The following is a 70,798-nucleotide window of genomic DNA, read 5'->3' as shown; positions in this document are numbered from 1 at the left end:
TTTACATTCTGCAGACAAAAAAAGGTGACATGCTAATTTTTCCAACCCACCTGTAGGACCTGTTGCAAAAAGATCATCAGGGACTTTGCTTTTTTTTCTGGAACATGAAATCATATAGAATGGTTTTGAAATAAAAACCCTGGTTCAAGACTCCGAGGGTTTTAGATAATCCCAGTATAAAGTAATGTCTTTGGCCCTAACTTTAGGAGAAAATAGTACTCCTCGATTGATGTGTCCTATCTTACCTTTCACCCAAGACCAAAGAGAGTGGTTTGGTTCAATATAAAATTAAAATAATGAAGCAACTGTGGGAAAATACTGGAGGATAGACATTGCTGACCACTGCTTTTGAGAAGTAGAGGGAAAGACTCTGAAAGGGAAAACTCCCCCATGGAAACTTTATCACATGTTTGTACTTGGTGTGGCAGCTACCTACTGTGTAGGCCCCCACATAACAAGGACAGCGATGGAGAGCTTTTGTCTGGCTTCGAACAAAGCTCGCTCAGCTGGCAGGAAAAGGGGGTGTTTCGTATGGACAGCCACTGGGGCAAGGGAAAGACATTGGAGGGGAAAAGAGGCTAAAAAAAAAAATCAGAAAGAACAGGTTTCAGAATGAGTGGGACGAGCAGGTGTCAAGCAAGGATACAAAAAGGCAAAAACCCTCAAAGGTACCATGTCAGTAGTGGTGCTGGACCGTCATGAAGTACGGGGCTGTCGACTTGGTGCCGGAGAAGGCTGGTGGCTGCTCTGCTGAAGGCCGCCTAGAAGAAAAGCTTGCTGTGCAGAGGAGGGCTCAGGGCGTGCCATGCTAAGTAAATCCAGCTCCCCTTCTCAAGGAAAAAGCCTGCAGGGAGATGACCCACTAAATGACCTCCTTTGCCAGGCACAAATAATTCATGCAGGAAGAAGTAATATTGTATGCCAGTACTGTAAAGGAGCCCTGTCAAAGGAAGTGGGTAATAGAGAGCAGGTAATTGCAATATATCACAATATAACACACAGTGCCATCTACTGAAGTGTCTCTATGTGTGCTTAATTCCATCTCAAACAGTTCAGAGTTTGCAAATCACCCCCACGAGGGTTTAGCCACACACCTTCCACTTGCACAAACAGACTGGTGTCTGCATCCCGTAGATCGCTTTGCAATTCCCAGGCCTTTGATATCCTACAGTACAACCCACTGGGATAAAACAAGAATAGTCGGAAGTCATAGCCCTGCCTCTGTTGGATAGGGTCTGTTCCTATGTTGACATCCTAAGCTTGAACTATGGAACCTTTTCTGGAGGTCAGCATCTTCTTTACAACACGGATTCAATGTCCTTGGTGGGTGGCATATGTGCACTGGGCCATGAGAAATGTTCATAGTGTTGAGATTAAAATAACCTCCCAGGCTAGAAGAAATATAATTCTAATTTATAACCTAACTGTGGCGATTTTTAACGCATTCCCCTTCCCACTTGCATAGATTTTATTTCTATTCTTCCTCCAACACATCCTGTTAGATAGAGTATTAAACAGAACAAGGCCACACACAATTTAAGGAGAAAAGCAGGGGTTTGGTTAAAATAGCTTTTTGGAGGGAAACTTAGACAGTTCTTTTTACTGTAGAGCTATTAGCACCTGGATGGGTCACAGCATGTTTTAGGAAAGGAGAGGGAAGGGGAGAACTGTGTACTGCTGGTATGATGGGCTAAAAAGCCAGTGGTGGAAATCAGTGTTAAAATCTCCTAATGGATAATAATCCAATAGATTATAAGTATGATAATCTTGTAGATACTAAAGAGTACCACTACATTTTAAGAAGCAGGTGCTCATTGTGCGTAAGTAATTACAGATATATTGGCTGCAGTGGAGCCGTGCTGATTTACACCAGGTCTGAGTCAGAAAGCTCGAAAGTTATTTGGTGGAAAGAGAAAACCAGTGAATGGGAGGGGGCACGTATTAGAGTGAAGAATTTGAATAAACAGCTGTGTGAGAGGGCAGTATGAAATAAACTCAGCAGAGGGGAATCCAGAAGCTCTGATGAGAGACTGCATCTAAGAGGAAGGCAATTCTGGGAGCCTGATGGGTTGTTTTTTTTTTTCCCTGTGAGAACTCGGATGTGAGGTTTCCATTTTGCAGTATAGCCTTGTTCAATACGTTCTGGGTGATGCATTGGGAACTCAGGCTTTCCATCCTCAGTGCCATCCCCCCATATATGCAGTGGGCACTGACCTTCCTCATGGAAAAGCTTGCCTTCTGTAAAAGATAAAAAGACGTACACAGCTACAGATTTAAACAGTAAAAGACGAGGATTTAACCATCCCTTCCCTATCACATCCTTTACTTTAGAGAGATGAATACCACCTTGTGAAAACTCTGATGGTAAAGACTTTGCTTTTGGAGACCTTGATTGTGGGTGAGTGAGAAAAGAGAGCTATGTGAGTGAAACTTATACACAGAACACTCCGGGGGGGGGGAGGGGGGGACGGGCGGGGAGGGTAAAATTTATGGTTGCTTCTGTGCAATGAAAAAATCAATTCACAGAAAGTTGAGGTTCAACTGCACTTCTTGCCTGCGAATGAGCTGTCAAATTATCTTGGTAGGAAGCTGCATCGAGGTATTGTCCTTAATTGCTCTGATAATGCTCCGTTTTGACAGCTGCAATACCTGGTTCAACATGGCTGCTAACAAAAAAGTCAACCATTAAGTATGTTTTCTTAAACAGTGACTGATAAGTTGTTATCTTTCAGCATCTCCAGCTAATTAGACATCCCGAGTCAAAGTTAATTTGGTGGAAAACATTTCTCGACTTAATGACATTTATGGGCAATTAGGCACGTTGCAGAAAGGAATACACATTTACATTTCAGCCTATTTCCAGTGCTTAACAAGAACCCACCTCTTTCTCCACTGGAGAGTTGTCATTCTCTGAGGAATACCTTCGATGCAGACACCACAGGTCCTCTTGTTTTTCTGGAAACCAGCAATCGCTTGCGTGAAACAAGCTACCACACAGTAATGAGGCACACACAGAGATAAAATTAGGCGCAATAAAAGCTTTTATGCTGTTTAGGCTCCTGTCTTGTCATGGCAAGAATTGTGCTTAACTCCACCGTTGTAGTATATCGACTGTCTCTGAGAAATGTTTATAGTCTTAAAGCCTTAACGTGAAGCTTGACAGAGGATTTGGAAAAGCGGCACACGAACTTTTAACCTGTCCCATGCTTATTGAAGGAGAAGCCGGAATGTAATTTGTTTCTTTCCAGTTGCTGTGGGCTGAGGAAGCTGGAGAGAGAAATGAGTAGCGGTCCTCGCAGGTTATGGGTGGGCACGGGCACCCACGTGCCCCCCTCTTGCCCTCAGGCAAGGGTGTGGCAGAATTTGGGAGGTGCTGCCCAGCTGGCACCTACTGGCGTGAGCAGGGGGCTGGCTTTTGCCTCCGTCACTCTCAGCAGAAAGCACCCTGTTGAGACCCCTGCCTGCTTCTGGTTTTCACAAAACTTGCCAAAGGGTAGAATCTGCATGTAGTGCCGGTGTCACGTTCAGCTAAAATTGGTCAATGGCTCTAAAGGCCACGTGGGCTGAGAAATCCTGGTTATGACATCCCTTTTCCTCAGGAGTTCAGGTTAAACTGCAGACGAAAGGCAGGCTGAACATGCAAATATGTCCTTCAGTTTTGCACTGCCTGCACAAATTGGTTGCTCTGGACCCAACCCTGATGGGCCTGAGAGGTGAGGCCACAACTATAAAGACAGTATAAGCAAAGTCTTACATTTCGCTCCTGGAGCAAGAAGCATCTCCAGAGCAAGCTGGAGGGCCACAGAAACAAGATGTTTGGCAAAACTGTTTGACAAAGTCAGTGTGGGCAGATACAGGTGAAAGCCCAGTCCTCTAAATGTTCCCTCTGATTTTGGACAGGTAACATCTGCAGGGAACAAACTGAGGTTTTCTGGGGTCTCACGCATTGGGATTAGGTCTGGGCCCGTTTTTGCTGGGCCCAGACTTTTGCTCTAAAACCGCATTGTTTTGAGAGTGCGCGTTGACTGAACAAGAATCATGGTATACGGCATCTACGGCCAAATGGTGCAATTGTCTAACTCGGTGTTACGACCTGGAAAATTAATTTAGTTTAAACTAGATACCTGCGATGGCAAGAAAATGTCATACCAGCTTTTCATCTCGTTCTACTTAGGGTGTGTCAGTCTTTATTCTTTACGTGTATATTGTTTGCCCATGGATCGACATATACCAAGTCTATGCTGGCACTTAATGCGCAGTGATGTTACTTGTGCATTTATCCTTCAGTAAGTGAAGCGAGGACTCCTGTAACTTAGTGGGTGTGTAGGAGCGTGGTCCTGGCAGACGAGGAGTAGCCCCCACCTTGGCACCGGCGGGAGGGGGGCTGTATTTGGCCCGGGAAGCAGGGAATCCACTTCAGAGCCCAGGAGGGCATCTGCGGTATCTGCCATCTTCATCTATTCGCTCAGCTTGCTCTACAATTCAATATATGTAAATAGGTAGCCTGACATTTGTTATACATGAAAGTGGTACGCTTTACGCGGCCAGGCTTTATTTACAGGAGCCGAGTATCAAAATTGTAAATGCCACCGACAATTACCATCGTAATGACTCAACGCCATCCCTTCCGGGCGCTGAATTACTTCTCCTTTCAATTAGCGCACATGCGACAAACTCCTCTTGCAGTGGAACGGGCTATTTGGCAGAAATATAGCGGAACACATCGGCTGCTTTTTTTGGTTGTGGGTTTTTTTGTTTGGTTGGAGGTTTTTTTGTTGTTGTTGGGTTTTTGGGGTGGTTTTTTTGTGGGTTTTTTTTTGGTTTTTGTTGTTTTTTTTTTTTTTTTACCGCTGCAAGGGCGGCAGCGGTTCCCCCGGAAACACGCCTCTCCCCTCAGCTGGGGCCGAGCCCGCCGGCGGAGCCAGGGGTCCCCCCGTCCCCCCCCGCCCAGCCGGTGCCGCCGCCGCCGCCTTTCCCGCAGCGCCGGGACTGGGCCGGGGCCGGGGCGCCGCCGGACCGGCAGGCGGCGCTGCGGCGCGGGGCGCGCGGCAGCGGCTCCTCCCGCGCCCCCCTTCCGCCGCGCTCGCGGCCGCCCGAGACCCTCGCGCTGTGTGTGTGTGTGTGTGGGGGGGGGGGGGGGTAAAGGAAGCGAGGGGCTTCTGGCCGCACGTGTCGGAGGGGAGCACCCCCTCCCCCCCACCCCCCAAATTTCCCAATAACAGGAGCTGGCTTCCCCATGACCGTCCGAGGCGGGGGGTTGGGGGTTGCAAGCCTTCAGAGCGGGGGCTGCCCCAGCCGCCCCGAGCTGTGCGGGGGCAGCGCGGTGTAGTAGCCGAGACTGAGGGTAGGACGAGAGGAAATGGGCTCAAGCTGCGCCAGGGGAGGTTTAGGTTGGATATTAGGGAAAATTTCTTTACGGAAAGGGTGGTCAAGCACTGGAACAGGCTGCCCAGAGAGGTGGTGGAGTCACCATCTCTGGAGGTGTTCAAAGAACGGGTAGACGTGGCACTTCGGGACATGGTTTAGTGGCCATGGTGGTGTTGGGTTGATGGTTGGACTGATGACCTTAGAGATCCTTTCCGACCTTAGTGATTCCTAGTTTTACTTCAATTAAAAATAATCCAGCCACCAAGCCAGGAAACATGAAATTGCTACTCTCCCCTTAATTGTTTTAGTGGTGGACGTGGTAGTGTTAGGTTAACGGGTGGACTTGATCTTAAAGGTCTTTTCCAACCTAAACAATTCTATGATTCTATGCTTCTATGTTTCTCAAGAATAACAGTTCCTTACACATACTGCGTGGCAGTGCGGACGCCACCTTTGGTGGCCATGGCTAAAGATCAAGTGGGTTTTCACCCAGGGATTCGGTTCACTGTTGGGTCATGGCATAAAGTATTATTCCATGATGTAGGAATTTCCAGGAATGCCCTGAAATCTCTCCTCCCGCTTACTCCTTTGCGTGCTTCCAAATCATAGGGGCGCTGGGGTGTGGGTCTGGGTAACAGAGAGCTTCCCAAAACATTGCTCGAAGCTGCAGAGTGCTGTGCTTTTGCCTCTCCATCCTGTCAACACATCTCAGACTCTCCTCTTCCCTTCAGCCCGCCTCTTTTTCAGCATTTACTTTTTAGCTGTGCCCTGCGCTGTGTTCCCTTCCACTCCTGCAGCATGTTCCTCGCTCTGCGGGCATTGCCCGGGATGTACAACTTGGGGTGCTGGGTAGCAGCCCTCCCACAAAGGGAGACTTTCATTAAACAAAATGGGGCTGGACTGGGCCGTCCAGCAGCTACGTACGCTCCAGCCAACCTTTCCTGGGCTGTTTCTCCCACACGTCTCAGAGGCCTGTTTGATGCCAGGGAAGCCATACAGAGGAAAAGGTTTTGTGTGTCCTCTTTTGTACCCCAGGGAATTAATCTATTGGGAGTCAAAAAGAATAAACATACTTCATAACTTGAGAACAAAACACTGAACTTGTTGCTTAATGCTATCTTTTCCATACACTGTTCAGGAGGGAAGAGGGGATAAAGCCCTTTCCTGCCAGGGACATTTTAACATGTCGCAGCGCAAGCAAGAAAAATGGTTATGCAGGCAAAGCATAACCGGTAATGGGTAAAGTATCCAGTAATGGATGGATGTTCACCAACAGGCATCACATTTTGGCTTGCTGTGTGATCCTGGGTGAGGCATTGAATCCTGCGCTCTTTCTGCCTCTGTTTTCCATCTGTAAAATGGAAACCAAGAATTCACACAGCCAGTGTAAGCATAAATTCTGTTGGGTTTGGAGAGTGCCCATATACTCCTGTAACAGGGGTTGGATAACTCCGTAGGTATATTACTTATCTGTGGGCTTCATGTGATTTTGGCTGCACACAGATGCCAAGGTGGATAGGCTTGTTCCCCAAAACTGGGTAGCTGATAAAGGACCTGCATGCCAGGCATGAGAGCTGCATCTTCAGCTTTATGTCAGGAGGAGAAGGAAGGCGTTGCAGGAAAGCTCCAGCCACTGTGGCAGCGAATGCTGGGAAAGCAAACTGGACAAAGGGAAGGTAGGATTTCTTCCCGGGGGTAGTTCTGATTTGTCACTGGCAGTGAAAAAGTTAAAACTCATAGGGTTATTCATGAATTCCGCTTTTTAAAAACATGTCCTATTAAAATGCAGATTTAGTCTTCCATTTGCAAAGAACATAGTTATTTCAAATTCTGTATGGGAATCCTTTTTGTATTTGTATCTTTTGGGTAGAAAGTCCAGCTGCCTCTTGTGAGATTGCACATATCTCTTCAGATGTCAACAAATCATTGAAAAGTGTCAGAAAGGGGGAAATGAAAGATAATTATTCAAACCATGGAGAGCTACTTTGAAAGTGAATAGAATCTGTCAGATAGTCTTTTGAGAACAGCAGTTGGCTGCTTGTATTGGATATATTAAATGGACATATCTAGAGGCAAGTAACGCTGTTTTAGATTCGGATCAGTTTAAGTTGGAGGATTTTTCTGGTGGAGATAGCTGAAACCACCAGAAATTATTGAGGGGAAATTAGTTGGGAAGGTGTTATATAGAGTTACAGTGACATATTAAAAGAAATAGAAAGCTCTGTAAATAAAATGCATGCTCTTTCAGCTAAAGAAACAGAAGCTTTACATATTTGTCTATTATATTTTGAAACTGTAGTGGGATTAAGGACAAGGAGGATTTGACTAAAATGGAAATAAATAGGTTGGTGGCAGTGTAAAGGGGCATAGTCCCAGAAGAAACATACCACAAAGAGCTTGCAGAAATCACCATTATATCTGACTAGCACAATATTATTGAGACTTTGCTCAGACTGACACTCCTTGCTCTGATGAGCAGCCTGACGACACTGGCCCCTGATGCTGCAAAACTTGCACCTGCAAGTAATATTCTGGATGTCCATTGGGATCTCCCACATCCAGAGTCTGCAAGCAGACCAGAAATTTATCTCCTTTTTGTTCCCTGAGAAAGTTGAATAGATGCTATTTCATAAAGAACAGAGTACAGCTCAGCAAAAGGCTTTCTGAAACTGCTGTAAATGCTTGCTACTGTATCTCCCAGGAAAGATGTCAATATTTTTACTGTAATGCTCCAGTAACAGTGAGCATCCGGCAGGTATTCTTGGACTATCAGCGAATGCAGTGGTGCAGGCTGATGAATGAGAGGCCATCTGCCTGAGTTCTGTGATTCAACCACATCAATCCACATTCGCACGGTGCAACTACTGTAGGCAAAGAAGACTTGGAGCAAATAAAAGGTGAGGAAAGAGGTACCGAAGGTGAATGAGAAATACATGCAGGTGGGAAGCTGCAGCCAACATCTTGCAAGTTTATTTCTTTAAAGTTTTTTTTTCTCTCCTTTTTCATAGGGCTGTCTACCTTGTGCTTTTCCTGACTGTGCCAGCCTGTGCTAGGTTGCATGTAAATGGCAGAAAAACCTACAGCAGCGTTACATTACTTGTGCTTTTGTAGCACTTAATGCTCTGGAGAGGAAGACAGACCGTGAAGCAGGAGTGTCTGCCCTGGCCTGGGAATGGCTGGTGCTTCTGTGAGTTTTTTCCACTCCAGTCGTTCTTCTTTCTCTCGTATGGCACAGAAACATTTTACCCATGTCCTGCAGCACCAGAGGGACTGCCAGCTCTGGCACATCGTAACAGCAGCACTGACTTCTGCTCTGTAGCATGAGATGGGTGCTCCCTGTCTCAGCCTCTGTTTCTACCTTCTTACAGCTATCTAGCTTTCACCTTTTGCCTCTTAAAAACCCGATTACAAAATCGGCACACCTGGAAGCCCATCCCATGTGCAGGTGCTTTATCATAGGCACGATGACTCCTGTTGTCTACCAGATATTTCAAAATCCCTCCTGTCATAAGCCATCCCATCAGGTCAGGTCACAGTACCTAATAGATACGAACCAGGACATGATTGTGTCAAGACCTAGATGCTCCAGACTGCCTAATGGAAAATCTAACTGGAGTTTTCAAAGTAGCAATGTTTTTTGCAAGCCTTGACCATAAGTCAAAGAACTAGATCTCATTAAAATTTTTTCTTTAGCCTTTTCCAATTCAACTGAATTTCCTAAATTGTCCAGCAAGAGCAAATTGAAAGTCTATGCCTACATTCAGTGCAATCTAATCCTGACCAGCATATCCCCTCCAAAAAAGCACAGATGAAAGGACAGTTTTGCAACACCTGGGCCATTTACAGATGTGCCCAAGCAAAAAGCTGAGGTCTAGATCTCAGCTCCTCCAAAAGTCAGGAAAGACCAATGATGGGGACTTGCGGTCATGCCACCACAGATGCTAAGGGTAGCCCTTGGAGAACCTGAAAACTCTCTTATCTCTTGAGTGCCAGCAGATTGCTAATTTTGGTTCAAGTCTGTCTCCTTAATGCTTTCCTTTTTCTGATCCACACAGGTAAAAATGAATTTGGCTTCCAGGTTTCAATACATACCACCACGTACACACATACTTAGTGTGGGTTTTGCAGTAGGAATTTGTCGGCTGAGTTACAGTCACCCTCTTTCAGTGTTGTGATGTTGTTATTTTTAGCAAAGGAACCTTGCAAATGAGCAGAAATAGACTCCAGAGTCCTCAATATTATCTTTGTTTTCGCCCTCCCCTTACCTGCAGTAAACATGGGAGACTAGAGGGTCAAACTATCCATTTCCATGCTCTGCAGGGAAAAACCCAACTGTTGATGTGCAAGGGAGCAGAAACATTCAAGCAGTGACCCACAAAGTACCTACAGCATGCAGTATTTCTTGGTTTCCTGCATTTTCTCCATAGGGTGAGTATTCTGGGACCCTGCTAAAGAGCCTTTAGCATGACCTGCCCACTCCAGGCCCTGCAGCAACCCACGTGGCCAACTCCAGCCCCTTTCCATTGGAGAATTGCCTCCACAAAAATGGGAGCCACTTAGGTATGGTTTTGCTTAAATTTCTGCTGTGCTGACAAGAAGCACTTTCTCAAAGTTGTAGGCAACAACAGCAACTTCCTAAAATACCCTTTTTAAGGAAGGAGGCAAGTTAGGGGTGACCTGACTAGGTTTTCTAGTAGATGAATCCCCGTCCCCACCCTCTGCGGGCTGGGGCCGGGTGCCTGCAGCTGTGCAATGGCTCCACCAGCCTCCCTTTTGGTTCCTTCCCAGACTGGGGCAGGGAGCAGTGACACCTGTGAAGAGCATTGGGCATCTTCATGTGGGACTGCTCTCCCCCAGCTTCCTCCCACCTCCCTGGGGAACCTGTTGTGGGGCGAGATGCATCTTCTCTGTTTGGTGGTCAAGGGAGCTGCGGTGGGCTGGGGCACCCAGCCATTACACACCTGAAGGCAGGTGTGATGAATCCCACTGCTTTTATTCGTAACACTGAATGGCTGGAGTTGCAATCTGGGAGAGAGGTAGCTCCATCCAACTGCTCACTGTTTTACAAGAAAGGCAAATTTTACCCTTCCCCTTTCTCTGCTTTATTTGTTTATGTGCAGATGGTGTGCTAATAGCTGGCTAAATCAGCCCACAGTGCCCATCTTTCCCTGCCCCGAGCAGGAGAGCTGCTGCCTGCTTTGCCCCCTTTCTGTGACTGGAAGCTCGTGGCACTGAGGACTGGGAAGGAGAAGGCACTTCTCCTTCTTTTATTTATTTTCTTTCTTATTCTGTTCCACTGTCTAAAAACATAAATGAACTTCAGTGCAAGGTCATGGCCGATTTTCCCTTTCGGTTATCTCACTATTACTCTACCAAGGTAGCTGGAGTTACTGCAGATTCAGGCTAGCATACAGGGGAGGAGAAGCAGGGCTCAAATCAATCCAGCATTACAGTTCAAAGGGATTAAAACGAGAGAAAGAGAGAAAGGGAAGAGCTGAAATGAAAGAAGTTTCAAAGAAACAAAAAAATTATTGTCTTTGGGGAGCTATGTACTTTCTCCAGGGAGTTTTCGTACTAGATAATCTTCGAGATGGCGGAACAAGGTATTTAAATCTCTGTTTCAATACAGGAAAAGGAATAAGAAAGTAAAGAGCCAGCAAAAGGAAAAGGTGCCTGTTTTCTGGCAAAACAATCTACCTCTTACTTAAAAAAAAAAAACCCAAAACCTGCTGTACCCTACTGATAATTATGCCTTTGGCAAATGATCTTTTAAATTCAAGTGTATTTTTCTGCTGAGAAGCCAACACTTGGCCTTGAATAATCTTCTTCTTTCAGCCTCATAATGTTGGGGTTTTGTGCATGTATATCTATAAAGTTGTTGTGTTTGGGATGTATTCAGATCTTTGCTTTTTAGTGGAAACTGTGTCCTTGCCTGTGCAGGTCAACAGACCCAACACCAGGAAAGCATCAATGAGAGCTCCCTGCTGGTCCCAGACCGGTGGCACTGGCACTGCGCCCCAGGACCAAAGCTTCTGCAGTATTTTTCAGGGTACTTTTACAGCCTTCAAGGAAGCTTGCAGGATTTTTAATGCCAGGTGTTGTGTGGCTAAGAGGCCTGGGTCTGGAAACCTACGTGGGTAACAGAAGTGCCATGCCAAAAATGCGGCACTGTTTAATGATTTGTGTAGGAGAAGTTTAATCCTTTGGGTGCGAGGTTTATAATTCCACAGCGGATTAAGAGCCTTTGCCATTGAAAACTCTATGTTGGTGACTGATTTTTTTATCTAACCTGGATTTGGGCCTGCAAACTGTATTTTCACATGAAAAGATAGAGTTTGGGTATTCAGGTGTTCAAGCTAAGCATGCTAATACAAAGGCACTTTATGCCTGAGGAAAAAAAAAGTGGGTATAAAGAATTTCTGCTAAATTGAAAGGAGAGTTTTGAATTGGTCCCGAATTCAGTCCCAAAGAGCCAAGATAAAACCGGGCAAGATAGTCTGCTCCTGATTTTATTTTCAGTTCACTATAATTGCAATTCTGATGCTATCAATAAGCTGCAAGGAAAAGCCTGCCTGACCTGTGCGAGGAGAGTGTGCTTTTCCAGACAGGTGCTATCACTGTTAAGAAAAAAGAACCTTTTTGTGCCTAGCACAAGGTTTGCTTTCCTTTCTGGAAATCCCAAATTTATCGAAGTTGTTATAGCGAAGTAATTCACTGGCAAAGGTCCCCTCTCTGTTTCTATCCTCTCCGACCACCTTTTGCTTTTAATGCCTGTAAACCCGTGGGTCTGACCCTGCCCCGGTGCCGGCAGCGCCCCAGCAAGAAGAACAGCAGCCAGCACTTGTGTCAGGCCGAAGGGACGTGCATGCCTGCTAGCACGCACCGCTGCAATGATACCCTTTAGACCGCCCGCCTGTCAGAGGGCCTTCCAGCCAAGCAGACATTCAGCTTAATAAAATGGGCGTTGGGCTTGCGTTAATCATTCGGGTTACTGCGAAGCATTCCCACAACGTCTGTAAATATCCACACATCGGTAGCATTGTCCCTGTGAAAGGATTAGCCTCTTTAATTAGATCTATCGTCCCCTTTTACGAACGTTTCTCTAAGAGATACAGTGGTAGGAGCGCCGTACCGCCGAAGATAAATTGCCTCCTTTGAGAGAGCGATGTTTCTGCCATTGAGATGGGCCCTTTGCCGGGGTCCTTGTTTTGCCCCATGAAGCCGCCATTCAGGTACGGCGGGGCTGAGGGCGCCTTGTTTAAGCTCAGAAACTATTTGTGAGGCCGTGGCAGACTTGGGCTTTCCAACTGGCACCGAGGAGAAAGAGATGCTTGTTTCCCCGCTATCGGAGGGGGAAAAAACAAAAAAAAAAGAAGGGGGCCAGTGCAGGTGGTGCTCCATCAGTAAAATGCTGTTGGAAGAAAAGCTTGCAGGTGCTGGCTCTGAAAATGGACGGGTGCTTCCTGGGCCCGGGGCGAGCTGAAGAGGACTGCCAAGGCCAGACAGAACCGCTCTGTTGCCTTAAGAGTGCATAAAAAAAGATGTTTCAATGCTGTCGTCGGATCTGGGTGGTTTGCCACGGAGGACAAAAAGTCTCCTGTAAAATTGGATTTAAATAGTCCTATCTCACTTGTGCTCTGGGTGACCAGATTCAATTGTGCCGGTGTCCCCTCTGCAGTATGATATCATAGCTTCAGAGGAAGGCTTTATTTAGAGGTCACATTAGTTTGTCCTGTGGATGTAATCATTTTTTGTGTCACGGACAATGTTTTACTGTGAAGATATGGGCCAGATGGCTCAGCCACTTGCAGTCCGGAGTTAAACAGGCTCTTTATTGTGGGTGAATAAACAGAACCTATTGTCCCCTGCTCGTGAAACTCTAGTGTCCACCGCCGGGTAAAGATGAAGTATGAAATTTTCACGGCTGAGGGAAGAATATGTAAAACAACAAGTAAAAGGGGTGTGGGCTTCCAAAACATATACTCATTGTCCCTTCTGTTTTTTTCATCTCAGTAAATATCCGTGAGGTATTTCCATGCCTTGCCATTGTCTGATGTTGCTAAGCGCTCGGGTCCCCGGCGAGCATCTTCCACCATGACTGCCCCCACAGCAGGGCTGTGGGGGTCACGAGCATCACCCCAGGATTTCCTTCTCGTAGACCCCTGTACGGGTGTGGTGCCTGGGCAGGTAGATCATTGCCAAGTCCGTCTCTGGTTATTTATCATTTTATATCCCTGAAAGCTCCCCCTTGGCCATGACTCTCCCATGAGCTGGTAGCACATGGAGCGCTGACGGGCAAGCAAGTAGAGAAAAACATATTTTCCTCCAGACCAAAGAGGTCAAATTCATTTTTTCCCCCAGTTTTTTTTCCCTCCAGGCCCAGCATTGTAACTCAGAGGGATTTTTTCCTAAAGAAAACATACATTTTCTGTTTAAACTCACCCCATCCATAGTTTCCTATATGGCAATGTCAGAAGTATTTCTTTCCTCTCTCTAATTGCAACCAAAGCCAACCTTGACTGGCAAGGAGAAAGTCCCTGACAGGTTTGGGTTCAGTCCAGACCTTCTCAGAGAGTCTGTCAGCCAACTGTTTGACAGTATGCAAATGTATGCAAATGGGGGGACACTGGCCGAACACCTGCAGAAAGTGTCCATCCCCACTCCCGCTATGCTCTACCTCCTCCGCACGTGGGGCTTTGAAATGCTGCTTCGTCTCCCTCTGTCAGTTTATTATGCGTCCGTCAGCAGAATGTGGGGCTGGTGAAAACCGCGCTCTTTGTCCTGCCGGGCGGCAGAGCCCCATGTGGAAGGGCCAGTGCCAGGAATGGTGCGATGGCTTCCGTCCAGCCCTTGTGAATCCTCCTTTCTGTCTTTTAGGACCTTCCCTTCAGCATCCCAACCCTTTTGGGGTTGCCCGTGTCAAGGAAGGCCTTCTGTTTTCCTGGGAGTAAAGACATCATGCCGGTGGAGTCTCAGCCGAACAAAAAGGCTCTTTCTCGCCAGCAGCTGGAGCGCAGGGCTGCGAGGGGCTGTGCATGCACCGCATGAAAACCTGCAGCCGACTCCAACCGGTGAGGGAGGGAGGGAGGGAGGAAGGAAGGAAGGAAAGAAGGAAAGAAGGAAGGAGAGGCACCTTGAATAAAGCAAAGTTGCTGGCTGTGTACCGGCTGCCTAAGAGAAACGCTGGCTGCCGTGGCCATTGGGAGCAGCTGTGGGTCTCCTGCGTGCTCCCATGGAGCAGCCCCTGGAGAGCTGGGGGGTCCGGTGAGGTCTGTCGGAGGGGATCCATGTGTGTGGGGGACAAGTCTACGCAGTGGGAAGGAGAGAGAAGGAGGCATTTTGGAGTGCACTGTAAATAGAGAAGGGCTGCAAATTCAGGAACGTTTGGGAACATCAGCCTGAATCCAGACCCTGGATGGGAAAATTGCTGAGTTTGGAGAACATGCTGGTTGGATCAAAGATGTATATCCCACACCAACTTCTAGTCAAAGCATGGTGTGAGCCCTTCCAAATCCTGTGTAGCAGCTTCAGTTTTAGGTAGCTAAACATCCGAACCAGTGGTGAGCAGGTGATGGGTCTGAGGACCTCATGGAGACATGGCCCTCCAACTCCCAGAGAGCTCACTGCTGAGACTGGACTGCAATCCAAAACAGCTCTGACTGCTGTCGGGCAGCAGGCGCCTTCCTCTGATCTATGGTCTCAATTAAAAATCGCTAGCCTGATGCCAGTGCTCGGCCTTCCATGTGTATCTGACTATCGTATGTAATTGCATGGCTATGAAGTCATAACTCACGGGTGCTGACCATGTGGCAAGCTATGGCTAAATACCATGGTGTGCGCCATAAGCCTAACTTTACACCACAGCATGGTGTTAAATCAGGGCTCCTGAGACTGCCTGGAGAGAGTTGTGCTGGTGGAGGTAAGATCTGCACTTTGCTCAGTCACTTGCATTAGGAGAAGCCGGGTCACGCTGGACTTGAAACCCATGTGGTAAAATGTCAGGAAATATTTCAGAGCATGAGGCAGCGTATAGACACTGCAGCTGGGTGTAATGCTGAGCTTTGAGGGTCAAAGGCCTGCCTTTGGACTGCCAAAATATGAGAAACACCCCTCAGGCTTGGGATACCAGGGGCCTTGGAAATGCAGGCATGCTTCTGCTGAAAGCCAGGTGGACTTAAAGTGGTTGATAATTGTTCCTAGGGCTTTTTCTTTGGCTGGGGATGAATAAGAAACAGGCTGTGTGCAGGGACGGGGAGGGACAGTAAGTAGGGTGCCCACCAGAGCTCCCTTGGCACCAGATTTGTCATCTGCCCCCCTGGAATAGGGCGCTCAGAGGACTTGCTCCAATTCTCACTGCACCGTATGGAAATCAGTTCACGCTTTCTCCAGAGAGAGAAAATAAGTGCTTCTACTTTCTGGCTTTTCTTTCCCCTGCTTCTTACGCTTTGGAGCCCAAGGTAGCTGCATTTAGCAGCTTTAGTGTCCTTTCATTGCTGCTGCTTGCAGGGTTGTGGTCACTCAGGCAGCAGTAACTTTGAAAAAATGACCCGTCTACACCCAAACAATAACAGAATCCCCCTTTTTATGTTGGCAACGCCCACCGCTTTCTCTTCGCTTCAAGACTCCCCACGTAGACGCAACTGTTTGACCAGCCTTCTTCTGAACAACTTAATTAAGCAAAAGAAAAAGTGTCAGTTTCTGCCAACCTCACAAAAACAGAGCTGTGGGGGTAAAAAGGGGACGCGGCATCAGCCCGCATTCCTCAATGGGCTAACGAAGGGAGACCCTCGCTTCACAGCCCTGCCAAGCAGAGCCAGGGTTATCGTGACATACTGGCTCGCCCACCAGCCCGGCTGCGATGGGAGCTGGGGTGACCCGTGTCCTGCAGGCACTGAGATGCCCCAGCAAGCACTGGGCACTTGCCATGGCCAGAGGAACACGTGTGTGCCCCTTCCCATCAGAGTCAGCCTGGGGGATCAAGCAGTTTTCTAAACTGCATGAAAAGGGGAGACCCATTTTTCCTCTCGGGGCCAGGTGTGGGCTTAGAAGACCAAACCGCTTGCAATCCCGCTGCAGACAGAGGATAGCTCTGGAGGCTCCCAAATTTCCCTGTGCCTGTGCTGAAAGCCTGGCCGGATGCGTGTTGCACACATGGATCTGCGGCTATTGCAAAACCTCTCTTCCCCAAGCAAAAATGCCAGAAAAGGACAGTGCTTATTTCTTTTCCTTCAGAGACCAGACCTGCTTCAGAGCATCAGAGCACCCTCTTCTTAGGCTGGTGAGGCTGCTCCTTACCCGGCCAGCTGCTCTCTGTCCAAGGAAAGGGATGAGGCTCTTACCATGAGTGCTTCAAGGGCCTGAGCTTTCATTGCTTTTTTCCGAGGGAAAAAAGTTGCTCTTAACCAAGGAGGGAACGATGGAGCAGAACTGTCTCGCTGAGTTATGTTCTCCCCTTCTGTCTTTATCTCCATTAAAAGAGCATAAATTCATTTTAGGCTACAGTTCTGCAAAGGTCGGGGGCTGCTCTGACTTTGCACAGCGTGCCTACCCCCCTCTGGAATCAATGGGCCGGCTGTTCACTCCGCACAAGCAGAGCGCGCATGTGAGTCTTTGAAGGACCATGGCTTTATCTGGAAGAGAGTTAGGCTTGGGTTGTTTCTTTTCAGATAAGCACTGTGTTTTGCTTGCTCGTTGCCCTATTCTCTCCCACCCCAGCCACCTCTTTTCTTTAGTTGTAGCTGGCAGGCAGGAGTCTGCGTAATTCTCAGCAGTCCTCTAGTCCTCAAACCAGACCAATAATATTTTAAATAAAAATTAACAAAACAAAACTGGTCTCCAAGCCCTTAAATGCTTTGCTGTATTTTCTTGGGCTCTTCCAGTCCTGATATACCCTCTCATTTAAGAATAAAGGAAGCCATCCATCAGAAGTTACGTTCCCAAAGCAGTGTGATCTCTTGTAATGAAGGTATTTTATCCCCTTTTGAATTCTGAGATGGGAACAAATACAGTAAATGCTGGGGCATGCTTTGCCTGGTGGGACTGCAAACCCCATGGCAAATAAAACTGTCTTTGGGGTGCAATCGCATGCTGTTTTTACCTGATTTCACAGCCACGAGGTGCAGAGGGAACTTTTTACGGTGTGCACTGGTGCAGACGAGGCCCCTGTCCTATGGAAAGCAGCAGAGTCTGCCGGCGCGAGTTGTGCCGGCTTTTCACGATGTTATGAGCTTAAAGCAAAGGGGCATTTGCTCACCGGCATGCCAGTGTTGCCTGTGAAATGACAACTGCTCCAATATTAAAGGGTAAAAAAGTGAGAAACGTTTTTTTGCAGCCTCCGACTGTTTCATTCTCTTGACACAACAGTACAGGAGCGGCGGCCTTTATTGTGATTAATATCTGGGAAGCTTCTTAACAAGGCTTAGCTTGATAGGTGGCTCTTGTTGGAGGAAATTTATGGCCTGGTACTTCCTCAGTGAGACTTCCCACGTTGAATTGTTGAACATTACTGACCCTGATGCCCAACACGAGGGGGTGGGGATTTACACAGATGTCTGGTAACTGTGGAAGGTGCAAAAATCCAGAAGAACAACCTGCATTACATCCATTGGAAGCGGCTGGTTAACTGAGGTCAGGGGGAGGCCCGAGCCAGTGTGTGAGCCTCAGTGTTTTGGTGCAGTTTGTTTTTTGATTAGTGCAGTTCATGACCGGGCCATCCCACCTGAATAACAATCAGTGTGATTCACAGCGGGCCAGGAGAGGGCAGGGACGCCCGCCGCGCCGCCCATATGGAGCCCAGCCCTGGGAAGTGCAGAACCTTCCCAAACCCAGATGGTTCGGCTTGACGGCTTTGGCAAGGCACCAGCAATAACCTATGACGATATGAAATCATCAAGATCTCGACACCCACCCCCCCCCCCCGCCCTTTTCCCCTGCTCCCCCCTCCGCCTCCCTCCGACTGTACGTACAGAAACAAAGCCATATGGGAAAGGGAGCGCGGCTGCGGATTAATGAACATGCATGAAATGGAGATTGGCTGCTGCTTAACGATGCGGTCATTAAAAACTAGTGTCTGCGCGCGCTTTTCTTTTTTTTTTTTTTTTTAATTGTGGTTGGTTTTTGTTTTTATCTGACGCTATATTTGCCTTCATGAAGAAAAAGGCGAGCAGATGGGAGGGCAAGGCTGGGCTGCTGGTGGCAGGAGGTTGTGAGCATCAGTCCTCCTGTGCAGGCGGAGGTAAAGCGTTTGGGAGCGGCACAGGGAGCCGGTACCAGAACCGTCAGTGCTGCCATTTCCGCTGCTTGCTGGGGAAAATCTCCATGTGCGGTGACTAGTTCTTGTTAACATGGTAGGCTGGATTTCTCAGGGTAAATGAGATAATTACAATAAGCAGCAGCTGGAAGAGACCAAGCGACACCTTAGAGATAAGTAAAATGAAGTCCAGGCCACCGGTGGTCGCTGGTTTTGGGAGGGACACAGGTGGGATGCTCCTGGGAGGTGCTGGGCGCTCAGGGTGGGAAGGGTGGGTGCTGCACCAGGTTGGCCAAGGTTTATGAGTGCCTCCACAGAAGCCTGTGGACAGGATTTGGTTTGCTGCTAGCAGCCAGGAGACCCTGCAGTGGGGGGACAGAGAGGAGCCTTTTGATCAGCTGGTTTCAGAAAGACATGTAGACCTCGGAGCTGGAGGGCTGGGGTTTGATAAACCAGGTGGCTCCAGGAAAGGGGTAAGTTTTAGCTCAAAGGGTGCTTGTTCAGGAGAGGGTATGAAACAGGAGGAGAGGAATCACTGCTGAGAAGCCACCAGCCTGAACACCTCCTGCTCTGCCTCCTTCATTCGCCCACCCCCTCCCAAAGGGCGCCACTTTCTTCCACTCTGCTCCCTCGTTGCTCTGTGCTTGAAAATTCAGGCTCTGGATATAAGCAGCAAAGCTGAGACCTGTGCCTAGGTTGTGTTGACTATCACTGTCCTTCAGTCCCACATATAAGTGGGATTCAGTGCATTTTTTTTTTTTAAATAATTGTTCCCTCCAAAACAATCAAATTGGTAATCCCAAGTTTCCAAACATACAAGATGAGAGACGCTCGGCCAAAGAATTAGAAGAAATCATTTACACAAATAGCTTGTACAGTGTCCTTTGAACATTGTGCTCTAAATCTTTTTAGTCTCATGAGTATTCATAGTGTTTTTCAAATAATTTGAAAGCGATTTCTTAATGAAGGCTAGAATATCCCTTTTAAACTTCTAAGTGCCGTTGTTTTTCTTTGATCACCTCTATACATTCCATATTCCAGCGCCCTTCTCTCTGCTGCATATTCATGTCCTCGGGATAATTTAAAGGCATACTTGCGTGTTTGACAGTGATAAATAAAACTCATCCATCACAGAGCAGAACCTCTGGGGAAAATTAAATATCCCCAGTTTCAGCACCGTTACTGTCTGCATGATTATGAACCCGATCCAAAGCTTGTTGAACTGGTGGCAACATTTAATGAGCCAGCAGAATATTTATTCTTGGTTAAAAAGAAAGAAAACCCATGCAACTTATTTTTGGCGGTTACAGACAGTGGGATGCTGCAAAACCTTACTGCTGACTGCCTGTCTTGCAAATCAAACACGGTGATTTCTTCTGCGTGCAACCTCAGTACATCTGCAGAACAGGATGGATGGAGGACAAGGTCTGTGCTCTGGCTCAGCATACTGCCCTCCTTATTACTGTGAAAGGTGTGAATTTTATTTGCTTGCAGGATATAAACATCATGTTTTTGCATGTCTTTTCAGCAGCATGAAGACATTATAGCAGCTCACCCCACCTTGTGAAGCTGTGGCTGGAAGCGTGGCTGCCTGTAGGAGACCTGTGCTTGTCCTAGAGATGCTGCTGCTCACAAATGTAAATATCAGACTATTTGCCACCTGCCCTCCATGTTCCAGAAGCAATGGTGGTACCAGTCCTCACAGGAGCTCTCTGACATGGCAAAGCAGCATTATGTCCGCATTACAGAGGGAGAAGCAAAGGAGAAGGAAACTTGCACCAGGCCTGTGTGCACGTCAAGTTAGCCAGAATGGGGACCCGGGTTCGCCCCAGCTTCAGTTCTCCCTCGCAGGCTGGTCCATCTGAAATTTGGGGGGATGTAGGAGGGATTCCTGTGCTAGCCTTGGCACAGGCTGGCTGTGTGGCGAAGCACTTGGCCCTGCCTGGCTGCTCAGCCCGAAGTCCAATGGGTTGTTTGCGGTCAGGGTTTATCTGAGGAGGAGGGAGGCACCAGTTTGGGATGGGCAAGATTTTATGTGCCTGTTTTCCAGCCACCAAAACTACCCCAAGCAACCAGCTGCACCAGCAGAAGAAGGAGGCCTCGAAATCAAGTCAGTGAGCCTATGGCAGGGTGCTGGGATGCTTTTTTCTCGGATCCTGCCCATCCTCACATCCCAGCCTGGATGGACCAAAGAAAAGAGAAAACTTCCTGGGGCAGGAGCTGGAGTGAAGCTACGCCATGAGTCAGGTTGGGCGGGAAACACGGGGCAGGATTGATCTCACCTCCTCCAGGGCTCCTGTGTCCCCTCGTCCATCCTAAGGCAGGTGCAGGGAAGCGTGGGTGCCTCTGCACCTTCTGTAAGTGCAAAATAGAGACAGGACAGCTGGTTTGGACCAGGCAGTTAATTTTTGCATGGTTAAAAGCGGGTGTGATGATTACCCAACATTCATGATTGTCTGGGTTAAGATGCTGTGTGGGAAGGAGACCTTAGGGCTGCCCAACGCAGACCCGAGGCGGCAGTGAAGGGTTGGAGGAGCTGAGGTGGGATGCAGGGGAGGGCACAGCACAACTGCATTTAGGCGTGCATTGCCAAGCCACCAGCCAGAGGGCAGGTAGCAGCACAATCACGTAAATCATGGCCGATGCTCCTAGGAAATTTACAGCTGACCAGTGAAAAATGAAACGGCCTGACCTTTCGCTTCAGGCTACAATGGCTGTGCTGCTGCTGGCCCCGCTCCCCTCCGGACCGCTGGAGAGCCAGTTGCTATAGCTGTGACATTCCCCCTCCAGTTGCCTGAGAAACGTGCCGAAGCCCCTGGCCGACACCTCCCGCTCTCAGCATCCCCCCCTCCGGCACTCGAGATGCTTTATGTGCTGATCCCAGTGTCCGAAGGCGCAGGCGGAGGTTAAGACCTTGTCCCGTATTCTGTCCCTACTTAGCAGGATCCCTCTTCAATGCTCTCACCAGGAGCAGGAGATGATCATGTTTAGTGACCTGTCACACTAGTACTTCAGGCTTTTGTTCTGGGAAATTGGCCTTCCTCTTTTCGACGTGAGAGGATTTGGGCTGTGTCATTAAAGCCATCAGCCTGCCAAGGTTAAGGGAGCAAGGAGAGAAAGCTGTTTCTCCATGAGCAGCGGCGGGTCTGAAATGTCTCACCTCCTTTGAAGCAGAGGTTCCCATCCCAGCAGCACTAAAGCAGCTCCAGGACAGAAGGCAGAGGGCTCTGCCGCTCACACTGGGTGGTGGGCGCCTGGGCAGAAAATGAACTGCTCCCTGATCTTCATGGGCATATTGCAAACCTTCACCCCAAGAGTTACTGCCTTGGTATCTCAGTGTCTGAGAAAGAAAAAATAGAAAAACAGTGTCTAATACAAAAAAAGAAGCTGGCTGGGAGGAAAATGGGTGTTTCTGAAATACCTTCTCCCTCCTGGTCTGTTTCGTCCCCTTTCCTTTTACGGCCAGTCTTTGGAGTGCTAGACTGTGAAGGTTTTTGCCCGCTGCGTTGCCAGCTCTGGCTCAGCAGCTCCCCTGGACTTTATCTGGCGTCTCTGCGGGTGGGAGCACTGAGGAGCAGGGACCTGGGTGGCCCAAGCTCAGGGACGTGGTGAAGGATGTGGAGCAGGGCTCAGGCAGGGTCCCCAAGGGGACAGAAGTACACGGGGCTTTGGAAGACAAGACCCCAGAGGAGTCACCCTGGCAGGGTTGATCATGGTCATGATTATCGGGTCCTTGGCCACCAATGTCACTGATATTGCAGTGTGCTGATGGAAGAGATTTTCTCCATTGCTTTATCAATTCACATCCCCAGGGAAAGGAGGGTCCGAGCCTGGGTAGCAAGTGAGCACAGCATGGTGGTCTCTCTAAGCATGTTTGGGGTGGAGCTAGACTCTGGGATCTGTGCTGTGAGGATGGCCTTGGATGCCTTGTGCTGAGGGAACAACCTGCCTGAGGGGATCTTTGAAGTTTCTAAGTGTCTTCCGGAAGATTTGTCCCACGTGAGGTTGGTTGGAGCCTGCATAAGCGCTTCTGCCAAGCCACTGCTTCTCTCCCTGTGAGCCGCGTTGGGCTGTCATGGACCACCGACATTTTAGATTTGGGAGTTATCTCATTGATCTCAATTTCGCTGAGCATGACTCAATGGCTTCTAATCCTTTTTCTCTGACTTCTTTCTTCTGAGGGTGCTGTTAGTGCTCTATGCCAATGTGATCCAACTCCAAAGAGCTGTTGCTATTCCAGTCACTTACTCCCACATTCAATACCTGTTTGTACCACATACCATGTAGTGTTACAACACTGCTGCTCTGCCAGCTGGTCGCAGGATAGCTTTGTATGCTTAGGAAGGCTTATACCCACGTTTCAGGTTCAGACCAAAGGCTGAGCATGCTTTCCATGCAGCTACTGTGAAATAAGACAGAACGGGAATTTATAGTACTTTGGCTCTACTGCAGCAACCCTCCACAGTAAATTTAGGCAACTTACTTTTCAGTGGAAGAGTGGTAATGCATCCAGGCTGAGGGTGCGATATGCACCAGGGGTGAACATCAGGGAAAGCAAGCCGTGCAAAACTATAAAAAATGAGAGTGGTTTCAACATGGAGAGTCTCATCCAAGCCTTGAGCATCGCATTTGCTCTCTCTTGATCTCCAGCCCAGCCAAATTGAGATCAACCCTGGGCAGGCAGGGCTGTTACTCCGGGGTGCCAGGCCCAGCAGGTCCTACTGCTTTTGGCCTGCTTGATGGCAGAGGTGCCCGCAGGCAGCTTTGGATGGTGAGTCAGGTCCAGCAGAAGCTTTGTAACTCAACGAGCCGAGCCGGTTGAGCATGGGCAGCATCAGGCCCCTGCTGCATGGCATTCAGGGGTTCATTTCTGGGTGAAGAAGGAAATCTGCGGCTGAGGAACAGTGGCCCCACACGTCCTTGATGGTTTTGCAAAAGAAACTGTGCCTGGACAGTGCGAGCCTGGTGTGGGAGCCCTGGGAGGAGGGAAGGGAAGCACTCGTACCGTCAGGTGTCATGCTCGGACCTGCAGCATGCGACACCTTCCTGGGCAGGCGAAAACGGGTAGGTAGGGACAGCAGCTTTTTGTTGCGATCTGATTACAGCCTTTCTGTTCTTGCTGACCCTTTGCTGTGGGGTTTTTTTTGTTTTGTTTTGTTGGTTTTTGTGGATTTTTTTTTTTACTTGAAAGAATTAAAAAGTACAGCTTCCATGAATAAATATAACTCTTAGCTCCGTCTTATTAACTAAAAGCAATTTAGGGCTAAATACAGTGAATGTTAACAAAAAGCCAAGAATAGAAAATTGTTTAAGTGGCCAAAGAAACTTTCTCCCATTGTGATGCAAGCCAAGCTATGCCAGCTATATGTAAATGTATGCAGTAGGCTCTGTGCATGTGTCCACTTTGAAGTTGCCATCTGAATTTAATTCTGCCTTTGTGATTAAATCAGGCCATTACGTTTAATCTCACTTAATAGTAAGAAACGCTCTTTGTTGTTTTCTATAGGCAACATATTCTGCCCCTAACATATACAGCTTGGCATTCACACTTTACTATTAATCCCCGATGGCTGATAATTGCTTCATCTCCAAGTTCTCTGTCCAATTCACAAGGGAACTGATTGCAACTATTCTTCCCCTATACATTAATGCACTGTTTTGGTCTTACTTCTTTGGCTCAGTGAACCCTATCAAGCTGTCCACATTTTCTGGGCATGTGGGCGTATTGTAAGTTGTTAAATTAAATTCTGCACTGACCCCCTAAACACCAGAATCTATTAGCGCTGCAAGTTAGCTGATTGACAAGTGGGGCTACTTTTCCACTCAAAAACCTGACATAAAAAAAAAAAACCCACAGGCTAAATAAGGCTGAATATTTTGTTTCAAGTGAAAGTCTGAGGTCTTCTGCCTGCTGTCTTTCTACTTACAATTTCATTACTGCAGCAGGATCAATTGTATTATTACTGTGGTATTGTTTCATTGATCTTACATATGTCAGTCAGGAAATTTCTTTGGAAAAAAGAAGTATCTGGAAGATGTCTTTAGTTTGCTTGAATCTGGAAGCCCATGCAGAATTTTTTTCCAAGTATATTCAATTCAGAGAGATGGGCTTTTTGCAGTTTCTGTTTTCTTTTTTTTTTTTTTTTTCCTTCCCAGAAGATGGCCCTAATTCATAATTACTGAATTATGCCCAAGGAGCCTCAGTCTGTCATTATTTTGCCAGAAATGTAAAAAAAAAAAAAAACAACCTTGCAGATTCCTGCAGGGAGACCAATTGAAAGAGACACTCAAACTCCCCAGGAACAAATACCAGCAGTTTGGGTTTCCTTTCCTTTACCAAAAGCCTGCATTTAAACAGATCCCTAGGCTTTTCCATCACAGAAGAAATAGACTGATATAGTGAAAACCACACATAAACAGGGTCTTACTTATTTCCCCCGCTAGTGGTGTTATAATACCTTCCATAGCTGCTGAGCAGGGACTGCAACTACATGTTATTAGGTGAGTGAGTGTCACAAGTTATTCATATTTCAAAGTGTTGCAGTGGTATACAGCATTTCTTCACTCTGATTAGTTTTCATTGTGTTGACTGTATTAAAATAGTTCTTCTTAAGCTGTCATACAAAGTTTCTGAAGTACTGATTTGGGCCATGTGGACAGCGAGAAAATCTGAAATTTAATAGCAATGACTTTTTTTTTTAAAGCTCACAGGTATGGAAAGGCTAAAAACCAGCATGCATCACAGCAGAAGTTAACTGCTAACCAACGTGGATTTAGAGGACATGGCTGCAGATTGTCATCTGTAGTCACGGAATCATAAAAAATTGAGGTGGGAAGGGACCTCGGGAGGTCTGTGGTCCAACCTCTCATTCTAAGCAGGGCTAACTTTGGTGTTTAATCAGAGTGCTCAGGGCTTTGGTGATTTTGGTCCACTGCCTCTTGTCCTTCTGCTGCATGCCTCTGAGATGAGTCTGGCTCCATGTTTTCTCTAGCCACCAGGTTAAGCAGCAGGAGACTGCTATTAGTCTCTCCTCAGGCTTTCCTTCCCCAGGCTAAACAAACCCAGTTCCCTGTTCCATAAGGATTAATTTTCTCTCTGGCCATATGAAAGCATCCACAAGTACTGAATATGGCTTTGTCGGTCACAACAGAGTCAAGTAGCTACCCTATTCAGGTGGCATGCAGCCGTGCCTCTTCTACATCCTACGTGGTCTCCTTGGCACAGCTGAGACATCCTCAAACCTCAGTGAGCTCCTTCATGGGTGAAGGGAAGATGCTGTCACTGAATGTGAGCAAAGTGAAGGTTATAGTGATGGGTAGACAAAACCAAACAGAAAATTTTGCCGCTCCAGTGAAATGTTCCTATGTGCATTCACAGCTGGAGTTGGGGAGCCTCCCTGGTCTCCTCACACATACCTTTCCTAACCTACATGTAAGGCAGGCTTTTTACGATGGGCTAGCTACAAGGTGTTTTCCTGATCCGGCAGATGCCAGATCCAGCCTTCAATACTCGGAGCTGGTCCACAACAAGAGTGTGTGATATATCAGACCAGGAAGCCGTCATCCAATGGTGACTGATACTGAAGGATGCAGCACATCTTCTGCAAATCCATCTGATCTGTCCTCTGCTCTCTGAACTGGCTTCTCTGCATCTACTGGGCTGAGCACAAGGTCTTGCCCTGTATTTTCACAATAGTCCAAGCTCAGGATGTCAGAAAGATTGTTTCCTGCTCCAGCACAAAGTCTGCAAGTGATAGCCTCGCTTGTCACGAGTTAGGGACGATCCCTTTATGCGGGTACGTTTTCCGTGCAGGCAGCAGAGCTCTCTCAGAGTCCCAGCTGAAACTGCACAATCAGTTCTCTGCTGTGCTTAGGTTTGCCTCAGACCTTCTCTTTCTCTGTGCCAAGCGAAAACTTTTGTGGTTGCCTTCACCAGGACCAACACAAGGGAATAGGTATGCACAGGAGATATTCCACCAGGAGGCCCCATGGAGTTTTCTGTAGGAATTGCCCCGAGGAACTGACCTAAGACAATATTTTGGAATTTATTATAAAACCACTGAAAGAAAAGAGAACATTATTTTTATCACATGAACATTCAAGTGACTTGCAAAATGCCACTCTGAGCCCCAGAAAACCGGAAGTCAGAGGCTATTGCACAAATCTGTCAGGCTTTGAGCATTATTTAAGGTGAAAAAGCTGCTCGCACTGACTGGTGATCTCTCTATAATCAGTTCCCAACGGAAGTGCTCTAAAAAAATCCCAATAATGCTAGCATAAAAAAATTACATAGCTCAATATAGGTGTTTTGTAATCTCCTTCCACGAGTCTAAAAATCTTGAGGAGTAGAAGATAATCTGAGCCTCATCTTTTCATTTCTTTCCTTCTTTTCTCTTTACATATAGCCTTTCAGTTCAGAATCAAACACTTTATTTGTTTCACGTACATTTTTCTTCCCGTTTTGTTGTTTGTTCAGGGTGGCTACAGCGAGACTGGTGTCAATTGATCAGAGTGAAATCATTGTGATTTATTAGCCACTTCTAGAAAGGACAAAGCCAGTGTGACCCAGGGGGCCATAAATTTTTGTCTACATCAAGCACAAACAGAAGAGGGTCTTTTTTTTTAGATGTAGATGCAGCTCCAAAAGTTGTGGCTTGTATTTCTGCTGTTGTCTCCCAGAATCTCCTACGATTCCTGCCGTTTAGAGCCAGCTATGTACTGTATTTCCATAACCAGGAGCACACATATGCTCCAGGATTGAATGATTTATTCAGAGTGAACCTTCCCAGGGATTTTCAATAGTCCCCTCCAAATCAGTGTCTCTAAGACGTTGCACAGATGCTTTTTATTTTTATCCTGTTTGAGCCGCCTCTTTTGCAAGTAGTTGTGTGACTGCTGTGAGGCATTTTAATTAATTAATTTACATTGCTAGGTTGCCTCACACTGGCTTTGACAAAAGTCACTTTATTTACTTTATAAAACCATCGTGTCCTGCTGCACACTGTAATCTTGCCATAGGCGAGGAATTGGCTGCGTGGTGGCTGGAGACTCTGCTCTTTAAGCAGGAACCTGACTCAGCAAGAGCAAAGGATTTTGTCCTGGTGGTTTCCAAGGGCCACTCTAAGGAAAACTGGTAGGGAATGAGATTAATGCTCTAATTAAAGGAACAGGAAAGAAACCAGCTAGTTTTGTCTCAGAAGTGAAGCCTTCAGAACTCCACAGCCCCCAAATGTTGAATGCTGTTTAATAAATCAATAATGTCTTATGAAGTCATCCATCCATCCATCCATCCATCCATCCAGGTAATTCTATAACTTCATGGCCATTTTCTCTGAACTGTGCCACAGCATTAGACTTATTTACATTACTTTGGATCAGACAGGGCAACAGAGCTAGCCTCGGCAAGGCTGGCTTAAGTTTTGAGTTGTTTTTTCATTGGAACTGACTCAGGCTAAATGCCAACAGAAGGCAATGAGGATGCTGGTGAGTTGGAAGATACCCACAGAAACCTGATGTAGAGGCTTGTTTCGAAAACATCAATAAAAAGTTGTTCCATGTGCTTTTAGTTCTGACCAAACTAAAAGAGATTACAATGAAGCATGTACCCAGCAGCCTAACTGGTAGCCATAGCAGTCCCAAATAAGGTAAAAAATAATAATATTTATACCCCCTGTGTTTAAAGACTAATTTAGGTTTTGAACTTCTCCCAGGCTGCCCAGCAGCCACTTTGGATTTGTTCTTAGCATCAAACAGAGGGCTGATGGCAATCCCTGGCCCTAATCATTTCAGATGTCTCCTTTAAGTGCTTCTTCTTACCCACTGCCTCACTTGTAGGAATACAGAAAAAAAATTATGCCAACTTTAAAAGGACTTCAAAATCCCTGCATGTGAAGCATGCGAAAATTTCATCTTGCTACTATCTTTATTAGCAAATGTTTGCAAATTTTTATAATAAAAAGCATTGGTGATTCCATTGCAAAAGCAGAGAAGCGAGAACTGTAACAAACAGCGCCTGTTGATGCAGAATCGGCTGCGAGATGACCTGAGCAGGAGCACAATGGCAGGAAAGAGGCTTCTAGTGAGTTGGGCTTTGAAGAGCTGCCTTTCATTTTATGTTCAGAGGCTGTGTTCCTGGAGTCTTTTACTCCTATTGCAGCAAAAGCCTCCAGATCAACTCCAGAGACTTTTTATTCCTAGAAGTACTGTAACGTGTGCACAACTCTGAAAGCGCATGGAGCTTTCTGAGTGCCCGGCGATGTCCTGCCCATATCAATGGTGCCGGCAAGCGCGCCCAGGCAGGCAGTGAATGCTTGGCAAGCCTTTCCCTGAAGCTGTTCAAGCTGCCCAACCTGCATCTCGGATCCTGCCACCACCCAAGTTGTACAATAACCATCTGGACTAGCCTTGAAGTTTAATTCACTGCGTCGGACAAAGTCACCGTTTCTTTTTCATAAATGCTGGCCGTGCCGGCAGCAGGGACGACGCGCTGATTTATTTGGTCTCCAAGCTGTTCTTAGAGGATGCGTCCTTTCTCTCAGGGACTCCAGCACTATCTTTATTTAGCCTCACGGATTTAAATGCAGAACGCCACCCCGCTCTCCCCGCCACCTTCCTCTGGCAGGTCACAGCCACGCTACCCGCACGCTTCATCTGCCAGGCACGAAAGCTGGCTATGGGATGCCTGCAAGCTGAGAAAAGTAAGGCATTGCACCTTCAGCAGCTAAATATTATTAAGATTTTTTGTATACTTATTAAACATTACAGGGTTAAGACTGCCGAGCCCGTCACTGACAAAAGAAGGAGGGGATGTACGAATAATGGTGGGGCGGTTTTTTCTGCTGCGACCCTACGGTTGCCGCTGCAGGGTTCGCACGGGCGGAGCGCTGCGGAGTTACAACCCCGCGGCGAAAGGCGAGGCACCGAGCCCGTGCGCAGCGGCACCCCGAAAGCCGCTTTTCCCGGCAGACCCGCTCGGTGTCCTCGGCCCACGCCGCTCCGGAGCGCGGGGCGCGGAGCCGCCGGCCGGGGCTGCGGGGAGAGGGGCGATGGCGCCGCGGGCCCTTTAAATCCGGCGCGCCCGCTCGGCGCTGGCGCTGGCCAATGGGAGGGCGGGCGCGGCGGGGAGCGGGCGCTCATTGGCTGCGCCTCCTCCCGCCACCGCCTCCCGGGGCGCCGCCCGCCCTCCCGCCCTCGCCGCCGCCGCCGCCTCGCCGCTCGCTTCCCCGGCGCGCCGGGCCCGGCCGGCCTTTGCGTTCCCCCGTGTCCGCCTGTCTGGTTTTGCGCCGTGGGGAGGGGAGGTCCGAGCTAACGGTGTTCCGAGGGGCCTGCTTCTGACGGGAAGGGACTTTCCGTGGGAGAACGGGCCCGCAGAAATACCCGCAAAAAGCAGGAGCGGGAGGCTACGGCCGCAGCTGCCTCTCGGTTGCCCGCTGAATGCCTTCAGCAAGGGACTCCCGTGCTCTTGGGAGGCCGCGGCGTGCAGTCAGGGCTCCCCGTATTTCGCCTTCTCCCCGTGCAGAGCCCGCTGCTGCGAGGGCGCAGGCTGCGGGGCTGGGGAAGGGAAGGTGCGAAGTCGGGCCGAGGGTGCGCGGTCACCGGCAGCGAGAGCCCGTGGTTGCTCTCTGGCGCGGCGCCCAAGGGGAAGGAGCCCCGGGTGTGTTTTCAGCAAGGTTTTTCAGCGAGGAAATGCACGCGGGCGGGTTTTGAAGGACTCTTCTATATGCTTCTGTCTGACAGTTTAAACACGTGGGAGATCGCTTCACGTCCAGCAATGGCTTTGGGCTCATAACATACAAAATCCTTCTGAGAAGCAAAGGAGTTGCAGGTGGGGCTGAGACAAGAGCTGCTAACAAATCCTGAAAAACACATGGGTGAGAGACTGCCAGGGGCACCCATCAGCCCCCCTTCCCTGCTTCCAAAAATCCCTTGTGCTCTGACAACCGGTAAATCGGAGACTCTTCCCTCAGAAGCACTTTCTGTCTTTTTGCCCAGTGGTGGTGTTTTACTGCTGGTTGAAGAGGCAAGACCCATGAACAGAAACTTTGCTCCGACTGCAAGCAGGCAGAGGGAGAGCAGACCTCACGCTCCAGGAGATTGCGCTTCCAGGGTTCAGTGCTTGTTTTGAAAACAGTAACATACTCTGTATTCTCCTGGGGCTCCTCGCCAAAACCTGTGCAGAAATTTAGCACAGAGGAAAAAACTAATGAGCATCCTGCAGACGGTAGAAAACAGGATGAGAATCCCTCCAAGAAGGTGCTGGGACTGAAGTTCCCAAGGATGTTCTTTTTCTGAACACACTGTCCATCACATGGGCAAACTTCCCTTTGACAGGAGAAGAAGGGCACTGGGGTGGGTGAGGACCTTGTAGGGAACAAACTCTTCCTGTTGGGAGTCCCTGGCCAGAGGAAGCGATATCGGGACCCGTGGTGAAATGAGATCCTTTTCCTCCTTGTACCGAGTGAAGCCAGGGCGGGGGTGAGGACTAAGCTTATAGGGCTTTCCTCGTCCTCTTTTCCTGCTTCTCTGTTTCACACCCTGTTCACAACCACTTCTCTGGTGGCAGCACCCTGAGGGTCCCAGGTGGGGAGTGGGGTCTTCTGGCCTGGGAGAGGAGCTCTGGGCATGCACACACGATTTTGCCTTCTCCTTCTCCAAGGGAATTGCAAAAGCCCATATACTGCTCAATATAATGCACCAGGCTCAAAGCTGAAAAATTACTGCTTAGACTTCTGCTTCATTGCAGGGTTGTTTTGTTGTTTTTTTTTTTTTTCTCCTAGAAGCGTATTTTTCATCCCTGAATAAAAGTGCATTAAAATCCAACAGGTTTGAGTTATTGTTGCAAGAGTTCAATCCTGGTCGCTACCATCCCTCCCCCTTCCTTGCATTTCCCAGATCCCCAAGAGGAAAAGAAAGAATGAATGAAAGAAAGAAAAACCCTCAAAAAGAAAGCAGGGGTCTCCTCTCAGACTCTCACGCTTGCAGGCTAGCTCCTGGCACGCTTATAGGCATGGCACACAGCCTCTTCTGTCGGCACAGACTTGGCAAACCTGGGCCAGGGCTGGCCTTACTCATTGTGTTCAAGTCACCTTCTTGATTACAGCAAAAAAAAGGCGTTTGTGGTGGGTGACCGAATTGGCCACCCTACTCGACAGAAGGCAGAAGGAGAAAAAATAGGAAAGAAACAGGCAAATTAATGTTGTGGGGAGAGGGGAGAATGACACCCGGGGGAGGAAGCGATACCGGCTGCCTCCTATTTATAAGTCAGCTCTTGCCTGGCATTTTCTGGATGCTCATAAAGCTGTGATACAGCCTGGCTGCCCTGCTCCCTCCCTGGCGGGTCCTGCCACCAGGGAGACCTGTCGAGGGGTCCCACTGCTTTTGGGGGAGCTGCTATGGGCGTACAGGCCACCGAAGTGGCTCTGGGTCCCCTCTCACCATGCCAGGACCACCGCAGGGGCTGTGGCACCCGCCCCTCTGTGGGTATTGCACACACGCTCTAAATATGGTGCCTAAGTTCAAGCCTTTTTTTATGCTATATTGGGGAAGAGATGGGAATTCAGCACGTCACCAGGACAGGCGTATACCTGAGCTAATATACCCTGTGGGGTTAGCAAAGAGGGTGATGTATGTGGTAGCTGTGGCAAATTCTTGGTTTTTTCTCTTGTTTTCATATTAATAATCCATTGTCAAAATGCAGGCAGATGAGCACAGCAGCTTTGCAAAAGGCGGATTGAAAGTCATTTCTAATTCAAACACAGTTATTGTTTCTGTTAAAATGTGGCTACTCAAAAAGCAAACTCAAACCTCAGTTGCAAATAATTATGTTGAGTGAATATTTATATTTTGCTGCATGCTTCAGCAGCTGCTTGGGATGTTTTAGTAAAAAATACAGAAGAATAATAGAAGTACAAGTATATCACCTTGTAACAGTTGGCTACACTCTTAGCACAGAACACCTTAATGCAAAATGTAGAGTTACCCACAGTTTTAACTCACTGAAAATAAATGAGGAAAAAAAGTTAGAAGGTTTTTGTTTTCTTTGTCAAACAGCTTGAAATAAGCAAATCAAATGCTCACTTTAACAACGTTACATGATGGAAGATGTGTGCAAAATAGTATTTAGTCTTTCACAAAATAAAGTCACGCCAGCGAGCTGTGAAATCACACACGCTAGTGTATAAAATCCATTTCAAAGCTTTGGCTTTCCTCACGAGAGCAAGAAATATTCTTGGAGGCTTTCTAGAGTCAGCAGCCAAAGCCAAACGCTATGGAGGGCTTACACCGATACAATCCAAAAGGACAATTTGCTTGGAAGCCTGTGGCTAATTTCAAACACAATGCCCGATGTCATGGTCAGTTGTGCTGCAGAAAGTTGGCAGCTTGGCTCAGCCTCTCCCTCGGCCCGAAAAGATGCGAGCGTTTCTGGCCGAAGCCGCGCCGCTTATTGGATGTCCCAGACGGCTTCAAACGAGCCCTTTCATAGCGACACACGGCCAAGTGCGGGCAAAGAAACGAGGGGAGAAACAAAGGTGGCTCTGAAGTCATTTCCCCGCGCTGAAGCCAGCCATCCGGTTTCGCTCCTTCCCCATTGAGGGGGCAGAAAGCGGCAGGAAGAGCGGGGCTGAAAGGGAACAAACCGGCCGAATGGGCTGGTGGGGAGGCAGCCAGGGCCGGGGCCGCGCCGGGCGAAACTCCCATTCTCCCTGCCCAGAAAGGGATGAATGATTAATTATAGGCATCCAAAAGGTAATAGATGTGGCGGGCTGGCGTCCTGCAGCCAAGTTCCTAGAGCACCTGCGAAAACAGGAGGCGCCGGGAGACAAAGCCTCTCTCCCCCTTTATGGAGAGCACAGAGGGGTACTGTTCCCCCCTTCACCTGGTCTGCTTTCTGCTGGCACGACCGCCTTGCAGCGCGGGCAATTTCCATGTCCGCTTGCTGTATGTAGGAAGAAACCCCCCCCTGTCCGCAGAGAAAGGAAACGGGGCCATCCCAGATGCCAAAAGGGAATGGGGGGGTCTGGGATCCAGTCCTGAGACCAGAGGATGCAAATCTAAGATGTCGACTCTTTCCATCTTTGTGTAGCCCGACAGCCAGTGCGCAAAGCCACTGCATGCATAGGTACGAGAGGCAGGATTTTCAGAGTAACCTGAAGAGAATTTGGCACTCGGATCCCACTGCAATTAAATGGAGAATGGCTATTTGGCTCCCTTAGGTTCCTTTGAAAATCCCAGCCTGCCCTATGGATTCAGCAAAGCACTGAAGAACCTGCTAAACTGAAACACAAGTTGTATGTGGTAAGGAGTAAGTGCCTGGCTACTCCTAAATTAGGATAAAAACATCTTCTTTGTTTGTCTGGGTTTTTTTGGCAGCAAGCTAGTAAGTTTGAAAAAATATGATTTAACCACCCTCTGGCTCTGTGGGATGATGCTGTGAGTCCTCTCAGTGCATCCCGTCTTCCCACTGCTGCTCCAGCTCCCTGCCCCACTCCCCGCTCCCACCCTCCTCCTGGGACAGAGCTATGTCTTCTTCTTGCCTCGGCAAAGTTCAGTTTTGCTTAAACGCGGGAGAAGCCATGAGCTGGACCTTTACCAGCACAAGGACTGACCACCACCACCCCGGGTCCAGCCCGGTGTGGACTGAATGCCTGGGGAAGCGGGGAGCTGAAACCCCACTTTCTGTGCTGCATGGCTTGTGGTCCTAACCTGTCCTGCACTGCTGGCCATGCTGGGATTCCTGGTACTTCAGGCAAAACAATCTTTTCAGTGGTAGGTCTCGACTGTGGTTTTTCTTTCAGGATTTGCAGAGGGGAACACGTGCTGGAGGGGGATGCTTGAACCGGCAGCTTTGGGCGCCGATCTGCGGCGCCGCACAGGCATCGCTTCACCAGGGGTCAGAGGTGTAAGTGGCTTAGGTGGCCACAGTGGAGGGCAAGACAGGCGTGTGGGACCTAAGGCTCATCTGCAACGGGAAGTCGGTGCGGTGTAAGGAATTCACGTGGCAGATTGGTATGGGATAACTACGGTGCTGCACGTTGCAGCTCTGATTTTGTGTGAGCTTCCCAGTAGAGACAGTGTCTGCAAGTCAGCATGAAGAAGAACCTCAGGTCCTCAAGACACTTTGTTAAATGGGATTTAGCTATCTATGTTGCTTAGGTTTTTTCATGCTGAGTGGCATGATGTCCAAATTTCCCCACACATCTCTCCCATACGTGGTCATTCGGTGGTGTGGGGAAGTGAAGCCCCTTTGAGAGTACTGCTGGAGGAATAACGTGGAGAAGCAAGGCAGGCACCACAGCCTTTGCCTCGGAAAACAGTCAATAAAATGATTCCTGTGCCTGTTGACGAGAAAGATTTGGCAGAACAGGAAAAGCGAACACACCGAATAGTGGGAATGACCAGCCTCGTGTTGCTGCAAATGACACTGTAGTAGTTTGCTTTTTATAATTTCCCTCCCTCTCTTTCTATTAGCCAACCTGTTAACGCTCACAGAGATGCAGTGTCCTCGCAGCGAGGCCAGGGTACATTTGGATATGAGAGATGCTGGTGTGATGGAAAAGTTGCTTGTCCATCCTGGCCTGGACAAACCTGCCTTCACCAAACAAATACTGCTGAAAAAGCCTTTGAAGAAAGCAAACGGAGGCACCAGTACAACCAGCAAGCCTGACTTATTTCTTTGCAAGTAAACCTGTGCAAAGGAGATCTCACTCACATATATCTTCAAATAATCATCTCAAAAAGTGAGATAGAAATTACTCTGAATTTTTAAAATAATTTTATGCCTTGGGTGGGGTGTATAGTGAGTGCGTACAGGTGCAGGGAGGATGCACAGGATATAGGATATATCCATAGGATGCACACCCCCAGCACAGCACAGACTATGCGGTGGCATCAGCAGGAAGCACAGTGCCCACTTCGGGTTCTCCCCACGCTCTGGCTGTGCCTGCGCGACGGCACGAGAACTGTGGAGAGCCACGCGTGTGTGCCGACAGCATCGCGGGATGGCGCCGAGCCCTGCACCGTACGGTGCCGGGGCTCAGCGGTGACAGATGTTGTATGCTAATGCTGGGGCAAGAGTCGCCCGGAGCAGACACGGCTGCCGGAGAGGCTCCTTGGTGGCACGGTGTGAAAGAGCTGTCCTCGTCCTCACGTGCGGGAGCGGCAGCGCGGCCGCGGCCCTCTCCTCGGCCGACCTGTGGATCCCCTCTTGCAGGAAGCGCGCCGGGAGCTTGCTGAAGCGAGCGGGGTGCTCTCGCAGCTCGCTTTTTCCAGATGGTTGACGTGCACGGCAAACAATAGCCGGGACAGCATGGCAGGGCGCACTGCCGAAACCTCCCCCTGCATACAGAGCAGTGCGGGGCCCGTAATTAGTGGCCCTGCTCATGTCAGGCTGAGACCGTTCCCATAAAGATGAATTCCCTCCCTGTTGCTCTGGGGGGGATGTTCAGCCAAGGGCGGGCCGGACGGTCCCGGGCCGGGAGGCAGCGGGGATTAGCTTGCAGCCTGGCCCGCCTTGCACGAGCCTTTGTGAGGATAAACAGAACATTTTTGTTTCCTTAAAGAGCAAACCTGGAAGAAGCATGTTTTGGCCTCTTCATAGAGGTGTCTGGAGTATTAGGCATTCTGGATGCGCGTGTGTGCGCATGTGAGCAGGGAACAAAAAAACCAAATAAAAAGCCTCTAATTTTTCCTCCGCTGCCTTTGCACACTGACACACACAGCACCCGAGAGCAGCTATTTGCTTGCAGTGTTTCTAATCTAGTCTTTTCAGCCATTCCTAATTTAAAAGTACTAAAATGGCATTAAAATTATCAGCATCAAACCCTTCACTTGGCTCCTTGCGTGCTCAGCTTCCCAGCGTCTTTTTTACCCCACGTGGCCCACGACCATGCCCAGAGAGCAGAGGCAGGCAAGGAGAGTAAGGGCTAATTTTCACCAGTAACCTGCAAGCTGGGACGTTGGCTGGACCCTGCCTTTGCCACGGCCTCGAGCAACACCCCAGCTTCGAGGTCACTGCTGAAAATTCAAGCTGGAGGAAGATGAGAAAAGCTTTTGGCTGGGCTGAGGACACCAGGTAATTCCTTGCCCTCGTCCTTCTGGCCATGCCACTGACCAGAGGCAAAAGAGGGGACGCTAGAAGTGAAGTCCCAGTGACAAAACCCACCTGCCCTCCGAGGACCAGAGTGGTGCTCATCCCAGTGCAGAGGTGTCAATCGTTTCTGTGAAATATGGGTCCACACCCGAGGCCTTATGGAGCTCCTCTGGACTTTGGGGTTGCTGCACCCCCTGCTTTGGAAAGATCGTGTATGTGTGTGTAGATCTATGCTTCACAAAAGACATTCAAAGCGCCATAGCTTTTCTCCTCTTTAAAGTAATACAGAAGTATTATTTTAATAATAAAACTAGAAGTCCTGCCACAAACGCAGCTGAACAACAATCCACCTTGGAAAGTGTTTGTCAAACGTGGTATTTCCAGGACGGTCACTGCCTGCAGGGTTTTCTCCCTCTTTCATTGCCCAGCACTGCTGGGACAACAGAAATGCAAGCCAGGCTGGAAACTCTCCCTTAGCCAGCCCACGGCAGCTCTCGCGTGGCTCGGCTGTGGCCGTGGGGTGGGCAGAGGCGGCCGGCTGCCGTGGGGGACCCGCTCCCTCTGTGCAAGCAAAAGGCAGCCAGATGCCGGGCTGATAGGGTGCACTGCAACAGCACTGAGAAATTGCCGAGAAAAATGCATGCCTTGGGTTTGTTTCTATCTGCTCTAAGCTGCTGTATCCGGACTATGAGTCTCTGCTGCAGGTGAGCAGGTCATTAATTCCCACCAATTATCCCACCTAATTTCCGCAGCCAGGCACCCGTGCTCGGTTACCTGGTGCGATGCGGAGGCTGATATCCCTCCCCACCCACCTCCCAGCTGGTAAGGTCTTGTTCTGGTCCGATGTGAAGGCATGGTCGGAAAGGCTTGGCATGATCTGCTTTCAGATAAAGCACGCCGCATACGGCGCCACAGAAAATGAAGCTGCGGAGGTGCTTGAAGGGGAATGAAGGGCCGGATTTTTGCAGGCTCGTAGCCAAATTGGATGTGCCACCTGGGTGTTTTGGGTTGGTTGCACTGTCTATATGGACTGCGCAGTGAAGGCAAAGACTATTTTTCCTGAAGTATTTAATGGTACCTGCAGATGGGGAAATACCGTTCTCTCCATGCTCTGTCCTCATACCCTGTCTCTAAACCTCCATCACTGCCTCTGGTCAGAGATCCTGGACTAACTGATCTGACTTACTGTCAGACATCTTCTTAAATCCCTTAATTTTGCCAAAATTATGCTTTGGCTTTTCTGATGAGGGAAAGCGTAGGCAAGAGGTGGGGGCCGAGCACATGTGACAGGCGATGCCAGCTCGCCGGTGGTCCTCAGGCTGGGATTTGGAAACCTGAGCACATTGGTGTCTCGCTGCGGGTTCGTGAGCTGAAAGGACAAGGCAGCGCAGTAGCCGCTCTGCAGCTACTGCTCACCCCAACTTCCACCAGCGGGCTTTTTCTTTTTAATTTTGGGTCACTGTCGTGGTTTAGCCCCAGCCAGCAACTAAGCACCACGCAGCCGCTCGCTCACTCCCCCTACCCCGATGGGATGGGGGAGAGAATCGGAGGAGTAAGAGTGAGAAACACTCCTGGGTTGAGATAAGAACAGTTTAATAATTGAAATAAAGTAAAATAGTAATGCTAATAGTAACAGTATAATAATGATAATAATAATAATGATACACAAAGCAAGTGATGCACAATGCAATTGCTCACCACCCGCCGACCGATACCCAGACAGTTCCTGAGCAGCGATCGCTGCTCCCTGGCCACCCCCCCCCAGTTTCTATACTGAGCATGATGTCATATGGTATGGAATAGCCCTTTGGTCAGTTTGGATCAACTATTCTGGCTGTGCCCCCTCCCAGTTTCTTGTGCGCCTGGCAGAGCATGGGAAGCTGAAAAAGTCCTTGACTAGCATAAGCAGTACTCAGCAACAACTAAAAACATCAGCATGTTATCAACATTCTTCTCCTACTAAATCCAAAACACAGCACTATGCCTGCTGCTAGGAAGAAAATTAACTCTATCCCAGCCGAAACCAGGACAGTCACCTTCAATGAACCTCACGCCCCGTATAAAGCAAGCGTCGCCGGAGCCGGGAAGGAGAAAGCGAGCGAAGGCGGCATCTGAGAAACCCCGGTTCACGTCTGCAAAGTGACGGTGCTGCTCTTGGCAGTTGCAGGTGACAACCCTAACGAGTGCCCAGGAGCAGATGAGAAGTTTATGGGCTGTTAATAAACTGTAACCAATCGGTGAATGCCGGCGGGTTGTGTTCAAGCTGTTTGGGGCCACAGGTCCTTGGGAGAGCTTGCACTTGCTCTGCCTTTATTTCAACGTAGCAGAAACATGAAAGCATGTGGCAGACTCTTGATGTTTGTTACAGTGAATAGACATATGTCCCTCACACTAGCATGTAGAATATCTAATTAAGTTACACAATGATAGCTTATACCCAGGGGCAGTTGCAAACAAGACGCTGTCACACTCTTAAGAACACAAACAAAATGAAAATTGCCTCTTTATACATTATAATGAATATGTTTTCAATACATTAAAAGTTCATTTACTAACAGACTCTGTAAGACTGCATGGATTTCTGCTAATATCATTTTGTTTTTTTCAGAAGGATGGGTTTGTATGGTTAGGATTAGGGACAAGTTTGTTAATGAAGCTACCGAGCATTTTTCCCCAATAGACCTGAAAGAAGAAATGAAATCTTAATCGTGTGTTTATTGTGTTGTCTCAAGCAAATCCCGCTCTTCAGAGCCCCACCTCAGGAGGGGCTTCTCCCTTCTGCAGGACATGTATGCCGTGGATTTATGCCTCCCTTTCTCCTATCTCCACTCTTCTTCACTGGTTTTTTGCATGTTTGCAGGCAAGAGACAGTCACCCTGAAGCTGGATGGCTTCAGGGGTTATCTCCTACTTCTGGGTCAGGGATGCCAGATGCCAAGGTCTGTATGACAGGATGGTGCTTGAGTAGCACCCAGGGGTAAGTCCTGATCTGGGCTTTTCCCGTGAGCATCCCAGATGGGTGATGCTTCCCTCCTTCCCCCCCACTGGTATAAACTGCTTCAAGGAGCGTAAAAACTGCCTGGGGTATTGCAGCCCATTCCTCTTCCCACCAGAGAGCTCCATTCTCATTAGGGCATTTTGGCACTTTTTCTGTGTGGGAATAATTAAATTGTGCAACACTTGCGTGGGCAAAGTCTGCACGTGGGGAGCGCTGTGCGATTTGGGGTGATTCCCACAGACCTCCCCCAGGCCTTGGCTAGGCGGCACTAAGCCATTCCTGGCACACTGGTGACGCATGACAGACGTGCGTGGGGAAAGCCCATCACTTCCATCTCTACATTCAGCATAACCAAGAGCCAGGAAACAAGAGTCAGGCCCTGGAAGGCTTCTTCCTTTCTTTAGCCCTGCTCCCATTAAATCCCGTTAAAGATGAGCAAGCCGGGAGGCTGCTGCTGCCGGGGTGTGCTGCCAAGCCGCGGGTTGGAGCTGCCGACTGTACGGTCCCCAGCTCACACCAGGCTCTCTCCAGTGCACTTAACACGGAGCACGTTGCCCTGTAGTATACCCGGGATATTTTATAGGAGGCAGGTGATTCCCTGAGCCATCTTGAGGCACTTAAACAGGGGCTGGCTTTCAGAGGATGCCTGCTTAAGGCTCACACAAGCTCGACTTCAGGTGGCTTCAACTGGCCATCCTGGAAAGTAAGGAGCAGACAGGAAGGGTCCCGAGGGATTAAATCCCTCCTCACAGCACCTCTGTCCAGTGCCCGGCAGAGACACAGCCCCGGTGGGAAAACCAGTCCCAAAAAAGTATCCTGGTGAGCACAGGGGAAGGGGCCGCAGTTACACAGCCTCCCCTCTGATGTATCTGAAGAGCACTTCAGTATTTTTTTTTCTCACTGCAGCTCCGTCCCTGTCCCCCGCCCCCGCATGTTTTTTGCCCACTGTGGCTGGCATTCTGACTAGGGGAAAGATTTCCCCCATCCCTTCTGGGACGCTACCCCGGGCAAGGCTCCCTCACCCCCCTCTTTGTGTGCCTTTTGTGCTGGGTGCACCCTGCCGCTCGCAGACAGCCGGGAGCTTGCCCACTTTCCGCCGGCGCTGAGAAGCTGGGGCTGGCGAGGCAAAACGCTGGCTTCTGCCTGGCTCTTGGATTGATGGGCTTTCCTGGGTTTGGGATGGGGAACGGGTTTGGGATGGGGAACGTGTTCCTGCAGTCCCGGTGTGCTCAGCTCCCTGCGCTGCCCATTGTGGTGGAAATCTCCTTTCTATGTCTCTTGAGCAGCATAAAAGAGTCGAATTATTTCTGCTGGGGGAAAGGAGTGTTGGGTGTGGAGAGAGAAACTTAGTGGACTATTCAGCACAGCCCCAAATGAAGTCTGAGCACTAGAGGGGGATGGCTGAATTTGCACCTTGGTGGGTTATCTCTCCCGCAGTGCACGCTGACGGCTTTTGCTGCCTCAGCTCCTCTCTTTGGAAAGAGCCTGTAGCCTTCCTACCCCTACGGTACATACGTCTCCGGACTCCGTTCCCTTAGATGCAGCAAGCCAAGCCCTACTTGACTCCCTCAGAAGGAACAAAACAAGCTCTCCCCCTCCCAAAACTCTGATAATTTCCTACTCAAAAGGATTTTTCTTATAAAAAAGTGACTAGCACTGTGACTGCTTTTGTAAAAAAAAAAAACAAACCACAAACCACAAAAAAAGGAACTGAGTGTTTTTTTCTTTTTTTAAGCAGACAAAGAGGTGTATAAATGTGCGTCTTATACATATATGTATATGTCTTTCTGAAAATAGCATTTAACAAATGCCTTCTGCATCTGCAGAATCCTCCAACAATCCTGACACTGTGATCAATCTGTAGGCTGGTGATGTTTGCTGACAGTGATTGATTGATTTTTCCTGCTAATAGGATCAACATTGGGAATATATTAAACTAAAAGGCACACTTCTGACTCGCAGGAAACACCCCGTGTATTGGGCCTGATCCAATTGTATTGGTTTTGGCAGTGGGATGCAATGATTGATGACAGGCAGGGAATGGAGGGCTGCTCGGAAGAGGAGTCTGATTCCCTCAGCGCGCTCTCCATGTGCATGACACTGGTTTCCTGCTGGGACAGGGACAGGCATAAGAAGGGACAATGGAGCAGGGTGGCCCATCCAGATAACCTCTTCTAATGCATATGGTGAGATCTGACCTGCCAGTTCAAGAAGAGGAGGCAAAAAGCTGATGGGAAATTAATTCTCAGGAGTTTGTCAAGACATCTCCAACAAGTGAAGATAAATGGCAGAACAAAACTTCTAAAGCTAATCCCAAGAATGGGGATGAATGAAAAAGGGAAACACTCTTTTGCATTTACATCCATCTTTTAGGGTAAAAGGCTTGGGGTAAGCGCCGCGCTTTTGGAGGATCTCGACCCTGGGCCGTTTGTAACTCCTGAGAGGTTTGAGCACCCCCGGGGCTATTCAGGCTGCGTGTGTGGTGAACAGGCTGAGCATTCACCTCTTGCTTTCTTGTTCTCAAGCGGATGGACCAGGAGCTTGCAAAAAACTTTCAGGTCCAGCTGTGTTGCCACTGAAAGCAACGTGAAACCTCTCTCACCTTCAGAAGCACCATCCAAGGAGTAAGGGCGGTGAGGTGGGAGCGTGTTTGGATATTCGAAGGCTGAACCAGCGAGTACTTCATGCCCTTTTGCAGGGGCAGAGCTGGTATGGTATCATGGTCCCGCTGCTGTCATCATAATTACTACCTCCCCTGATCAATTTTAGTAGAAATATTTAAATATTATTAAATGCCTGTAGTGAAAAATTCAGTTTCTTGGACCCTGTGATCTCCAGAGGGTTGGCAGACTGCAGTGTGCCCAAGGCTTATTTTTAACCCACACCCACCTGGGCTGGAAGTTTGGAAAGGGCCAGCTCTCGCGGCTGGTGCCAGGCTTTTGGCAAAACTCCCTTCCTATCTCAACCCCTACGTGGGCAACCAGGTTTCCAGAAGCACAGGGCTGGGTTGTGGGTGCTGAGCATTTGCAGAGATGCTGGTAACTCTTCTGAAACCCTGACCCTCAGCTGCGCATTCAGAAACGCCTAAGCATCTGGAAATAATCTGGGTAACATTGAGTCACGGGCCTGGAGGTCCCGATCCCACACGGAGGTGGAAACACCGCTCCAACACAGGGAAATCAGAGCTATGCTGCAAGCAATGTCTTGCAACACCAAGCGAGAGCTGCTGGCCTGGTGGCATCATCAGAGGCTGTTTGGCTCCTGTCGCACTGGTGTCCTGTGGGCCATCCTCTGGGGGATGATGGCTCAGGCAGTTTGCAGGCTGTCAGGGTACATGGGACATCAGTCTCTCACCTATGGAAGTGTAAAAACAAGCCCTGTTTTCCAAGGGAAACAGCATCCCAGGGCTGTGCCACAGCCCTTGCTTTTGTCTCTGGGACGATACCTCAGTTATCACGTGTCACATCAGCACCCTGACTTTGGCGTGGGGAGATTGCAGTGATGTCCAGGGGGAGTTTGGCCCCAGAATATCTGTATGATGAGGCTTTCGAAGGGAAAAAATTAGGATTTTCTCTCTCCAACTTATACATATAACTAGATGCGTGTAACCTGTGCTTGTGTACCTCACCCTGCCAGCGGCTCCTGCTCCGAGCAGGCCCTAGTTTGTATTACTAGGGAAGGGTTTGCAGATAAAAAAGAACCATGTCTTTCTGTGAAAGACTGATATTTGGAAAACTGTTGAGGGGGATTTTGATGCTCACACCAAACATTCGTTCAAATGAAAAGAAAGGGAGCCTGCAGCCCCACGCAGGGGGCTCTGACGGATTCCATCCCACAGGACTAAATCGGCAGCGAGCAGAGCCGGTGCCCTGGTACCTCCCTGCGGAAGGGGCACAGGTGCCTTGAAGGAGCCGAGGGCCTGGGCCTGGAGGGAGCAGCATGCCTCAGGCAGGGTTTTGCAGCAGATTTTGCGCTACCTGACTCTAAACTTGCCAAGGCAGAGGCTGAAGAAATCCCCTGTTGAAATGAGACAAGGACATCGGGGGGTAAATTTGGAGGAACTGCCTGGGTGCCCTGACATGGCCAACCGTTCCCTTCCCCTGGGCTTCTCTGAAGCACTGCGGTTTCTGCCTAAAATGTGCTGCCGACCCCTGGCTGCCCCTCTCTCCGCTTTCTGTGCTATGCTGGGAGGGTCGGTGGGGAGGGGAAGGGGAAGCGGGGAAAAGGAAGGGAGACAGGGGAAGAGGGGAAGGAGGGAAAGAGAAGGGGAAAGTGGGGAGGAGGTTGGGGAAGGGGAGAGGGAAGGGGTGAGGGGGTGAGTGGGGCCATCGGAGGGAGCCGTCTGGGCCGGGTTATGCGGGCGGCGGCTCCCTCCTCCTGTTGGGACAAGTCGGGATAGATCCGAGAGGGCCTAAGAAAGCAGAAGGAGCGTGAAGGAAGGGTTCTGCCTGGCCTGCATGGAAAACAAGGCTAAATTCAGAGGAGCGGGGATCAGCCGGGCGGGGAGCTGAGAATTAGGGTGGTCACTCCAGCTCGGGGGGGGGGCTTCAGGAGGGGCTGGGGGCTGCCTGCGGGAACACTGCGGGTCCCCGGGCCTCCTGGCCCGGCTGGAGGCGCAGGTGACCCCCGGCAGCCCCGCCGGTGTGCGCTGAGCATATGGGCTCCCCCCACCCCCCCGTAACCCTATCTGGCCGGAGCGGCGGCTGCGGGCAACGCAATTGGGGGAGCCCTGCGGGGCACTCCTTGGGGCAGGGGAGCATATGGGGAACAAGGCAGGCGGGAGGGCGCCGGGGCGACTAATTTCATTTGCAGGTAGCCCAGGAGGAGGGGGGCCGGGGGAGCACAGCTGGCTGCCCGGCACGGCTCGGCACGGCCCGGCCGGGGGGGTGGCACCAGCCCTGGGGCTCCCTCCACTGCGGGGGGGGGGGATGCGCACCCCCAGCCTGACTGGCAGCGGGCTCCGGAGGTGGGGGGGCGGGCTGCCCTCGCTGCTTTTGCCACCGCGGGGCCCCGTGGGGCCGAAATGTCCCCGCAGAAGAGCCGGATCCCCACGACAGCCCCCCTTGGGGGGTTGCTGCCCGTCGGGGCTCCCCGGGGCCACCTGTTAGCGGCGGGGACAGGCCCGCGGGGCGGGGGAGCGCGGTCGGGGCGGCAGACGAGCAGGATTTACCAGCTTCTGGCCGCTGCCGACTTTTGCATCTGTCAGGGTGCTAATTATTGCCTTTAATAGAGACAAAGAACAGCTCCTAATGATGCTCCCTCTAATTCTCACCTGCTCCTGCCCTTCTTCCGCAGCAGCACTCCCTCGCCGGAACCCTGCTAATTGGGAAAGCTGCTCTGCTTATTGCGGCCTCTCTACAGATTGGGGGGCGGGGGGGGGGGGGGGGGGAGGGTTGTGGTGTTGAGAGAAGGAGGACGGAGGGCTGGGCACTGGTAGCGGGGCTCCGGGAGCAAAACCGGGGGAGCGGGGGGCTACATCCTAAGCGGGGCTGGCCTGGCGGCAGCTCCCCATCCTCGCCCCGGCGCGGCGGGGCTCCGCACCCCCGGGCCGCCGCGGGCTCGGCGGAGGAGCGGCCTTTGCCTCCGCACTCCGGCGGGGACCGGGGTGGTCTCTGCCCCTTCTCCGGCCCAGCCCGGCCTTTGGCTTGCGGCGGAGCCCGGCAGAAGGGCGGCCGTCGGGGGGACCGTCCCAAGCTGCTGGCGGGCACCTGGCTGTCGGCCCCTTATTTTGCACGACTTTCCCCCCCCGGCCCTCATCGGAGAAGGCAGAAGCGGGGGGTCTTGTACCGCAAGGATCGCCTTCGAAGCCGCAGACCGACACAGAGGTAGCACCCTAAGGCGGCCTCAGAGCGAGGGGCAGCGCCGGCGCCCCCCTGGCCACCAGTGTCCGGGCCAGCTCTGCGGCTGGAGGCGGCACCGGGGCAGCCAGCGGGGTGCCCGCCCCGCCTGTGGCCTGTCCCCCCGGCGTCGGTCCCCACGGCTTCATCCCTCCCGCCGCTAAATGGGGTTTGTTTGCCAAAATCGGTACTGAGGGTGCTGGGAAGGGGAGGTTGGGCTGGGTGTCTCTGAAGAAGGGCGTGGGGGGGGGATTGCTCATCATCACTGGGGGGGGATGCTGGGGTTGGGGGGGCACTCCTTTCCCAGCTCCCTTTCCCTTCCCTGAAAGGACTGGCGTGGGGCGAGCCGCAGAAGGAAGCGGCAAACCCCGCAAGGCAGGAGCCCGGAGGGGCTGCGGGGCCGGGACCGGCTCACACCCCGCGGGGACCCCAGCCCACCCCGGCCGCCTGGGAACAGCTTCGCCTCTGCACAGTAAAAAAAAAAAAAAAAAAAAAAAAAATCCCTCCGGTCCGGACTCGCTCTCATTCCCCCGCGGGTGTCTGTGCGCCCCAAACACCTCAATGGTCTGTTATAATATATACAGGCAATTTTGCATTTATGCGTGTGTAGCTAGCTAGTTATTTCACATAGCTGTCTAGCCATTTATGGGTCTAGAGAGAGAGATGTGTAAGGATTTGCTCGGGCAAGGACGGGGGTTTTGCGGTCTCCCTGCCCGCCCGGAGCGCCCGGCCCCCCCGGGGCGGGAGGGTGGGAAGCGCGCCCGGGGACCCCCGCTGCCCGTCCCGGCACCCCCCGGGGGGCAGCCGCCGCCGGGGGCTGCCGATCTCCTTTTTGCTAAAAAAAGGGATTCGTTTGGGTTGTTCCCCTTCTCCTGACAGGAAAAAGGGGAAGCCACAGGCTGCTCCATGCCCGCACCCTGCGTGCGTGAAGACAGCCCTTGCCTTGGGGTCTGCGAGAGGGCGAAATATTTCCTGCCCGAACACCTGAGCACAGAACTGCTAGAATACACACGGGCGAGAGCTACTGTCATCTTCGGGAAGAAAAAAAAAAAACAAAACAAACAACAAAAACAAACACCCCCCCCCCAAATCAAAACCAAAACAACGGTCCCCAAATAATTTTCCTTTCCGTGGATTTTCGTTTGGTTGGTTTTTTTGTTGAAGGTCAAGTGCACAGAAGGGATTACAATGAACAAACTCCCCACCGCCAAGTTTGATGTTTCCTTTCCCCGAATTAAATTTTAGCTCTTGCCAAGCACTGGATTCGGTAGGCAAAAATTTTCACATTACGAACCCAGTAACAGTCGTTTCTTTCCTAGCCGCCCTTATTCTGCGAAGAACAAATGAGGGGGGAAAAAAAAAAAACCAAACCCAAACCCGAACGGTTTCGATTAGCCGGCGAAGCAAACTAACAAAAAGACCTAAGGGAAAAGGCAAGGATGCGCCTAAAATGTTCCCCTCCCTCCTCCGCTTTGCGGCCGGTAAGCCGCCGGCGGTCCCGCACCGGCGCCGCTACGGGCACCTGCCTCCGCCTCCCGCTCGCCTCGGGACAGCAAGGAAGAGGAAAAGGCCATTTATTTAAAAGGCTTTTTTCTTTTTTTATTATTTAAAATCTCAACAGTGGATCACTTTTTTTTTCTTTTTTTTTGCAACCAAACAAGTAATAAATATTATTTAGCAACTTTTTTCTTTTTTTCTTTCTTTTTTTTTTTTTTACAAAAATAAACAGATGATAAAATCTCTGCAAGGGGCAGCGATAAGAAAAGTTGTTATTTCAGAAACAAGCCCAAGTTCTCAGTATTGCAACACGGACAGTGTGAAAGTTCCTACACAGAAAGAGCATTAAAGAGTTCAAACTTTGTTAAAAGTGGCAGGAACGCCAAAAAAAAAAAAAAAAAAAGTGTTATAGGCTTAAAAAAAAACCAAACCAAACCAAAAAACCAAAACCAAACCGGAAACCAAACCAACAAACCCCAAGGACCCAAACCAACGAAATCAAGGCAAACCGACCCCTTATTCACTCATGAGGCTTACACAGTACAAGTGCACGGACGGAAAGCTCAGGCGGAGCGGACTTGCGTCGTTACCGTTGAACGCTATTATTTACAAATCCCGAACCAGAAAGAAACCCGAAAAAAAAAACCGGCGGGCGAAGAGAGGGGTTGGTGGGGGGAATGGAATAAACCGACTTTCCTGGCTACACTTCCAGCCGGAGCCCCGCCGCTCCCGGGAGTCCCCGGAGCGGCGGCCGGGCGCTGCGGGGATGGGCTTCCCGGGGCGGGGTGTGACCCCGAAACGGCTCCGAAGGCTCTGCGTGTAGAAACGAAACCGGGGGGGGGGGGGGTGGGGTGGGAGGGTTTGTGGGGGGGGGGCGGGAGGACCGACCGAACAAACAAACAAACAAACGAGCAAAAAAACCCCTCTGCAGTTTTGGTTCCTCCATCTGCCACGAGCCTAGGACTACTTTCCCCTCCCAGCGAAGTTCCCGACGCCGACGTGGGATTAAAAATAAAGAGGATGCGCGGGCGTTTTGCTTGCGTCGGGGTGGTTCTCCCCGCCGTTTGGGGAGCGGGGCAGAGCCGGGGCCGGGCTCCGTCCCCTCCCGCCGCCCCCCCCGACGGCGCCGGGAGCGGGGGGGGGGGCACGACACGGCCCCGCTGCCGCCGGGGGGTCGCGTTTGTAGGTCCTGGAGGCGCCGGGGCGGCGCGGGGCGCGGCGGGGCGGCCCCGGCGAGGGGCTCATTTGGTGTCGGTGGCCAATCTGGGGAGGCTGGCGGTGCCCATGCCGGAGACGTGGTGGTGCGGCGGGGCCGAGACCTGGCACATGCTGCAGGGGCAGGGCATGCCCCCCCAGTGCTGGAAGCCGCTGCCCAGCGGGGCGGCGGCGGCGGCGGCGGCGGCGGCGGCCGAGGGCGACTTGAGGAGCCCGTGGGGGGGCCGGATGGAGCTGACGGCCGAGAGGCCGGAGCCGGGCAGGGAGGCGCTGGAGACGGCGGCGGGGGGCAGGATGGGGTGGTGGACGGGGTGCGAGGCGGGGTGGCCCGGGTGGCCGGGCAGCGGGGCGGAGTGGGCGCCCATGCCGCCGGGGCAGGCGGCGGGGTGGAAGCCGGCGTGGTGGCCGCCGTAGATCTCGCTGACCAGGCGCTTCATCTCCTCCAGGGAGTTGGTGAGCATGAGGATGTAGTTGCGCGCCAGGAGGAGCGTGGCGATCTTGGAGAGCTTGCGCACCGACGGGCCGTGGGCGTAGGGCATCACCTCCCGCAGCCCGTCCATGGCGATGTTCAGGTCGTGCATCCGCTTGCGCTCCCGGCTGTTGATCTTCAGCCGCAGCTGCTGCAGCTCCGGCTCCGTCATCTGCTTCTTGTCCTTCTTGGAGGAGGACGAGGAGGACGAGGAGGAGGAGGACGACGAGGACTTGAAGCCCAGCTTGTCCACCACCACCACCCCCGCCGCGCTCATGGCGCTGCGCAGCTCGGCGCTCAGCTCCGGCGGCGAGTCGCTCTGCGTGGAGCTGGACACGGTGCCGCCCGTGAAGCCCCCGCCGCTGCCTTTATTCCTGGCCGTGAGGAAGAGGTCATCGGGCTCCGGGGAGGACGGGCGGCTGGAGACCAGGCTGGCGTCCGAGTCCATGGCCCGGCGGGCGGGGCGGCGGCGCGCACCGGGCTGCCTGCGGGGAGGGGAGAGAGCCCGCAGGCGGCCCCGGGTCAGCGCCCGCGGAGATTTGGCGGAGCGCCGCCCGCCCGCCGAGCCCGCTCCGCCGCCGCTCGGCGGGGCCGCCCTCGGGGGGCGCGTCCCGTCCCGTCCCGTCCCCGTCCCCTCCCCTCCCGTCCCGTCCCGTCCCGTCCCGTCCGGTGCCGTCCCTCCCTCCGCCGGGCCGGGGGCTCGGGGGTGCCGCGCCGGGGGGCGCGGGCGCGGGGGGCACTCACCGTGCGCGGGGCGGCCGTGGGGAGCGGCGCGCCGTGACGGGGGAGCACGGCAGCAGCGCGCACCTTGCGGCGGCGGCGGCGGCGGCTTTATAGCCGCGCCGGGGAGGAACGATGTCACCGGGCGGGAGGGGGGCTGCGCCAATCGGCGGCGGCGGCGGGGGGGGGCGGCTGATGTCACCGGGGCCGGTCCCGGCTCGATGGGGCGGGCGGACGGGGGCGGGGGGGAGACGGCCGGCAGTGGCGCGGGGAGCCCGGCGGGGGGGCGCGGCGGGGGGGGAGGGACTTTTGTCAAATCCATAATAAAATGCAACAATGACAGCGCCGGGAACAGCTGTTGGGGGGGCGGGACGGGACGGGGACGGGGCCGAACAGCCCCTGGCCCCGCCGCCGCAACGCCCTCGGGGCGGCCGCGCTGCCGCCTCCCGCCGGTGTTTCCCCGTGCCCCGTCCCGTCCCGCCCCGCCGGGAAGCGCTCAGCCCCGGCCCCGCCACACGCACCGGGCAGCCGGCGCGCTTCCCTCGGCGGCTGCCCCCTCCTGCCCCCCGCCCGGTCGTTAGCCCCCCCCCCCCCCCCCCCGTTAAGTGCTGCAAAGGGAGGCGGAGGGGGAGGGAAAAAGTGATTTCGGCCACCCCGTTCCCCACCAGCGGGTTTCCCCCCGGAGGCGGCCGGGCGGTGCCGGGCAGCGCCGGCCCCAGCGGGACCCCCACGGCTCCGACCCCGCAGCGACCGGCAGAAGCAGCCGGAGCGGCCACCAACACCTACCCCCAAAACAACCCTCCAGCGAGACCGGAGCAGGAGAGGGGAGAGAAAGAAAGAAAAAAGACATTAACAAAAAAGACATTAACAGAAAAGTGACTTTCGGAAATGCCTCCCGCCTCCCCTCCGCGCCTCGCCCGGCCCCTTCGCCCCGGCAGCTCCGTGCAACAGGGCCGGGGCTTCCTCCCGCCGGGGTAAATCCCGCCCCCCCCCCCCCGGCCCCTTTGCCTTTGTTGTATTATTTTTACACCCGTGTGTTTCCCAGCTGGCCCGGCAAGCCTCAACCATCCGTTAAATATGTATTTAAAACGTTAAGAAGTGAAGCGTGGAAATGTGTTTCCCAACGGTTGCGGGGATGATCCGTAACAGGTCAATTAGGAAAATCTGTCCCAGCGACAGCCGGGCCCGCCGCCGCCCGCCGCCCGGCGTGTGTCCCGCTGCCGCCAGGGCCGCCCCCGGCCTGCCCACCCGGGACGTGCCCGGGCTCCCCGCGGCCGGCCGGGCGGAGGGGCCGCCCCGGCCCTCAGGTCCCGCACCTGCTTGCGGGGCTGAGGAGCCCGGCCGGGGGGAGGCGGCGGGGGGACCCTCCACCCCCCCCCCCCCCCAACGCCCCGGGGGCTGGGGGAGGTAAGGCGGGGGGAGCCGGGGCTGAGCCCTGGAGGTGAGCAGCGGGACGGGGAGGGGGGGTCCCGTCTGTGCAAACTTTGCATTTATCCCATGGTCGGGAAGCGGTGAGGCGGCAGCGGGAAGCCTGCCTCTGCCTTTTGACTGATGGCTCTATACGGCGCATTGTTGGAGCCGCATAAAACAGGGCAACAACGAGCACAACTAATTAAGCCCCCGACGCCTTTCCCCCGGCCGCCGGCTCCTGGCGGGGCCCGGCCCGGGGAGAGGGAACGGGCCCCGGCCAGGCCAGGCGGGGGCGGGGGCGGGGGGCGGCCGCCCCCGGGGCCGCGGTGCTGGGGCGAAAACGAGGAGCACGCCGGCACCGCTCGTCTCCCTTCCGCCTCCCGGGGCTCGGCAATTTTCCTTCTGAAAAGGCTGGGGCCTTTCCTTCTTAAAAGGTCCGACCCGCTGCCCCCCCCCGCACCCCAATCGGACGGGGGGGTCCCGTCCTCCCCGTCGGGTTTGCGGCACGCGCTGCCGTGCCGCGGCCGCGGGCTCAGCCCCGGGACCGGGCTTCACCCGCCCCCCCATCAGCCCCGGGACGGGACGGGCCCCCCGGCCACAGCGGCCCCGCCTCCCGCTCCGCAGCCCCGGGGGCTCCCGCTCGGCCGGGCGGGGGGGGCAGGAGCCCCCGGGGCACCGGGAGCCCGGGCGGAGGCTGGCGGGGAGGGGGTGGGGGGGTGTGGCCGGGGGCTGGAGCAGAGGCGAGGGAGGGCTACCTGCCGGGACGGATGGCGGGGGAAAAGCGGCGAAGAGCCGCCGGCCCCTGCCCCGGGGGAGCGGGGATGGGCAGCGGACGGAGGCGCGGCGGGGGCTGCCGGGGCTCCGGGACCGGGATGCGCCCTGGGGAGGCGGTTCTCGCAGCACCCTGGGGGGCCCGGGGAGGAAGAAGTGGGCAGCGGACTCCTCCCTTCCCTTTCCCCTTTCCCCTTTCCCCTTTCCCCTTTCCCCTTTCCCCTTTTACTTTTGCTTTTCCTTTTGCTTTTCCTTTTGCTTTTCCTTTTCCTTTTCTTTTCCTTTTCCTTTTCTTTTCCTTTTCCTTTTCCTCCTTTTCTTTTTCCTTTTCCTTTTCCTCCTTTTCCTTTTCTTTTCTTTTTCCTTTTCCTTTTCCTTTTCCTTTTCCTTTTCCTTTTCCTTTTCCTTTTCCTTTTCCTTTTCCTTTTCCTTTTCCTGTTCCTGTTCCTGTTCCTGTTCCTTTTCCTTCCTTTTTTCCTTTTCCTTTTCTTTTCCTTTTCCTTCCTTTTCCCTTTTCCTTTTCCTTTTCTTTTTCCTTTTCCTTTTTTCCCTTTCTCTTTTTCCCCTTTTCCCTTTTTTCCTTTTTTCCTTTTTTCCTTTTTCCTTTTTTCCTTTTTCCTTTTTTCCTTTTTTCCTTTTTTCTTTTTCCCTTCCCCCTTTTTTCTTTTTTTCTACTTTTCCCTTTCTTCCCCCTTTTTCCTTTTTTCCTTTTTCCCCTCTTCCTCTTTCTTTTCTCCTTTTCCTTTTCTCCCTCCCCCCTCCAGAGAGGAAACCCCGCGCCACCGCCAAGGAGAAGCCAGGGGTCTACGTCCCATTAGGGACGAGCAATGCCTTTGATGGTCACCATCCGTCTGTCTGGGCGTGAACTCTGTCCCTCCTGCAGCCCTTGCAGGGCTCCTTGCGCAGGGGAGCGCGGAGTTTGCGCGGGGCCGGGGGCAGTGGCAGCCGGGCGGTGCTTCTCTGCCGTCCTTGTTGGGAGAAGCAGGGGGTGCAAGGAGGAAGGGGGGTGATCTCTGCTGAGAGACCTGTCAAATTAAATGTCACACGTTCCCCTCACCTCCCAATTCAATAAGGCTCGATATTGCAAACCTCCTCTCATCGGCGCATCCCGGGAAGGCAGCCACGGAGGGCTCCCCGAGGAGCCCTTAACCCCAACTTGCTTTTGACACTGAAATGTGGAGCAGAGCCTATTTTCTTACCTATGAACATTTTTTCCCCCCCCCCTCACTCTCGACTGTAGGCAACTAAGGCGTGAATGAAGGCAATCAGGGAACATGATGAAGTGATAACTTAATGAAAACCAGACTGTTGCTTTCATGTTGAAAATCACTCGGAATGTCATTAGGTTATTGTTTGGGATTGTTATTGCCTATATTCCCTCAAGGCCTACAGCCCAGGGTCCTTTCCTCATGGATACCATACAGCTACACTGAAAGTGCCCCTGCCCGGCTGTCAGGAATCTGAGGCATCCGAAGGCCGACGAGCCTGTGTGTGACCGCGGCTCCTTGAGGATTGGCAGCTGAAAACAGTTTTAATGATGCCTCGGAAACTGGAAGGCCTGATCCCCAGTGCTGTCTGCCTCCCATCTGTTAGCAGGGCTGTGGGCTCCAAATTGGGCTTCGCAGCTCCAGAGCCTTTTAAAGTTTTCAGTTGAGAGTGTGGGCTTCAGGGAGTCTGCTGGGGTCAGAGTTGCCCCCCGCCTTCCCCCTGAACATGGCAGGACCACAAATCCCAGCACCTGACACTGCGGACACAGGGATGTGGGGGTTGCCTGCAAGCTCTCTGCTCACTGCTTAAAGGTAGGAGGGGAATCTCAGGGGAACTTCTCAAAGGTTCAGGTTTGGACCTTTTTTCCCTTTTCTCTTTCTTCTCCCCCCCCCCCCCCCCCTTTTTTTTTTCTTTCTGGATGTATCTGAATCAGATACAAATGTATTTTTTGCTGCTGTTCTGGACTTAGAAGTGAAATCCAGCCCACAGGCTTTGATGCCGTTCCACCTGCCCAACTAATATATTTGGTACCTGTGGTTTCCAAGAAAGGGACCCCATTTCATTTAGAGGGGCAGTCATTTTTATTCTGGTGGGATTCTTTTTTTTTTTTTTTTTCAGTGCTAGATTTGTTTTTGTTAACACTAGTTCGATTGAAATGTTGGAGACACATGCTCTTTGCCAAAAACTCAGCATGTCCTCCCATTCAATCAGAGGCTGGAAAAGCTTCTAATCTTCACAGGAGTCACCCAGAGGGAAGTCTCAGAAATACCAGAGGTGATGTTTGTGATATTTGCAGGATTAAAAATATGCAGGAAATAGGCCATCTCCTATTCTCATCTAGCAGGAAACCCCCCCCCTCTTTATTTATAAAGTTTTGTCACTTATGAGGCTGCTGTCATCTGCAACAAAATAATTAGATTGCTATTTAAAACCCAGGCTAGATTCCGTGTCTCACATCTTTCAGGCTCAGTCATTCCTCCTCTCAAGCATGGCCACTTACTCCAACAGAACAGGTCTCAGACCCGTGAGATTAATGGGGACTGACTTTCTCTGACCTTAAGACGTTATCAAAACCACCTCATCCAGACCTCTTTTAACTCTTCAGTGCAGGTGTAAGACATACAGGCTTTCCGCCCATCATTTGTTGTGTTTAATGCAAGATGCTGTATTTTTTACAAGATACAGTATGATTTCATTTAACACATTGCTGGAGGAAAAACTTCAAGGATGCAACAGATAACTCCATACCACCGTTTTATTGCCTTAATGAAAGGCAATTCCTAAAGCTTATAAAACAGTATGATAGCTATTCTGTTTTAACAGCTGCTACGTGTTACTGATAATTTCACTTCTCATTGACAATACCGTCTCCTACGGGCAAATGAGGAGAAGGAGGCTGAAACACCACGAAAGCGCAGCGCTGGCAGGCCCGCACGCTGCCCCGCTGGCACCTCCTGTCCTGGGCACCTTGGGCAGACGTGCGTTGACCGTCACGTCGTAAAGCATCCAAGCTCTTCTCAGTATCGGTTTCACGCTGAGGCTTCTGTTTCAGTGCAGAGTAGAGAAATACCTGTGAGGCACCATGTGGCTGGCAAAGCATTTCTAGTCTGCAGAGAAGTGGGACCTCTGCAGAAACATCATCACCTCGCTAAGCAGAGGTGCGCTGTGCATCGTGCCTTTCCTCAGCCCCAGAGATGGGAGGTGAAAACCTGCCAGCCTCGGCTGTTGTTTAGTCCAGGTACTGCTCTGTTACAGAGGAGATACAATGCTAGTGAAAAATGACGTGCTTAACTTTCCCCAGGCTTGATGCTGTCCCTCATGTGCAAATCCTCCCAAAATGAGCTGCCGTAGCGGAGAAGGAGCAGTGGGAACACCCGAGAGAAAGAAATCAATGCAACTGCTAAGATTGGCTTTTAGACGGACAGAGGCAAGGAAACGGAGCTGGAGAGGGAATTACAGATCTAGGCTGTGATTTGCCAGCCACACACAGTTTTCTGTCCCACAGGAGGTCTGAACTGGGGACTCCCTTGAATTGGGGGTTTCGCACTGCACTGACCAACCCGGACACCAATGGGAGTAGAAAACCACCCGTGTGTTCCATCCGGCGAGCTGGTACGAACTGCCCTCATCCCCTGGTCCCAGCAGCAGGGCCTGAAGGTGGAAAAGAAATAGGTGTGCTATATAGATGGAGGGGCAAAGAAAGCCTCGGCACAACTGGGTATACCTCCTCTGCAAAAAAGGGAGTGTCCTTGTCAGGACTGAATTTAGTCTAGAAAATCAGATTTTACTCTTATTTTTTTCAGGAAATTCCCATAAGATACAGCATGGACTTCTCGTTCTCATTTTGAATTTCCTGGGCAGCATTTTCGTAATTTTTTCTCACATTTCGCCATTTGTCTGTATGTGGCACTCTTATACTACCCTTCATCTCTTTTCCACTTTCCATGTCTTTATTTTGACTGAGAGCTCCTTAGAAATGAGAGACTCCTGGTGGAGTTTTAGTGATGAGCAGGACATGAAAAAAAGTGGGTACGTTTTGCTTCCCATGAGAACACTTGCCAGAGACAAAATTTTCCTCAGGTTATTCCTTTGTCGTGTCCCTACCCTGTGCTCAGGATAAAAATGCTTTAAAAATCCTGATGCTAATAGGTTATTGTATCTGTCTGACTGAGCCCCAAGGATTTTGTCGCTGTGTGCTCATCATGGAAATGTTCCCCCATCCAAAGGTGTCGGTGCCTTTCAGAATGAGTTTCATATGATGGCAACAACAGCTGGGCTCACGCCAAACCACTCGCTGGCCATGGGCAGTTCACTGCCAGCGTTACGGGAGGCCCTTGACCCTTGGGCTGGAGAAGTTGTTAGCCGATCTGTTCTTTAATGTGGGAAAAAAAAAAAGATTAAAATTGTCTGGGTTGCAAAAGTTTATACTAGAAATTTGTTGAGATTTCTCCTTAATTTGTTGAGAGTTTTGGGGGGCTGGTTGCCTTCCCTCATGGTACCGGGACTTGCATTAATGGAGTAACAGCTGAACTAAGCATTCGGAATGAACATATCAAAGCCCCGAGTCTGTACGACACCATCTCTTGTCGCCCATGATGTCAAAGGTTGCGGTGAATGTCTCCCTCGCTTTCTGGGTGGCATTGTTCCGGAGAGTGGCCCCAGCAGATGGCCCGAAAACCGCACCTCGGCCAAGCAAAGAGGGACCACATGTGATGAACCATAGATGTCTCATTAGCAAACAGGGGGGAAAAAAGCAAGGATGAGAAAAAAAGATAAAAAGAATACACAAAGACATTTACATATTTACATTGTTTCTCCCTCATTTCCAATTCTCCTTTAGCTGAAGTGTCAGTGGGCTCGCTTTTCTCCTTCTGTTTGTATGTTTACTTGTGCTAAATAGATTATGATAATCAGGCACATAAATGCATGCAACTGTTATTATGGCATTTTAATCACAGAGTTTTTCACTGGAAGCCTTCATTAGAATTCTCATAATCTCACTTGTTAGTGTAACAAACAGTAATAAATGCCAAGGAACTGGGATTAAGTCAGAGACATTCAGACATTAAAGGAGGAATATGGAAATGCTGTCAAATCTCCGCATTATTTATTGAAATGTCACATAAACAGTTCAGGACTTTAAATATCTTACTCATTAGAAGGAGAGGGTGCACGGCCACCTGAAGATAGAAATTATATTTTTTTAGGGAGTGCTGGAACCATATGTCTCTCATCGACTCTTCCCAACTTTGCTGGGCTACCCAAGCACTTTCTAGCTATTTGTTCGTATTTATAAACTCCATCCATGCTTAGCTGGGGCGGGGGTGTGAGTTGCTCCCAGACGGCCGGACATGACACGGGAAGGTGACAGGCTGGCTTTTATGTGGCTCTTCTGTATCTTTGCAGCGTGATGCCCACCATACCTGCTCGTACCAGGGGTCCCAGCTCCACCAGCTGGCCACGGTGCCGAAGGTCTCCTGACACCATCTGAGGAGGCCTCCTGACACCTCCTGCCCACTCTCCCTTGGCAAAAGGAGGGAAGCCCGCACTGACGTGGTAGGGTAGCTCTGCAGTTTACCCCCCCGCTGTTCCCACAGGCTTGCTTCAGGGGCGCAGCTGAGGGAGCAAGATGGGGATTTGCCACTGTTTTTTCAGACCATAAAAAATGCAGCGCATCCCTTGAAGTCCTGGGGAAATGTGCGCTGCTCAGGCTGGGAGCGGGGCTGCACGCACACCCGGCCCGTGCCTTCCTTGACAGGCGATGCTTGCCTCCCCTCCGTGCATTAACCCGCTGCTGTGGGGAAGGGATGTTGCTCATAGCAGAAGAAACAGAAAATAGCTGCTCTTTTCATGCAACTCAGCCGACACGTTTTATACCGTGCAGGCGAGGCCTCCTCCCTCTCATGAATATGCATCCACGCTCCCCCCCCCCCCCCCCGCAGGAACGGGTGCGGAGGTGGGCTGCAGGGCCTGGCCCCCTGCCACCCCCAGCGCCTACGTAAAACACTTGAGCAGCAGAATTATTCACAGTGTCTTCCCCCCCGCCCCCCCCAACCCCCTTTTTCCTTTTGAAATTTTCCTTTTTAAGAACAAGAAGGAAAACTGAATGCAGAAGACAACCGCAATCATACTGGCTTTCCCACCTTTCGGCTTATGGTGGGGCATCCCTTGTGGCCATCTAAGATGTGCTCTCCCAGGTGTGGGCGAGATGCCGAAGCAGATGAACAGCCTTAGTTTTGCATGTGCTATTTTTCTGCGTTCAACCAGGCAGTAGTAATAAGTTTTGCAGGAAGAGACAAAATCTCACCATGGCAAAACTCTTGTTGGCCCCAAAGGAGTGAGGACCCCAAGTTTTGCGGGGACTGCAGAGGGATTAGTTGAACCTATACTGGAAGTGAAGTCTGATTCCCTTTTCCAGAAAAAAAAAAAAGACCCGTTTTACAGGAGGCACCATATACGTGCTATTTCAGATAAAATTCTGAATCAGCATCCTCTGCAAGTGCGGCAGGGAGGGAGCTGTCATTCATCTGCCTGAGAAAGATAAAATCTGTATAACACCAGGAAAGAAAAAAAAATTAACTGCTGTGCAAGTGCTGTATCACCCAGGTTTTTTAATACTGACTCAAATGCAAAAGACAGATGAGGGTTATCTAAGAGCACAAGTTTTGATGCTTTCAGTCTGAAGTTTCTGTGATCTCTCCCTCCCCTCCTAAAATACAAACCACCCAGAAGGGTTTTATGTTCACAGGAGCTGATCCGCCAGTGAGACCGCTTCATTCCAAACTCCCCCCTTGAGAACTGGAGGACATATTTTTGCAGACTCATATGTGATGGCATTTTATGGGACTTGGTTGCCTTCTCACCCCATGCTATGCTTGAAGAGCCCCTCTCCGCTTGCGAGATCAGCCCTCTCATTTTGATGCCTGCCACACCTTTTTGCAAACATGGGTGTTTCTGTGTTATAGTCGCCCCTCTTTCCCATTTGAATTGCTTAAAAGGTCCTCCACAGACAGTGCCTCCCCAAGCTGCTGAGCTAGAGAAAGATGTTCTTCAGTTGGCAGGGGTTTTATGTATTTGCTGGAAGGAAAAAAAAAAAAAAGAGGAGAGATTCCTTGCTTTCTGTAACACGCTGGCAGGAGTTTTGATCTTTTGTATAACATGCTGAATTTATTACCTTGGGTTCTTCGCACTCTTTCTCCCTCCGCCGAGTCGGGTGGGGAGCTGTGCTTGCCTGGCCGGAGCGGCGGCCCTGACCCACTCCCATGTGCGCCTGGGCTCACTTTATCAAGGCGCAGCGATTTAAAGCACATGTGCCTTTGGAACCGCTTGAAGAAAATGTTCGCAAGTGAAAATATAAATGCCTTAAATAACATTGCTTGTTTTAACAGTTCCACATGAAGCCTCCCCCTGTCAATCCACCGACGATGCAAGTGAGGTCCTGGCGTGCTTCGCCTGAGCCATGCGTCCTCCAAAGCTGCCTCGGAGGGTAAGGCTCTCGGAGGAGCTGGAAGGGTTCCATTGCCAAAACCCCAGAGCGGCTGAGGCTCTGCTGTTTGCAGCTGCCTCTCATGTTAGCTGCCAGGGTCCTCGGCACGGAGGTGTGAGCGGGGGCCGGGGCAGGGAAACCGGGAGAGCTTAGGAAGGATCCTGACCTACAGGCAACGGGGAGGTTCAGGTTGGGGGAAAAGCTTGGGAAGGACCAAGAGCATTTAGTGAGAGAGGGCGGAAATGCAAGCTCTTGGGAGAGGGAAGGGGAAGGGGGAAGGAGTGGTGGGCAAGGTGTGTTTCCAGGGATGGGGAGTGGAGGAAAGGCGTGAAGTCATGCAGCGTTAGGAGCGAGCGTCTCAGGGGGCAAGGAGGAAGCGCGAGGGTGTTGGTGAGAAAGAAGGGGCAAGGTAGGAGAAAGACTGTTGAGGATAGCCTGGGAGTTTTTTGGAAAATCCGAAACAAGAAGAAAAGCTGTTGCCTAAAAAGGGAGAAAATTCCCAATGACCGTGTGAGCTGTTCTCCAGGCTTTAGAAAGGCCCTTATATTCAGAGTGTGGGCTGCATGGATTTAAACCTTGCTTAGCTGTTTACAATGCAAACAAAAATTAACCTGAAGAAAGATCTCCTTTGTATTTTGACTGGATAGGTGTTGACCTGTACTGATAGATTTGAATCCAGAAAAATCCCTTTTTCTGAAAAAATGAAAAGTATGGGAATGTAATTTTGAGGTCTACCAGCAAAGACACGATTTATGCTGGTTGCCCCAATGGCCGCCTTTCCCCCATTTCCAACCCTCTTTCCTCCCATCATAACTCTGAAGAAATCCAGCCACTGTCTAGTGTTGTCCCTGGCATGGGACACATCCTAAAGAAGGGACCTGTGCCCTTGCTGAGGTTAAATGTCCCCAAGGGAGTAGGCGGCTCAGTATGGCCATGCTCTTGTTTCACGACTTCTTGGCAAGTGGCCGGCGGGACGGAGTGAGGCACTTTTATGTCAACTCTGCGTCCCTCACGGCACCAGAAAAAGGGCTGAGGACCCCAAGGGTGACCCATAGAGCCACAGGGAGCTGTGCCCCGGCACCTGCACCACTTTGCCCATCCTTTACTGGATGCGCATGGGTGATTTCACCCTTTTGCCATTCCACGCCCAGTCTGTGCAGCCCACCAGATGCTACCAGGTCGAGGTCAGATACCTCTTGTGTGCATGGCATACATTTCCCTCTTGCTTTGTTGCAGTCATTCGCGCCAGCTAAAGCATTTCAAGGCCTGTATCTGCCTGTGGAAATGCTCCTCTTCGGCTACAACTCTCTCACAGCATGTCTGCCTGGGCTATTAGCAGGGGAGCAAGGCTGGCCTGCTAGCACGACTGCAGGCACGCATAGTTATGAGGTGCTGAGTAAAAGCCATATTTTTGCTGGAGTGAAAGGCAAGGATTTCTGTGGCGTGACAGCCTCCATGGCCCCAGGTCTGACTCGACTGTTTTACTTGCTGGAGTGCTCTTCCCTTTCTCTGGCCAGGAGGCCTCTTTCTTTCTGCCTCTCTGTCTCCGTTCCCGGTTTTCTTGGGCTTCCTGGGTGGTGGTGGAGTTGTGATGTCTTGAATACCAATAGTGAAGCTGAACATATGTGAACCTTTCCTAATCCTGCTAATCTTCCTTCAAAAACCTTTCTGAAAGTGTAGGCAACATCCAGATTAAAAAAAAAAAAAGGAAAAAAAAGGCGCTACTGAGCATTTTAATGACAAATAATCTTTGTAAAGGGGGAGGGGGTTTTTGCCTCAGCTGGAGATGGAGCTTATGAACTACAGCAGGTAGAAATAACTGCTGTATTACCTCATGTAATCTCTGCTATTCAGGGTCAGATTAGGCCTGAATGCGAGACGAAATAGACTTCTCTTTTAAACCCGGGACTTTGTCCCCACAACGGCTATTAGGCGGTAATTAGTTGTGACACAGAATTACCAGCCGCACAATGGCAACCGGAGACTTACAAGTCCTTTGAAACAGCTTGGAGGAGCTGAATAGATGCTACTTTCAATTTTTAAATTCTGCTCAGAGGTAGGAATTATTGCCTTCCCTCCTGTGCACCACTTCTCTCCTGGCTTACGTCTGTCAGACAGGGAGCTGGTACCGGTCGAAATTTGGATGTTCCCCGTTAACCATCCCACTGGCTGCCTGCAGTTTTTGGCAGGAGGGATGAGATAGCAACTTCTTCTTTGATCTCATTAGCTGCGATATTGTTGTGATGACTCGAGACTCGTGTCGACACGCTGGATGCTTTGAGACTTCCGAGAGCTTTGAAGGGGAAAATGAGACCTAATGAAATCAGTCAATGTAGAGGTAGGACAGGGCTGGGCTTGCCCATCGGTTAGGGACTCGAGTGACTGAAAAACCATCTCTGCATGCCACCAGGCACACGTGCCGCGCTTCCCAGCGTACCTACCTATCGCTGGCAGCCTCTGCCTCGCATCGACACTGGAGCAGCCTCTGAGGTATTCGGAGTAGAGATCTGAACCGGGCCTCTGTAATATAGATTGTAGCCAGATGTGAACCTGAAACTTTTAGGAACTGGAAAATGAATATTGAGAGCTAAATCTCCATGCCGCTGCCAGTGCGGGGATGAAGGATCATGCTCCGAGTCCTCAATCTAATCAGCAGCACCGGCAACCCCGGTACATTGCGCCTTCCCTGAAGCAGCTCTTTGTAAACTGTTTGTTCAGCAATAACATGACAAATGGTTTTATTCCCAGTTCCAGCTAGTACTGTAAGGCATCATGGAGGCTGACTCATAAGGCAAAAGGAAATCTCCTTCCTACCTGGCCAGCCCTGGCACGCTTGCTGCGCTCGGCTGCTAACAGCCCCGAGGAGAGGAGAAGCCCACCATGGGGGCTTGGGGTGCGCTGGGCAGTACCCGAGTGAGCTGGGGCAGGTGCTGGAGCTGCGTGGCCCTGCCAGCACGGTGCCCACACCAGGGGCAAACAGCACGCTCGAGCCAGCGGCTGCCGGCCGAAGCCTGGCTGAGAGGCCCATCCTGGCCCCTGGGGGGGACAACGGCCCCTTGGCACCCTGGGGCAGTGGTGGTCCCCGTGCGTTCCCCGAGGCGGTCCTCAGCGCTCATCACTGCGTTTGTATTTATGAGCTTTCTACTTCAGAAGTCAGTTCATTTAATTTCCCGTGCCCTTCCCGGATGTGTTACGGAGGCATCACCTTGGCTGCTGGCTGCCACAGCAGGGGACAGCTGGCCACCCCACTCCTCGGTGGCCAGTGCCTCTGCTCGCACCCGCCAGGCAGCGGAGGGAGAGCCGCTGGGGAGCAGGGCTGGCGCCAGCGGCATTGCGGAGGGGCGTGCTCAGGAGGCATGAGCTAACGAGAATGCGGGGTTAACTGAGAGCTCTTTGGCGTGTCCAGCAGCCCAGCCACCGCTGTGTTAGTCCCCAGGCTGACCAGGGAAATAGCCTCAGACAGTGGCTGCTATAGTCTACCCTTATTTCCAAAAGTAAAAATACTATAGTAGGGACTTATGAGGAGCGGCTGAGGGAACTGGGGTTGTTTAGTCTGGAGAAGAGGAGGCTGAGGGGAGACCTTATCGCTCTCTACAACCACCTGAAAGGAGGTTGTAGTGAGGTGGGTGTTGGTCTCTTCTCCCAAGTAGGTAGCGATAGGACGAGAGGAAATGGGCTCAAGCTGCACCAGGGGAGGTTTAGGTTGGATATTAGGAAAAATTTCTTCACAGAAAGGGTGGTCAAGCATTGGAACAGGCTGCCCAGAGAGGTGGTGGAGTCACCATCCCTGGAAGTGTTCAAAAAATGGATAGACGTGGCACTTTGGGACATGGTTTAGTCTAGTCTACCCTTAATTGGTTTAGTGTGGACTTGGTAATGTTAGGTTAATGGTTGGACTGGATGATCTTAAAGGTCTTTTCCAACCTAAATGATTCTATGATTCTATATGTTACATATTTCACAGACAGACAACAGGAACACATGTGCTTTTGTGCTGACATCGAAGTCCTGCATACGCCTCCCCAAAAGAAAAAGACTTAAAACCCACAGAGCCTACAAATGCCCAGGGATCACCGAACGATGGGCTCTGCTTTCAAAAGTGAGAAAATATTTTCCTTTCATATCTAGTACTGGTCCATCTTCCCTGCTCCACGCATAATGCTTATTATTAAAAATGGGAACACAGCATCTTCTTAGCACGTAAGGAAAGCATTCACCTGCAGACCTGCTAGCACGTGCTCAGCAATATCTTTTAAAGGACCCACAGAGCACGTCGTAACAAGGAGCCAAATTATACTAGGCAGTTAAATTAGAAACAAAAGACCAGGTTTTATTACCCTTTCCCATGCTGAAAAGTACCTCCTTCCTGAAGTAGTCCTGTTGATTTCAAAGCCACATTAAATCTCTTGAAAGACAGAGGAACAAAACCGGCAATATGCTCCAGTACTTAGGACTGTAATTTGTTAATTTTTCCACAGTAAATGAATTAAAATTGGGACCTTTGATGTAAGTGCATAATAATGTAACATTTTCTTCCTTAGGTATCACTTTCACAAAATATCTAAACTTCAGTGTTAATTAAAAGAAAAGCTTTTAATGTTTCTAGAAAGAAAGAAAGAAAGAAGACATGTTAAAAAATAGAGGCTTAAAATTCGTGTTTCCCTTTCTAGTGACTGGAAAACAACCTGCTCCTGCTGACCTTAGCAGGCATTTGCCATCAGCCTCCATGGAGGGGATCAGTCCCCCTCTTCTCTGCCAACAAACTGCTTTCTTCCTATTTAAGTGTGTATCCAAATTAACGACCAAATTAGCAGTGCGATCCCTGGCTCTTTGCGCTGGCCCTGATGCAGGCGTGCTGGAGGGGCAGAGCCTGACCTCGGGGCAACCTCTCGCCTTGACTTCCCACATTAATCTCAAAACCTCTTGACTTCCCAAAGTCAACTCCTGTATCTGCGCTGCAGCATTAGCATTTTCAGTGACTTGTGTTTGCTCCTGCGTGCTGCCGGCTCACTTCGGCTTTGAGATTAAGGCAGTTTATTTGTTGATTGTGCTGTTTCTTACCATTTGGGAAACACCACGTTACCTCCCAAATAACTGCGGCTGTGTACCTTTTCTCATGCTTTAAACCAAGGCACAAGGCATAGATCGGGGTCCTCAAGCTCTCGTCAGCTGTGTAGGGCTAAAAACCCCACTGGGATGACCGGGGCACAATTATTTACATTTGCTTAAATGCACCGCAGGTGAGGGGCTGGATGGACCTTGCTCGGTCCCAGCCGGTCTGCGTGGGGCAGAGGACATTACGCTCCCTTCCTAAGCGGGGCCCAGCTGGGGCGTGGAGGTTAAGTGTCTTATCTGTCCCAGTGGGCGCTTGGATCCAGATCCCTTGACCCAAACCTGGCCGCTCCTGCCCTGCCAGGGATGCTCGTCCCGCTTCCCAGCCCCTCGCCTCAGTGACCGTGCGTTGTCTTAGCCTCTATCAACAGGTACTAAATATGTCAAGGACTGAAGCAAGAATTCAGGGATCTACCCTCAAAGGTTTTGTTGATTTATCTTCACTATAAATCTATTTCTTTTGAGTGATCTGAAATTGATTTCAGGCTCATTCCTCCGTTCCCCCATTTGGTTGTAATTTGGGATGTCAAGGAAATTGTGTTGAAAGAAGAAGATGAGCCGATATGAAAAGGGATTATCTGTCCCATATGGGTAGAAGATGCTGGTGCGGGGGAGAAGGGAAAAGAAAATGTTTGTCTCTAGATGTTTGCATATGTGCAGTGTCGGGCAGAAGTGGGCTTCCAAGAGGAAAGGAAAAATCAAAAGAAAATCCTTAGCTCGACAGAACCATCCCATGACAAGTTAGTAGCTTTGTTAAGACCATCCCTTCAGTAGGGAAGGATATACAGGCAAACGTCCTCACATGGGAAGTTTAAGTATCTGGTGTGCGCTATTTTAGTATCAAATAAGGCTGTGTGCTTTCTGAGGAAACACGCACAACTGAAAGGATAAAACAGATCCCTTTTGCAGATCTGTTGGAAAATTATGAAGTATGAATCGGGAAAAGACTTTCTCACTTTTCAGTGTTTTTCATCTGGATTCACTCTGAATGAGAGGACTTCTGAAGATTGAGACAAACTTTTGATATCATCTTTTGCAGCTACGTATTGCTCAGGTAAAAAAAGTGACGGACACTTAAGCATGTATCATATCCCGTGTGGGTTTTCTACATACTTCTTATTAAGAAGGGGCTGCTTTGCCACGCGAGTTTGTCATGTCTGGGAGCCCCTCTGCCTCCTGCAGCGCTCAGGTAGTCTCCCCACCTCACCACCCTGCTTCTGCAGCTGCCAGGACCGGGCGAGGAGGTGCCTGTCACCGCAGCTTGTCATGGCCCTCACCGAGAAGTGTTTTTTGGAGCTCCTGTGTTTAGTTGATGCTCTTTTCCCCACACCTCTGGCTCTTCCCTGAGCTGAATGTCCCAGTGGTTGCCCTTTGGCTTCCTGCCACCAGCCTGTCCAAGGCCACCATACATTTGGATATCCCCAGATGTGCCCTCCATTTCTGTCTGGAAATTTTGCCCCAGTGGATTTGAGCCTCGGACGTGCTCTGTGTTGGGCAGCCAGGTTTGTTCATGCCAGGAGGCCAGGCTGTAGCATCCTGCACCTCGATGGGGTGAGCGCTTGGCTAGGAGCTCTTGGGAGGGTATCTCCTCACCAGTTTTTGTCCCCACACCGAGAGCCTGCCTAGCTGTCTCCTAGCTCCCGCCCTGACAGCTCTTGCCTCGGGGGAAGAGGAGGGGATGTGCAGCACAGCTTAGCCTGTGGCAGACTGCACACTGGCAATCGGTCTTATACATCCATAGACTTCTTCCCCTTCCCTTCCCCACTGTCATTCTTCTAGTGTGCAGCCAGGCTCCGTTTCCTTGTCTGATGCCCCCCCAGCTCTCTTCCCAAGGTGGGATTCAGGATGCTCCTGCATAGGCAGGGGTGTCCCCATCCAGAGGGGCTGAGGAAAGAGCACAGTATGGCCAAAACCCCCTTGCTTAAGAACATTGAAATGGCTAACAAGAGGCAGGGGTCTGTTGCAGATGGCCTCTGCTCACACGAGTGGCACACAGTCCCTCAGAGCCAGCTAGGTCTGAAGCACTGAGAGCCCCTCCATGGAGGATGGCCTGGGCAGATCATTCAGAGCAAGACGGGTAATATAAGCACAGAGCGCCTTCTCACCTGGCTATTAAAGGCACCTGAAGAACAGTAAATGTCCCTCTTGTATTGATGTTTGTCCCTGGAAGGCGCATCAAGGAGGGACCATTCTGCTCCATAGTTTCTTGCCAATAGTGGTGATTTGAGGCTGCAGAACTAGGTGTCTACTAAAACATGGGCATTTATTGCAAGAAGCTTGACCAAAAAAAGAGGAAAATTTAAGAAAGTAATAATATTTGCTTACAGCAGCTTGAGGAGCAAATCTGCAAGTGTCAGGCAGAGCTCTGTGCTGTTCCCATGCCCAGCAGCTCCAGGTCCTGCTTCTGTGGGATAACTCACTGCCTTCACACTGATGATGCCCACATTGGTATGGCATGTGCAGGTCAGAGGCTTGTGCATACCTGTGATCCAAGGATTTTAACACCTCCTGCCCCAACCATCTCCTCTCCTGTGGGCGGTGTCCCAGAACTGAGCCCTGTCATCCTCTCTTGGGGCTGAGGACCTTGCTCTGCTCTCTGCTCACACATTCTTTGGTTTGGCCACCAGCTGGGTGGTGTTTGGTGCCAGAGGTTGTGCAGGGGGAGATGTGATGAGGTACAAATAGGGCTGAAAGTTTCCCCCTTTCTGGGCATTGCCATTTTCCTTGTCCCCAGGGACGCTGCACAGTTTAGCTGCACCCCTCTAGACGCGGGGATCATGACATCCTGGCCATGGGCACCTCTCCACCTCCGCAGGGTGCAATGACGGCATTCACTTCTCTGGGGCAGTGGGAATAAAAGAGGAGAGAAAGACTTGCAGTCTGTGCTTACTGCTGAGCAGATGAGATCCAAAGCTGATAGTGTTATCTTTCTGGACAGCACATTATAGGTCCTGTGTTTCCAGGCTGGGAACGGCTCCCTAAACAAACATATTTGATGGACATACACAGTCTCTTAGCTGAAATCGCTGAGGCCCATCTGTTAAGATGGCATAATGCCCACTCCCAAGTTGGTGAGATGTTGACCATAGGGCATAAATACCAAGTAACCACAGGTTTAACGTGAGCAGCCAGCGTAATCATCTAAATGCTTTCCATCTCTCAGGACTCTGTGTCTCCAGCCGATGCTGCCACAGCTCTGCCGTCTTCTTCTTTGGGCTTTTCCCTGCAGGCCACTAGTTTAAGGTACCGGCCCCAAGGCTGCTCCCCAGATGCAGGCAAGAAAGACTGGACTTTCATCCGCCGTTGTGCTGTGGAGGGACAGGGAGAGTGCTTTCCCTGAGAAAACCTCCCATGGGCTTTGTGGGTGGTGTTCATGCTGATCCAGGAGCTGGGAGGAGACTTTATTTCCATAAGCAGAAGACCTTAAGGAGCTTTCTGAGTAACAGTATGGCTGATTAGCAAGGGGGCTTGTAATACCTACAGGAAGTGGGCAAAGGGAAACTGAGGTTGGGCACACATGTAGACCAATAATCAGGGTGTTACGTGTCCTCTTTTGAATCAGCAAAGTTAGTCTCCTCCAGGAACAGCCCAAGCTGCAGTCTCTAATGTATCTATAGTACTGTCACCAGTTTTACTGATGTGATGCAGCCTCTCACCCCTGTGGCTATATTGATTCAGCCTGCCTCTGTAATCTAGCACAAAGTCATTTTTTTATATATATATATACACACACACATATACAACAAAGTATTTACTTGGAAAAGCTCTGACAGTTTAGTTCTGTGAGGTTTTGCTTGATCTTTACTTGTTTGGGTTGTCCAAGCCAGAGCAACTTTTTGAGAAGACTGGCCCTCCTCCTGCTCCACAGCCTTAAAAATCCCTCTTTCAGGATGTACCGTTTGCCAGAATGGTGGCTGATGGTTTGAGTTCCTTCTCAGAAATAACCACCCCCCCGGGGGGTCGCAGACTGTCCCACTAAAATGGGAATGAAGCAAAGCTTCCTCCAGGGAAGAGCCACCGCTGGAGGGGACCTGGAAGAACATTTTTTTTTTTTTCTGCTTGGTACGTTACTAGAAAAGCAGTCCAGCATTTTTTTTTAAGGTTGGCAAGCATGGAGCAGAAAGGGAAGCCAAAGGAATTCATGACGGCAGCACCAGCAATGCTAGCACTTAGTGCACTGAGGGAACTTTTGGTATTTCTAATAAAACACGATCGTTATGAGCTTACTGCAGCCAAAATATATAATTGTGATGATGCTATCATTACTGCTGTGGAGCTGGAAATTGGCCTAAGTCCAGTGAAGTCAACAGAGCAATTTTATTCTTTATAATAATGATGATGACATGCGAGCACCTTTCAGAAAAGCATTCAGGGATATATTTACCTCATACTTGTCAGTGGCCAGCGGAAGATGATATTCTGTCATCTAAACCAGCTGCTTTAATTTGTCAGTCAAAGCACTGAAAAACAGGTTAATTTTTTAAGCTTTACACAAGTATCATTGATGTGAGATCTCTCCCTTGGCATGTCTGTGTGTATTAAATACTCCCTACTCCCTGTAAAATTGGACCAGTAAACCAGAGCATCACAGAAATGACAATGTCGTCAGGAAGCACATGAATGCAATTAAATCATTTAGGTATGAAGAATGTAAGCTAATTTGCCCCAGCTAGGGATCTGACTTGCTAACTGGGACTGTAACTCACTCGTCCTGAGAAAACTGAGTTTTCCTGTGCTCGGCTTCATGGAGCTCTCCCTATTCTGGCTGATCTCTGCTCATCTGCCTTCCTCGCTGCCTCATGCAGCTTATATTTGAGATGAAACAAAAGGCATGGGTTACACCTTCGTGGTTTTTATAATGCCCAACCTAAGTTAAATGTGGTAGGCTTTATATGAGCGATAGCGAAAAATAAAGCAGTCAGCTGTTGGGAGGGGGACGCCCCTGTATTGCCCTTGTATTTAATACTGTGTGTGTATTCATTGAGAGGGCTTTGTACCAAAAATGCTCAACTTTAAATCCAGATAATGATATGCCTCTGCAGAGAGGGTTTTGTTTTGTTTTGTCCTTGGGGAAGAGTGAAAGTCAGCAGCCTGGCTATGTCTTCTCTGGAGATGCTAAACTTCTTACCGAGCATTTTACTAGTCCCTGCATTGCAAAAAAATGGAATTTTTTTTTAAAAAAGACACTTCTAGCAGCCATTAGTATTTAATACATGATGGCATCACCTTTTTGCTGTTGTCAGCAGCCTGTGTTAACACATCTGTTTGGACCATTGCACGATATTGCCAGTGCACGAAACACGAAACTGGTACAGCTTTTTTAAGGAAACAGTATTTTTTTTTTTGCAAGTAATAAAAGGGACGGGCAAAAAGTGATCTAGCTGCATTGGTTTCTATGCAAAATTCTCCTGTCGCAAGCCTGAATGCGCCTTTCCCAACGCGTGACCCAACGGGAGTAAAGACTCCTAATTTATTGGAGGGGTGCTCTTTCAGTTTGTGTTTTATTGGTAATTTACAATGCTGAATGCCCTCATATTCACCTTTCCCTCTTCTCAAGTAGGTGAACACAATGGAATTGTCTTGGTTGCAGAAAAAGGGATGCTTTCTCTGAGCATGCCCCATTAATTGGGAACCAGCAGACAACTGACAGGAGTGCGGTGGGTGTGATTATCAGCGCCGGATGAGAGCCATTAACAAAATGGAGAGTGTCATCTTCAGAGCACAAATATTTTCCCTCGCCATAATACCCTCTCAAGGGGACCTGAAGTGGACCCGCATTGTCCCGCGTGCTCCCAACCCCACCGCCAATCATTTTTTTTTCGCGACTGCCGGGGTTTTCGGCTCCCGCGAGGGAGCGAGCGCGGGGCAGCCCAAGAGATGCTGGCACTTAGGGGCTATTGTACTTTCTCCCCTCGGACAAAGGGTCCCCCAGCCCTTCTCCGCTGGCCCCTGGAGCTGCGTCGATAACAGAAAGCGGGAGGAATAATATCCCGGGCTTCGCCCCGGCATCTCCCAGAAGCACTTCCAGGATCGGAAAGATTTTTCTTAGACGTTTGGGTTTGGGTTTAATTCCTTCCCTGCCCGCTTTCCCCTTTTTTTGCTCCCCTCCGGGCGGAACAGAGGATGGGTTTGTCGCCCTGAATCGGGAGGATTGTTTCACATCATCGGGCCATTCATCCTCTCCCCTCCCCTGTTGTAAAACACCAGCGCCGGCCCGGGGAACAGTGGGGGCATTGTGCGGCAGCACGATACCACCCAGATTTTACCTCGGCCCTCTCCGATCCCGGGTTTTGTTCCCCCTCAAAAGAAAGCATTTGCTCGGGGGAGGGGAGGGGGTGTTCCTATTGCTTCCACTAACACGGAGGTTAAAGGAAAGATTGATGGGAGAAAGTTCACCTAGAAAACCAGGATAAATTTCTGGCTGGCCAAGGCCAGTTGTTTCATTGTCCAGGGGCCATGTTTTTTGTTAATTATCTCTCACTCTCGCCTTTTATCGAGGAAACTGGCAGCAAAGCGCAGAGAAAGGAACAGGATATAGAGGTCAGCGGGTCCTGCTTGGCCACCTAGGTATTCCATTTTAAATGCAGAGGGC

The 70,798-nt window shown here is 50.7% G+C and overlaps 1 protein-coding gene across 1 annotated transcript; it reads right to left on the bottom strand.

Annotated features, from left to right (window-relative positions):
• Positions 1 to 48,276: 48,276 nt before the first annotated feature.
• On the bottom strand, positions 48,277 to 49,167 carry OLIG2 (oligodendrocyte transcription factor 2). The gene has a single exon (XM_075727625.1). It carries the CDS (start codon positions 49,165 to 49,167, stop codon positions 48,277 to 48,279), a length of 891 nt encoding a protein of 296 aa, XP_075583740.1.
• Positions 49,168 to 70,798: the final 21,631 nt, after the last annotated feature.

This window comes from Pelecanus crispus, chromosome 1 (assembly GCF_030463565.1).
Source record: "Pelecanus crispus isolate bPelCri1 chromosome 1, bPelCri1.pri, whole genome shotgun sequence".
Taxonomy (NCBI): domain Eukaryota; kingdom Metazoa; phylum Chordata; class Aves; order Pelecaniformes; family Pelecanidae; genus Pelecanus; species Pelecanus crispus.
This window is presented reverse-complemented; position numbering and strand designations above follow the sequence as displayed.

What these genes read in the sequence shown, in the direction of transcription:
- OLIG2 (XM_075727625.1), bottom strand. Translation starts at nt 49,167, where the DNA reads ATGGACTCGGACGCCAGCCTGGTCTCCAGCCGCCCGTCCTCCCCGGAG.